General features: G+C 31.9%; 7 protein-coding genes across 8 annotated transcripts; 4 read left to right on the top strand and 3 right to left on the bottom strand.

The window, feature by feature from the left end:
* Positions 1-13043: 13043 nt before the first annotated feature.
* Positions 13044-17652, top strand: LOC122607003 (KH domain-containing protein At3g08620-like). Its single transcript, XM_043779919.1, has 7 exons — positions 13044-13267; positions 13423-13511; positions 14422-14561; positions 15559-15678; positions 15785-15901; positions 16691-16834; positions 17182-17652. Exons 1-7 carry the CDS (start codon positions 13173-13175, stop codon positions 17326-17328), a joined length of 852 nt encoding a protein of 283 aa, XP_043635854.1. The 5' UTR covers positions 13044-13172; the 3' UTR covers positions 17329-17652.
* Positions 17653-20386: 2734 nt separating this feature from the next.
* LOC122609304 (ABC transporter G family member 1-like) lies at positions 20387-28099 on the bottom strand. The gene is made up of 8 exons (XM_043782356.1): positions 27784-28099; positions 27631-27710; positions 26997-27464; positions 26812-26898; positions 26603-26716; positions 26309-26503; positions 24886-25567; positions 20387-20427 (listed from the first exon to the last, which is right to left on the bottom strand). The coding sequence occupies exons 1-8, from the start codon at positions 28097-28099 to the stop codon at positions 20387-20389; spliced, it is 1983 nt and encodes a 660-aa protein (XP_043638291.1).
* Positions 20592-24558, top strand: LOC122607952 (putative B3 domain-containing protein At5g58280). Of its 2 annotated transcripts, none has more exons than XM_043781035.1 (8): positions 20592-20664; positions 21439-21524; positions 22000-22065; positions 22165-22260; positions 22698-22753; positions 22831-22990; positions 23486-23692; positions 24106-24558. In XM_043781035.1, exons 2-8 carry the CDS (start codon positions 21447-21449, stop codon positions 24481-24483), a joined length of 1041 nt encoding a protein of 346 aa, XP_043636970.1. In that variant the 5' UTR covers positions 20592-20664; positions 21439-21446; the 3' UTR covers positions 24484-24558. The 2 variants fall into 2 exon arrangements, with proteins under 2 accessions (XP_043636970.1, XP_043636971.1); XM_043781036.1 differs by having other exon boundaries at positions 20603-20664; positions 21420-21524.
* Positions 28100-33521: 5422 nt separating the features above from the next.
* Positions 33522-36287, top strand: LOC122609303 (putative B3 domain-containing protein At5g58280). Its single transcript, XM_043782355.1, has 9 exons — positions 33522-33599; positions 33802-33867; positions 33962-34057; positions 34333-34391; positions 34468-34493; positions 34593-34726; positions 34985-35191; positions 35793-35939; positions 36198-36287. The coding sequence occupies exons 1-9, from the start codon at positions 33522-33524 to the stop codon at positions 36285-36287; spliced, it is 903 nt and encodes a 300-aa protein (XP_043638290.1).
* Positions 36288-36968: 681 nt separating this feature from the next.
* Positions 36969-39044, bottom strand: LOC122607722 (60S ribosomal protein L10-like). The gene is made up of 4 exons (XM_043780750.1): positions 38970-39044; positions 37795-38296; positions 37601-37682; positions 36969-37206 (listed from the first exon to the last, which is right to left on the bottom strand). The coding sequence occupies exons 1-4, from the start codon at positions 38977-38979 to the stop codon at positions 37138-37140; spliced, it is 663 nt and encodes a 220-aa protein (XP_043636685.1). The 5' UTR covers positions 38980-39044; the 3' UTR covers positions 36969-37137.
* Positions 39045-40103: 1059 nt separating this feature from the next.
* LOC122606878 (probable LRR receptor-like serine/threonine-protein kinase At1g06840) lies at positions 40104-50027 on the bottom strand. Its single transcript, XM_043779760.1, has 20 exons — positions 49499-50027; positions 48278-48428; positions 48075-48146; positions 47903-47974; positions 47642-47785; positions 47463-47534; positions 47312-47383; positions 46947-47018; positions 46762-46830; positions 46549-46617; positions 46386-46457; positions 46128-46214; positions 45288-45362; positions 44701-45209; positions 43817-43978; positions 42895-43178; positions 42158-42209; positions 41697-41953; positions 41195-41329; positions 40104-40738 (listed from the first exon to the last, which is right to left on the bottom strand). Exons 1-20 carry the CDS (start codon positions 49587-49589, stop codon positions 40388-40390), a joined length of 2868 nt encoding a protein of 955 aa, XP_043635695.1. The 5' UTR covers positions 49590-50027; the 3' UTR covers positions 40104-40387.
* An 11754-nt stretch (positions 50028-61781) lies between these two features.
* LOC122606681 (root phototropism protein 2) lies at positions 61782-64496 on the top strand. Its single transcript, XM_043779524.1, has 5 exons — positions 61782-61881; positions 61975-62044; positions 62336-62713; positions 62960-63691; positions 63815-64496. Exons 1-5 carry the CDS (start codon positions 61829-61831, stop codon positions 64301-64303), a joined length of 1722 nt encoding a protein of 573 aa, XP_043635459.1. The 5' UTR covers positions 61782-61828; the 3' UTR covers positions 64304-64496.
* The last annotated feature ends 7593 nt before the right edge of the window (positions 64497-72089 follow it).

The raw sequence follows: 72089 nt of genomic DNA, 5'->3' as shown, positions 1-72089 counted from the left end.
ACGGTTTATGGATGATCCATATAATAGTGTAGTGTGGCTGTGTGGGTGTGTGAGCTATTTCAATTCGACTTCCAAAAATGGAAAGCATTCTTCGTGAGTTAATGCTCTTTAGGAAAAATTAGTTCTATGTTCAAAAGAAAAAACAGTTTTTTTTAATATAAACAAACTATAGGCCCATATACAATGTTTTAAACCGGGAGAGAGAGAAATATTGATTAGTACAATTATAGGCATATTCAGATTCGGAGCAACATGGTTACATAGCTGATAGCCCAAAACCCAAAGAGAAAAGGGCCCGAAAAAAGGGTAAGGGTATATGGGCTTAATTTTATGAATGGTTGAAAATGCTACCATAATAGACTGTGAATCCTGATTCCTGAAGATCTTATTCTAGTAGTAGATCGAGCCTATAAAATAATTCACCATATGTTATTATTCGAGGACCAAGTAGATGATGAATTGATGATGAATTAGATTGAGTTAAATGCAATTATGATCCTTTAGTTAGTCAATCTTTACAATGGCAATCCTTCATAGATTTTTTTAGGGATGTTAATCCTGAAGTTATGTTTCAGTTACATCCATGGTCCAATTTAATGGGTCCGTTTACTTTATGTCGTTAAGTGAGTACGTGAGGGGTATAAATCTATAATGTCCTTCCATGTAACGCATCTATCCATCACTTATATACTCCTTACCAATCTTGTATTGTCTCAATACTGAATTTGAATCCCAAATACATAAGATGGTACCAAGATCAGTATCCATTATTGTGGTCTTTTGGTATCGATACTGGTAAAAATTGAGAAAGCCGAAGTTGTTTCGTCCCAATTAAGAAACCAAAGAAGTGCGCCTCATCCCATTTTAGTGCGCCATACTTATGCAATTTTTTGATGCAGATGAGTTGAAATATATATCTTAGTATTATATTATAATACTAAGATAGTATACGTGTAATGCGATGGTTGATGGTTTATAAAAAACAATCAAATTCTAACGTAAATCATATTTAAGCTAATCATATTTTGACTTAAGGGGTGTTTGTTATTGAGATTGCAAAACAAATTTTACGTTTTCAAAATAGATTATGCGTTTTCAAAATTGCGTTTTGAAAAAGCAGGTAGGTACATGCTTATTTAAAACTGCGTTTTCATGGTAGCTAATTACTTTTTTACACAAACACTTTTTCAGATTATCTGCGTTTTACGAACGTAATAATCAGATAATCAATTCAAAACGTATTCCAAACACCCTCTTAGTCCAGGCCCAAATTTAATTAAAAGTTGGCTCATTAACTTGACCAATTAACCCATTCTTGAAGTCCAACCTACAGCTCAATAATCCTCAAATAGCACAATGTGAGTAAATAGTAAATAGTATATAGTTCCATCTACCATTTGCAAACAAACATACCTGAAGTCCAATAGTTTTGAATTTTCCGTTGACCAGACAGTATCAAGTATTTGCACTGTCGGCAGATAGAAAAACAAAAAGTCTCTGACACTTTCTCTCATTCAAATTGTTGTGAACAAAAAAACACGTATTTTTGCAAAACAAAATTTTTAAAATGCTATAGATTATTAATGTCGTGTATTAATTGTATGTATTGTATAGACCTTGATTGTTGCTATTATAACACATGAGTGATGTCTATTTTGTTCACAATATTTAGGTGATTGTCTTGGCTTTAAACGTGCCATTTTTTTCGTACCCATTAGTCAAAGTCACCATTTCCTTGGGCCTGGACCGATACGCATTTATGTTTATTATCATTGTACGTCTCCATCATTCAAGCAAGATGCATATAACAACTTGCATATTTATGTTTTCTCTCTATGGAGATGGAAGATTGAATTGCTTTAAGACCATCCATTACCGGTTGGTTGAGCTCTATGATCATGGAAGGAAAAGGGGGGGGGGGGGGGGGGGGGGGGGATGGGATGATTTATGGAAGTAAAGACCTTCATCTAGGTCGGTGAAGGCGATGGAGCGCTCAATTATTTTTTCATATATAATTACTTTGATTTGAAGTATGGTAGGGTATAATGTGATATTGAAAGTGTAATATTACACCGGTCAGTTTAAGCCAATTACGAAATGATATTTCCTTTTAATTAATAATTCTAATTACAAGATCGTGACATGTGATAAAATCATAAGATTAAGTTAGAAAAGATAATTAATACAATATACATGTCATGTTTTGATAGTTTTAAAGGATTTTTAAGAGGTTGTTTAAAAGAATTAATCATTTTTCATAAAATAAAATGTGATCAAGAGTGTTGAAATGTTATATTCTTCATTGATCATCTCGAAGTTCATCGTAACTTCTAATTATCATATATAATAATCAAACATCATATGATAGCTACATAGAAGTTTTAAAATCATGTATTTCCGCTTAATATTATACGAAAGAAGAATATAAACAATAATCAAATATTCCTACCATATGTAAACAAGATTCTTTTATATTATTTGAGCAGCTTTTCCCATTAGTTTTTGTTGTGATTCAAAAACTGTTTTGTCACTGGCCCAACGTGCACTGCCACAAAACAAACTACTTCCCAGCCTTCAACTCTCAAGAATCCAATGTTGTACCTAAAAACACATCAATCACTAGCTAGTTAATATCATTAAATTTAAAGATAAAGTCATCAAAATGTAACATATTTTCATTAATAAAAATGAAAAATACTCCTTATTGGAAAAATAATGATTCGTATTAATAAATATAATGAAAACATGATTAAGATTACTAACCTGAAGATCCTGAGGAACCTGTTAATTGATTCAGCATTCTTGCCATTAAGATTGGTTCCTAAATTAAGGTGATTATAGATTAGATGGGGAAGAAGAGAAAACACGCACACAAATTAGAGAGGGGGGCCGAAATTAATTATGTGATTTTTTCACTAATGACCTAATTATGTTATATTATATATATAACATTTATACTTAGCCCCCTTGGTGTTTTGTGTGATGTGAATTATAAGTCTCTTTAATTCTAATCACCTAATGAGAAACCTTATATTATGTCATTAATGGTAAATACGCTCATCGTATATTTACCGACATAAGGATTTCAATTATTTGTCAATTATCATATCGGACTGATATATGATCGGTGAAGGTCACAACTACGTGAGTCCAACACTCCTAACCAAATAGCCTAATAATTATCCTAAAACATTAAGAATGTGACATGTATTATCAACTAATTCTTTTTTCTGCCCCTTGATTTTTTCACGTGTCATTATCTCATAGTTAGGAGGATTATTAGGTTATTTGGTTAAAATGATTAATCATTTCCCTTTCACTAAATAGTCATTTTATGTAACTTAATTTTTTTTTTTCATTTAAGTCATTATACTTTTTAAATTTAACACAAAGTATAACATACTTTCAAAAAAATGATCACTTTATATAATCTACTTTATTTTTAATTGTTTAGGTCATTCGATTATTAAAATATCAATACCATTAGGGGTTTTTACCCTATTTTAGTACATAACAGTCTCATACTCATTTTTTCTATATTATATATATATATATATACTCTCTATTAAAAATTATATGGGGGTGTTGAAAAGTTTACATGTTTGTGACATGCAATTTTACCTTTTACCATTTTCCTTAAAACAAAACTAAATATCATCATTCTCTCTTTCTCTCTCCAAAACAACACACAAAATAGTCTTTCTTTCTATATACTAAAACAATACACAACCCCTTTATTTTCGTGAAAAACCATTGCCGTCGTCCATAATATCCGTCGCAACGCGCGGGTACCATGCTTGTCATCCGAAACAATAACTTAGATAACTAGAAATCAAACTCCAAAATCATCTGATAACGCTGGTCTTGAGTTATCATCCAAGAAAATTACAAATCCTAATTATCTTACAACGTTGGTGAGACTTGTAACTTTGTTTCTTCTCGTTATTTTATTTCTCCTTTCAAAATAGCATTAGCGTGTGACATATCGAAACACAATTTTGACATTACGATTTTGGCTTTTCAATTTAGCAAAGTTATTTGCCATATAGTGCTAATGCAAGCTCATAGTCTCATACAATGGTAACCTAAGTGGTCACAAATAAGTTTTTGTTTGCAAGGACCTAGTTTATAGGTAAAAAAATAGTGTGAGTACATAGGTGCAGAGACGAGTCATGGTACGAAAAGTTGTAGTTGTGGTTTTACCTGCGCTATTTTATAATCTTACGTTTGATTCCTATGATCGGCATTGGACAATGGCTACTAATTAAGGAACTCATTCCGAACGAACTTACTCTATTGGACTACTCATCTAACAATTTGTATCACATAAAGCAGTCATTCATTTATGGAAATGTGAATCTTAATTATAATGTTTAAGGATTCGATCTACTTATTAGTAACTTCAATTGTCACACGATCATCACTTTTGGTGATCTAAAAGCATTTAAAGTTTAAACCCACCCCCACACCCCATCCCCTATTTAATAAAATTAAAGTTTACAATCCTACACACATAGACTAGTCAAAATCTTACAGTCATCACTATATTGTAATTTGTAAGAGTGAATTATTGGAGGAGGGGCCGGGGGACTGTGTTTTATCCCAAACATATAAGTTTCGAGCTTCATATATTGTCAATTGGATGTCATTGTAATATCTTGAATGCTAACCGGTAACTAGTATTAACTCATTATTAAAAAAATAAAATCGTAAACCGGATAAATATTTGGTTTAATACATTTGGATATAGTGAAAGATTCTCGACTTTATCTACAAACTTTACCCCTCATAACATGTCACTCTAATGCAAATCAATAGCAAAACGATCAATGACAACTAGAAATGCTTGCAAAAAAAACCCTATGATCTTGTATATAAGCAACCATAACCACATCAAAAATGTGATGGAACGTTGTAGACCAATGATATGCCATGTGTTAAATGGCGTGACGCCGTGACAACTTATATGATCGTCACTTCACTAAATATAATGCAAAGTTATTTATGCACAAAATCATAAATTGTTTTTATTAATTGTTAAATATTTATAAATAAATCATTGACTTACATTCATGCTTACAATTTTTATATATGTACACCAATAAAATTAATCTGGTACATTAATTTCATGTTCCAAATAATGGGTCATTACGTCTTCATTGTAAAATTAGGTATACCCTATAACATGTTGACCGACTGGTGATTGCAAATATTGGTGGAAGAGGTACCACGAAATGTAATAATGGATATAAATTTCATTTATCACACGTCTTACTTAAAAGCTTCCTTGGACCACAATTTTCACACCTCGGATAATAAGCCTACATTATTTGTGTATTTTGCCTTGAAAATGCATATATGAAAAACTAATCTGGCTAATCGTTTACATAAAAAATAATAATAATAATAATAAAAAAAAATAGAGTCTTGTATTTAGGATTATATATAAGGGAAAAGTTAGAGTGTGGTTGTCATGTACCTAAGCTAGGCATAGAACTCTCTCACATACTAATATTTTAATATTTATTGATTAAATAATAAGTGATTGACCCTCCATGATTTTTATGGATAATAAAAATAACATGTGAAAGGTTACATACCTAGGCTAAGTATATGATAGCCACATATTCTCAACCCTCTATATATGATTACCAACCTTATTTAAGTTAAGGGGGGAAGTGAACGTGAGGTTGTCTCACATCCAATTTAGGTGAAAAAACCCTTCACATCTTGTTTTTATATTCCATAAAATTCATGGGCCCCGGTTATTTGTTCATTACATATAAAATAATTTAAAAATAGCATGTAAGAGGTTTTTTTTTTTTACCTAAGTTAGGTGTATTACAACCCCCAACCCCACCTCACACACACTTTTCCCTTAAGTTAATATCATTTTCGTTGTACTTACAAAGATATGAGCAATGTCTACATTCTAAGAAGATGTCCCAGAAATTATATCCAGTGAAGATTAGTGATCATCTAGTTTTATCTATATTTATATCTATACTCCTTTATAAAATATATTGGTTTTTTTATTTTTGGAAATTAAGCACTTTTTTTAGTATTCCCATAATACCCCTTATACCCCTACTTAAACATAAATCTCTTATATACCATCATTTCCCCCATTATTTCTAATTATTGCACGCTTTCATCGACCATTTATCACCCACTGCCGCCACCCTTCTTCTCCCTCGCTCTTCACCACCGTCTTCTTTTTATATTGTCCTTACCTTCTAACCGCCACAATGCGCGAGCACTCTACTCATTAAATTAAAGATACTTATATATTGTAGTCTTATGTAAAAAAAAAGGTATATGCCCATGTATAATTATTGAATACAAATTATAATTTAAAAAAAAAAAAAAATTTGGTTAAGTTTTCGTGTTTCCTTTAATTACAACAGAATACAAAATACTTTTAGAACTTGATCAATTTAAATGTATTTTATGCATATTAATAAATGAAAGATTTTAATTTTTAATCCGTAACAGAGGAAAACCCCTAATAAACTTCAAAGTAAATTTATACATATGAGGCATTTTTTAAAGGGTTAAGTAACTGGATAATCAATGTATTTTTCTTTATTTACATGGTTGTCCATTGAACTGAATTATTGATGTGTACCACCCATATACTTTTCAGTTTTTTACATGGTTAACCAACTGCTGACTTGATGACCTGCTATAACAGGTTAATCTTTATTTACATGGTTGTCTATTGAACTGGATAACTAATGTACTTTCCCTCATTTACATGGTCGCTCATTGAACTGGATTATTAGTATATATCACCAACATACTTTTCTATTTTTTACTTGGTTGACCAAATGTTGACCTGATGAACTACAATAACAGGTTAAACTCTATATTTACTTTTTAATTTTCCATAAATTATTTTCATCATTTCAGGCGAAAATTCCGGTAAAAATTCCGGCAACCATGTTCTTTCGTTTCAAATTTACCCAAACGTCCATAAACTGGGTCGTCATGTGAAAAATTTAGGTGATATCGGACTTTGAAATATTTTCAGGCGGGTTATTATTGATCAAAAAGAAAAGTAAAATCTTAGAGTACGGGTCATAACGGATTGAGTTGATTGTTGGGTTGTTAAAGCTTACAAGGTTGAAGATCATAGACTAATTTATATTGCTAGTACAATTATTATGATATTATTAAAAATATAAACATATCTACTATATGCTTGTACAATTATTATATAATATTATAATATAGTTATATAATAAGTTATATTGAAAATTAATGAATAGGATGAAGCAGAAATTAATAAGTTTCCGGAAAAATAAAAATAAAAATAGAGATTAACTTGTTATTGTATCTCATCGGATCAACATTTGGCCAATCATGTAAAAATTAGAAAAGTATGTGGATGATGTATATTAATAATTCAGTTCAATGGGCAACCATGTAAATGAGGAAAAGTACATTAGTCATTCAGTTCAATTGACAACCATGTAAATAAAGATTAACCTGTTATAGCAAGTCATCAGGTCAGCAGTTGGTAAACCATGTAAAAAATTGAAAAGTATATGAGTGATACACATCAATAATCCAGTTCAATGGGCAACCATCTAAATGAGGAAAAGTACATTGTTCATCCAGTGACTTAACCCTTTTTTAAAACTTATCAAGTTCGTTAAGTGACAAAACCACTTGTGTTTTTTTTTTTTTTTTGTGTGTGTGTGTGAAGGGGGGGGGGGTGTTTGCTAAAAGGGCATTCGTTAATTTGCATTAATTAATTATACACTTACCATAAAATTCAGAGTATGAGTTTTTAATATGGAAATATATAATTTTTTATGCACGTTAAGTAAAGCCCTAAGAACTTTGTTTAGTATTTTTTTTTTTTCCTTAAAAAAAAAGTTAACCTCAAATGTTGCCCTGGATAGTTAAATGAGCAAAGAGTAACTAGTCATCCATTACGAGATAACCTTTAACTAAGAATAACTTTTTTGAAAAATTTCAATGCATTTACATGTATTTAATTCTTTAGCTTCACTTTTTATATTTGGAAAATAAAAGACGATTACAATGATGTTAATATTTCATAAAAATAGCTTATTTGATATCTTCAAATACTCTCTCAAAAATTATTTATTTTTCACTTGATAAATTTATGATGACTTATCCTCTTAAAGTTTATTTCCTTTTATTTTGTTATTTTATGACTTTTTTAGATGAAAATATTTTCATTTTCTTAAAATTTTAATAATTCATATATGGTTAGTTACCTTTTCATCTTCTAAACAATTTTGTCCTAATATATTAAGGAAAAATGGAATATAAGGTTGTTCGACACTTAAGCTTAGGTGTGGAATCCATTACATACTAATATTTTATTATTTATGTTTAATGGATAAATGTCTGGGCCCCGTGATGTGAGTGTCCGACATCTAAGTTTAGATACCTAATAATCTTATATCCCCATCCCCTATATTAATCTGTGTATAATATATTCAAGGACAAATTGCACAATATAGTATCTCCAATCCTTTTGATTATTAAATACATGCAATAATATATATATATATATCAGTTTATAAAACTTTTTAATAGAGTTTCATGAAATACATGCGTATGCAGCGTATCTATATTAAATTAAATGTATTATTGACGATATTATAAGAGAAAAATAAATATGAGTTTGTTTCACATTAATATGTATTTAAAAAACTAAAGGAGGTATTTCTTATTTAAAACTTTTTCGTCATGCACAAAAAGTATAGGCATCACATTATGACATATCATACAAATGAATAATGAATGTATTGTTGTATATTTTCATCGTGTATTGCTTCTCAAAAAATAAGTATTAATAATTGTTTTTATCAAACTGGTTACAAAACAACACCATGTTCACTCCAACACAATATTAATTTTTTTTTTTTTATAATAAGCATGCTTAAAGGAAAAATCCGATCACATCCAAAACTTGAAGAAAATCCAAGTAGAAAGTTTAACGAAAAGAAGTAAATGAAGTATTAAAATAATTAAAAATGGAGAGTAAAAAACGGAAGTGGAGCTTAATTCAGTGGATTCACACACGTACGCACCACTGTCAGCAACCGTAAAAACCATTAAAAAATTATAACTTTCCACCCTCACAACACATTTTCCCCACGCATATTTAAAGTTATTTTTTTATACTTACCATGACTGGTCCTTCACATTTGATCAATCTTACAGCATGATACTTCTACTTTAACACAAGTACCAACCAACCAATTTACTAAAGATTCATTACTTTAGTCCTTTTCTTGTATATAAACATATTTGAACTTTTATATATTGTCATATATTTACAAACTTTTTATTTATTTGCTTATATATTCGTGATCTACTTTTAATTTTTTTTCTTAATGGTGTATCATTTTTATTTCTAAGCTACCTCATATATGTTAAATCATTTCATTTCAAAAATTTACACCTTGATATTTACTTTATGTAACTAAGATATGTTAATGGTTGGTTTTTTATTTGAACGTGTCCAAATAGTTTCTGCCTCATTTTCTTAACTCTTATCATCAATTTTTTAGCATATTTATATTCTCTTAAAAAGCAAATCACCTTTTTTTTCCCATCTTTTAACTTTCAATTTTTGAAATACCTAAATTACCCATCTTTTTTATTAACTAATTTAAATATCTCCACCTTATATAACTATAATACCTTTTATGAAGTTAATTACTTTTACATTAATCCATTAAATCAATTACTTTTAAATTAATAAACACATCGTTAGGTCACCAACACCGGCATCACCCATAGCTGTCGTCGCATTACGTGGGTAACTTTCTCGTAAAAAAAATTGTTGTAAATATTGGTTATCTATGTTTTCGTAAATTTACTTTTGAAATTTATGATTTATGAATGATCGAAACAATGAATCATGCAACAAAATATGAGTTTTATTACCTAGTTTTATTTTACTCTAAAGAGTGAAGACCATTGATTGAAGTACAAAATCAAATCTTTTTTATTTTTAAATTTTTTTCACTTGATCGTCCTCTTTCATAAATTGTATTTAGTCATTAATGGCTTATAATCATGTCAATAGATTATTTATAATTAAGCATGGTCATATGTTAAAAAAAAAAAATTAAGCATGGTCATTAATATATTTTCCCTTTTTCAACGATTTTAGATTTTTTTAATTGATTTTTATTGAATATTGTTATTTTTTTTAACGATAAATTTTGGTTTAGCGCCTTAGCGGTATGATTTTATATACCTAATTCCAATTGTAGAGAAAACTCATGACTCCATTGTTGAAAGCGTTTTGCTTATATCAGGATTTGAACTCCTCAATTTCAAACTCCATCATATACCAATACATATATTGTTTTTAGTTAATGGTGACTTTTGAATACATTAAAAGAATAAATAAAAGGTTATATGCTTACTACAACGACCCAAAATATGTGATGTAACAAATTGTTGTTAACATTCTAAAAAATATATATGTATACTAGGTATTTTCCCCGCACGGTGCGCGTTAGTTTAAATGATTACCCAATGTTATTTGTGAAAATTAGATGTTAATAGATAATTATTCAATTTATTTAGTATAATATGTTATTTGTTTTAGAATTTCTTTTACCTTTATACATGAAGCTAAGATATTAAAGAATAAATATTTAATTAGGGAACTTGCCAATATATTAAAAATGAAATAATTAGGAACTTGTCCATATGAAGATATCTCGTAATGTGTTAGCATGGCAAAGCAGACCTCAACCTAACAAAACCAAATCTTATACAACCATTCAGATACATCTGATAACAAAATTAGATATAACCGATCAAAGTAGAATAAAATATGATCAGGCCCTTAATTAAGCATAAATATAACAACCCATCTCTTTATAATACAAAGAAAAACTACTATACATACATATTAATGATGTGTAAGTGATCTCTAAAGTAAACCAAAGAGGACCGATAGGCTGATCAATGACACAAAGACAATTTCTAAACTACTTACCATGAGGACCGATATGTTGATCAATGGAATACATAATCAACCTCCAATAACCCACATACGTTATGAAACAAAGAAATTAAATTTTAAATTATAAATAAAAAATTAAGTAAAGTCTAGAATTGGAATTACATACATATGAGTAAAAAGAAGAGAAAACTTAATGAACAAATCAATCTAGAAGCAAATGATATATCTCTTGATTCTTTTTTCAATTTTTTTCTTATAAAGGTAAGCAATTAAATTTAAAGGATGAAACGTAATGGACGGATTCTTGAAGGGAAGAAATTGAATAGATTGTCAAAATGAGATTTGATATATATTTTCAAGATTTAGTGTATATTGTAAGATTTGGTATTATCTTTGCTTAAAAATATTGAATCTAATAAGAGATTTTGTATTTTTAAATAGTTTTTGATTTAATGAAAATTCAGATTAATATGAAGATGCCACATAGTATTTTTCCTAGGTGGCAATTTTATAAGCTAGTTTTGAATTGAAAATGGTATAAAATCATTCGGTTAACTACTGTTTTAATAATTATATAGATGTCGTGAAAGAACCTTGTGTTAATCACATTGTTCAATTATAAAACTATTATAGTTCATGTAAGACGTACCTTATTTGTGATTTTCAATTTAGAAAAAAAACATACAGATTAAAATAGTTAAATAAGTTAAGGGGAAATGTTAGGTAAATCATGCAGTACCTATTTTAGGTAAAGTATGAGGAATTATGTAAAATTTAAAAGGGGGTATGTAAAATTCAGAGGGTTACGTATATTTATCAAATTCAAAGGTTTAATCTGTAACTTTTTTTAATATGGCAGTACCAAAGCTTAAGTAAAGTCTGCCGTACGGATCATTTTTCAATGAGTTAATTGTGGAAATGAAAAACTTGACTAGATACATAAAATAAGTACTAATAGGATAAAAATGTCATTTTGCATATTAAAATTTTTCAACTTTCAATATAAGATGTGAAATGTCTATAGATAAATAGATTATAAATAATGCTAATAATAAATTGTACTCGTTATTTAGTTAAAATTGTCAAAGCCTAAAAATGTTGGTAAGGAGTTTTTAACTATTAAATTTTAACCTTAAAATGAACACAAATGACAATGAAAGTTATGAACACAAATACTTTCAATAGAGATTATATTTGATGGTAATCAAAACCTCAAGTAACAATGATAATGAAAGTTATGACTAAAAAATTGCTAGTTATTATAACCACTTGTAAGTTGTAACAGACGATCAAAACCGGATTATAATAACTAATTTATCTACTAACACTTCATTTTGAACGTTGTAAAGGTATAAAAAGCAAATACAAGAATTAAACTGTACTTCAACTTGTTTGAATAAGAATTTCTAATTACCTATGCTGTCAATTGTTTTTATTCATTCACGACGTTCAGAATGTATTCCTTTCTCAAATCAAACCATAGAGGATAGTTCAAATCATCCCAACATCATTTATTAAGAGTTGGACGATGAACATCTTCGAATAAAAATATCATTTTCAAAGTGCCATAACCCTTCCAATTGTAGCTTGTGTATATCTCGTAAGTATCCATCTATATATAGTGTATGACTAATTTATCACGGATTACATGTATGTTACAATCATGATAAATACATTCAATAAAAATATGTACATTGCAGCTTACACTCATTACTCTGATTCTGATGACGTGTCAAACCAAAAAATATGCTTCTACACAAAAATAACCGTCAATTACTTATATTTTACTTAATATGTATTACATACATACATTCTTAATGCATTCAGTCACTTAATACACTCAACACTTAATGATTAAAAAAAGAAACGGTCCCTTAATATGATACACCCTTAACGATTTCGTTCACGATAATCTTCCAACCCGTTCTTAACGGTTCGACCCATCTCCAGCTTTTCGGTATCCAAGGTAGAATACCATCATACCCCAAAACTTAAAGGACCAAACTTACAAACCTCACAAAAAGCTTAAACAACAAACCCCTCTTTATATAAAAAGCACCCATATTTCCACCTATTTTCTTCCTCTTTCTCTGCCCCCATTCTCTCATCAGGGCTTACTCTTTACCCCCATTGTTATCCCACCTTCAGCTCCCGCACGGCGGCGCCACCATTCTTGAAAACCAAGAAAACCCAACAAATCATGTCAAGTCTTTATAGTCAAAACTTACCTTTCTCACCTGCTAGAGTAGCCCCTTCATCTCCACATATATGGGCTAATAACCCAGATGTTGAAAAGTAATCATTTATTTTTATTATTATTTTTTTTTTACGAAAATAATATATTTATCTTTTTTTTTTTTTTGCTTTTTGATGCTTACCCAGTTAAAAAGATTTGATTTTTATTATTTTGTTAATACTTATATATCTATATATATATGTTGTTTTTGCAGTTCATATCTAGGGGAGTTACTTGATGAAAAGCTAAAGCTTGCACCATTTATGAGAATCTTGCCCATTTGCAGTAAATTACTGAATCAAGGTTAATCTTTTTTACAGTCTATGGATCTACTTTTATAACTGTTAAATGTTTTAAGCCATTTTTATGCAGAAATTATAGTTAGTTTGTAATGGGGTATTTCTGAAAGACTGTTTTTGTTATAAATCTTGAACTTTCTTGCATACCATTTTAGTTTAAGTGTTGATTTCAAGATCTTTTTGTTTGTTTTTCTGACTCTTATTTATATGTTGTTTAATCACTCATTGAATGTATGTTGATTTTATTTTGTCTCTAATGGATTGTTTGTTTGTTTCGGACTCATTTGAGTGATCATAGTTTATTACTTAATGGGTTTGGAATATAGTTTAGTGCCGAAAACGTTAATTTTATTGTAAAATGTAAGTAAAATTCTTTTGTATCATATGTGTTAGATATTTAATCATCGAAGTTTAAACGTTGTGTTATCATAGCCTTACATTTGGTAAAGATGCTCATGAGAATGATAGTAAGTGATAATGGTAAATGGGCTAGCTGTTTTTTTAACCTTTAGTGACATATGGTGTGAATAGCATAGATGCAATTTGTGATATCTACTACCTAGTCTGTAAATTGGTGTGGCCTATTTGATATGGTTTTTGAGCTGTCAAACGTATTTTTGTTGCAAAAAAGAGTTTATATGGAAGTGCCAAAATAACACTAGATAATTAAAAGCGAGTGATCTTGGGCAAATGATGGAAAGAAAGATGGAAAACAAGCATTGTACTTGTCACCGTTTGTCTTGAGTCAATTATTATCGCAAATAATGCAGTGTTTTCGGTTCAAAATATACCCTGTTTCCTATTGAAACGCTTTGATGTGGAGTCATACACATGCTAAAATTGCACTTTTTTATATTTAATGCTGATTAATTATTTTATATATTAGTAATGTTATTACTCTCTATCATTCACAGAGATATTCAGGGCTTCACAAATGTTACCAAACCAAGGTTTTAATGACTTTGACAGACTACAACGTGGTAGCCCTGATGTGGATGCAAATGCTTTAATGCGTTGGAATGGAAATGCGGGCTGGAGTCCTCTTCCACATGAGGTGAACACACTGAATGTACTTCTATTTTACTTTTTTTTTTCTTATAAAGGTTTTCCAAGTACATCAATTAAGTATCTACAATATCTTATCTTTCGAAGTTTTTCATTTTGTTATATGTGACTAATGGTGGTAATGTCGATTCATTTAACTGGCTAGAACAGGAACATGTCAAATGAATAATAATGTTTTTCTATCATATTTAATGAATTAATTATTTAATAAAAAAAATAATAAAAAAAGGACTATAAAAGTGTTTGTGGTCAACCTATGCAGACCCAAACTAAAATGACCCATTTCAACCCATTATTCAACCTGTTTATAACTTATTACTATCAGAAATGGTTAATAGTTTTCAGGGAAATACAGTTGTTTCTTGTTATTCCTATTTGACACTAAACTGTGTTGTAATCCTTATTTATCACATTTTCATCCATACTTCCAGTTTGCACAATTTAAAGTGTGAGAACTGAGAAACACACATTTATAGGTGGCAAAATAGGCGTGTTGGACGGGTCAAACTTTAGACAAATGTATAGGTTGGCGGCCAACACTATTCTTCCATTTCCTGTAATGTAATCATAAGTCCTAATTGCATATCTTACCAAAATTAATGTAATCATAAGTCCTAATTGCGTTCAGTGACTTTTAAGCTTATTGGCATGTTTATCCCTTACACAACCGTATGTTCTGTCATGAATTATGTATAACTGGAATCAATTTATTATTATTATATGTGTTAAACTTACCCCCTTTTTCAAGGTATCTCCATGCCTAAAACAAGCCTATTCTCAAGTTATTTGGTTAAGTGGAACTGATAAAACTTTAATCATAAACACAAACCAAGTGTTGACATGATTTATTACCTGCATGCACACGGGTGATACACATATAATGTATGCTGCTATTTTTGACAGAAATAATGCATGGATCAATGGGTGAAAGCAGTTTGGTATTCTAAAATAACTAACCCTGTTTTGCAAATAATTTTGTTACACAGAGATTAGGTCTGCCACAGGGATTGCCAATGGATCAGTGGAATTCAGCACCACCAAGCCCCAGTTCTATTATCACAAAGAGGATCTTGCGTTTGGATATACCAGTCAACAGCTTCCCTAATGTATACATCCTTAAGAAAATTCATTTGGACATATGATATATTTATTTGCATAATGTTTGAGCAAAATGGCAAAACTTGATCAGTTTATTCCTCTAAAAATCATCAGTTCAACTTCGTTGGAAGGCTTTTAGGACCGAGAGGCAATTCATTGAAGCGAGTTGAAGCATCGACTGGATGCCGAGTTTTCATTAGAGGTCAGGGCTCCATCAAAGACCCAGAAAAGGTAAGATTACCCCTAACATGGAAAGAATCACATTTTAAATCTTTCAGAGAGCTGTTACTTGCCAAGTTTGTGCAACTTTTGGAACAATGTATATATATATATATATAGTTTTGTGAGATGTCAAAACAAGCAGCATGGGTAACCGTAAAATTGGGTGGGTTTTTTGGGCACCAAAAAGTTAGTGTGTTTGATACGATTTCTGAAACTTTGTTATTACAATTCAGCTTTGTTTCCCTTTCCATTGAATCTTTTGAGTTTATCCATGTTACGCATTAGATCACGTATGACCCTCATCGACTCAAAAATATATGGATCGAAATAGATGCCTCTACTTTTTTGTGAAAGATGATGACACAACTCCTAGCATAGAGAATATTCAACCTTTTTGGGACTATGTTTGAAACTATCTGTCTTGTATATATTTGGTGGAAGGAAGCAATGATACTTTCAAAATCGAAAATGTCTAGAATTTTGAAGCTTTTTATATATTTCATATCTGGGTACTAGCAATTATTTCGTAACTCTTACAACAGAGTTAAAAATCGCATATCTTTCCATGAGTATTCGGAACATGGGAAAGTCAGATCTTGAAGTCTGTAGAAATTGTGTAGTTGCTGCTTTTGCACAGTATTTAAAGCTGTGTTGAAAATCGTTCTTTTTGTTTGCTAAAAGGAGATGGTCGTACCCTTAACATGGAAAATTTAATATTTTAAGTGGGCAGCTGCATGTTTCAGATTATTGTTAAAAATTGCTTATTGTTACTTTCTATTGTTTTATTTTTCAAAACAGGAAGAGAGTCTGAGGGGTAGACCGGGCTATGAGCACCTAAATGAACAACTTCACATCTTGATTGAGGCCGAGTTGCCGGCAAGCATCATTGATGTGCGTTTGAGACAAGCACAAGAAATCATTGAAGAGCTGCTTAAACCCGTGGTATGTTTTATGAATGTACATTTAGTGATGAAACCACAAATGTCTTGTTAAATAGGCTGATGCAGGTTATCCTATATTTTTAAAGGGTATAGTAAAATTTTTTTACTATGGAAACGGGTCAAAATGGATCAATAATCACTTTTTTAAAGTTCATAATAATCTCGCATCATGTTATTCAATATATTAAATCATTGTTAAAAATCAGATTTCTTAGTAATTATTCACACATGCTTTCTGCATACTGTTATTTTTACAATAAAAGTGTTCCGTATCAAGCGATCTGGCCTGTAACAAAGTTCATTTGTTTTGATTTGTTACCTTAACATCTTACGAGCTACTGATCTCAGGACGAGTCTCAAGATTTATACAAGAGACAACAGTTACGAGAGCTTGCTATGTTAAACTCTAACTTTAAAGAAGAGAGCCCTCAACCCAGAAGTAGCGTGTCACCTTTTAGTTCAAGTAGTATGAAACGTGCTAAGACTGCGTGGTGACTGACCCTGTACTCCTTGAATGCATTATGTACAACCCCTCGATGCATATCCACTGTTGGCTCAAATGGCATAATCATTTGACCTTTGCTGAAACCAGGGTCATTTTTGTGATGACAAAAGGAGGAAAGAGTGCTTGTTGTAGTTGTGCTTTTTTGGCTTTATTGGTTTAATCTAGCTTTTGGAACTGTAGTTGCTTGCCTTTCCTTTACCTCTTCCTAAATAGAAATAGTAATTGGATTTATTTGTTATTGACATTACATAAGTTTTGTGTTAACTGTGGTTTTTAAGCTTCGAATAACGACAATTTTGCTAGTGTTTTGAGTATGTTGTGAAAGTTTTAGCGTTAACGGTTTGGTTCGAGATTCGGATCAAGAAGCTCTTGAATCTTGGGTCGGCATAGGCTCAAGTTAGGCTAGAAGAAAATTAAAAACGCCCAAGTCAGGACTCACTATCTTATACGAGTACTTTTCTGTTACATTTTTGCATTTCAGTCTTATATAAATATATTTTTTTAAAAACGAATGAATTAAAGATAGGCCAGAATTCCAGAAAGGCAGCATAATTAAACCATATTGGGCCTAAGTTTTAGAACGGACCAGACCAAAGTGGTCCAACTTTAAGGAAATAAAGAATGATTAGAACTGGACCATGTTGGGCCACACTCGGGGGTAGGTTGTAAAGGTTAAGATCCACGGCCCAATAATGATAAATTCAATATTTCAATGCATGCAAATCGGAATATTATTCTGCTTGATCATATATTAGGCCCTTTTTTTCTGGCTTCTTCGCCTATACATCTTAAATTAAGGGTGTCATCATATGTTCACCATTTTGAATCTCAAAAGGTTGATTTAGTGGGTTAATTCGATCAAATTGTGTGATCGAAAATGGGAAAAGTACCGGCGAAAATAAAGGCGGTGGTGTACGGGTTATCTCCGTATCAACAAAAGGTGATGCCGGGTCTATGGAAAGAACTCGGTAATAAGGTTACACACAAGGTCACCGAGAATTGGCTCAACACCATTCTCCTTCTTGGCCCTCTCTTTGGCACCTACTCGTAACTCTATATTCACCCTCTCTATTTACACATATATATACATTTGTTTAAGTTTTTTTTGCAATGTGTAAATAATTGTTGGTATTTGTAAATGTGTATTAATAAGGTGTACAAACTGATGGAGAAATATGATTGTGTCACAAATTACCAATACACATTTTTTAAAGAAATGTTGATAATTGATAGATTTGGGCATTTGGCCCAGGATCCTAACCTGGCCACTAGGGTGGTAAAAAGAGCCAAAGCGCGGAGGACTAGGCTTTGGGGTAACCGGTCGAGTTTGGTTGACCCATAAATGCTTTTTAATTATTATCTCCCAAAGAATATGAATAATACACAGCTAAGCCAAAAATTGGGAATGAGATTTTGATTCATTATTTGCATACTAGAGAAATCTGTCATTCCATGAATGATTAGTGATTATGTACATCTCATCTCTCTTTCGTACCTTATTTTTTACACAAATGAGCCCCCCCTTGTTTTTTTTCTCTAATTGCCCAAAAACAACCGTTGCCGACAATGGTGGGTAAACTGTGCGAAATACACACAATGATATGTTTGTTATGTACTATACAGTATACATTGGTACAAAATAAATGAATGTTTTTATTACATCTTTTCTCATTTTCTATGTTTGTATTTTGTGGATGTAGGTATATTACAAATTACCAAGAAAGAGAGAAGATGGAGCATAGATATTGAAGTTGCAAATTTGAATGAAGTCAATTTGACACAAAAAAGATCACATTGAAAGTAACATTTTTTCTTATTTTTGGACTTGAAAATAAAATTTGCCATACGCAAGCTAGCCACATAATGTTGCTTTATAAGAGTGATTTATTCTATAATCTTCACTTGCTTTATTGTATTTGTTTTCTTACATTGTTTTACAAAAGATAAGTAACTTTATACGCAAATCAATAACTTTAGATGAAAAACCATCATGAACAAACTGATAAATGAAATATTTTGCGTATATTTTCATCATTGTGTAAAAGATAATAATTATTCAGGGATGACAAGATTTGGGTTTTTCGTCTGATTACTTGTAACGGCTCGTGGTTTAATTCTTGTTGTTTAGGATACGTACAAAATTTTACCATTATACGATAAGATTCCTCACTTCCTGTGATATTTTTTCCCGACTGAATGTTCAAAAAAATCTAAGTTATTAAACTCCATCTTATTGTCACGGTGAAAGATAAAATAGTCAAATCAACCATTTTAAGATGACAAAATTATGGAACAAATCACCAAGATTGTGTAAACTAAAAAAATATACAGATATCAAGTTAATAAGTTATTAATAGTTAAAATTTCAATAAATCTCTCTTCTTCTTCTTCTTTTTTTTTTTAAAAAACTTTTTTTTTTATTACCATTTAAGATTATTGAGTGCAAGATTGTTTGACGGAACTTGTGTAATATCAATGCAAAAGTCTTTTAATGAGTGTAGCATATGTAGCAAGTAACAACTTAAGTACTTAACCAGTTAACCCACAAGTAGTAGTAAAAATTAATAGAAGTTTGGAATTCTATAAAAGTCATGGACTACCAATACAGGTGGCTATGCTTTTAAGTTGTAAGAATGTATTGGATTAGTCTATTTTTCTGGGATTTGGATTGGATATTGCAAAGGTATCCCAACAAATAATGCTAAACAATATATGCTTCAAATTATGTTTCATTTTTTCTTTTGTCTAATAAGATTGTTAAAATAAGTTTTGATAATGACAGTTTTATGGATTTTTTTAACATGCATAGCCATACTTTTTGTTATTATATTGAGATAGTAAATTCTTTATGAATTCTATTATAGCTACCAATTTATTTTCAGTTAAAAGTTTGTTAAAAAAAAAAAAAATATTATATCTAAGATTTTGACTTTGCTTACTTTAGTGTGTCTATATTTTTCATTTGTGAAATACGGAGTACTATTTTGTATGAATAATGTATTACTGACAGCTTTTAAATGAAGAAAATTACAACACTAATGAAGATCTTCATAAGTGTACGTGAAAAAGGGAAATCCAACTAGATAATACTAGTAATACATTTGGGCCTTTGGGACATATATTTGATAACTACAAGGACCAATGGTGTCATCATTAGTATATATCAAGGACTAAAAATAAAACATTAAGTCAATGTATTTGACCGCCTTTTCAAAATTCAAACTCTAATCTTTTACATTAAACAAATCAAACATATACACACAATCTGTCTGTCCGTCTGTCTGTTTACCTTCACACCATTGCATTGCCAAACTGATGCATTTCCGGTACACTCTTATACATATATAATACAATATGTATTCTCATAACATTATCAATTATGTATGATAACTTAGTAATATTATTATTTATTGATTTATTGTATATCGATTACACGACTTTCTATAAAATTGCTAGAGTATTATTGTATTATTGATTTTGTTTTCTTTCAAAACCCTTAACCAAAAAAAATTATGTAGTCTGATTCTGTATTAGTATATTTGGCTGTTAATTAGGATTCACCATTATGATATAAAGGGTTTGTCTATATTAATTTTAGTTTTAGTATCTGGATTTGTTATGTATACTACAGAAGCATAATTTTTTGTTAGAAGAAAGTACGACTCGGCAGTTGTCTCTTGACGTGTGGTTAATGAAAGTTCTAACCTTTTTCGGGGTTTTACAGTTTTTGTTAGTACTTTGAATCTTATCTTGGATTTATAAAACGATCGATTTTAGTAGTTTAACAGAGCTTAATTACTATTGCTAATCAAGTAAATATCTAGTTTTCACAAGTTTTAATTTTTTCTTATTTGAGTGACTGGTAAATGGTTAAAAAGACTTTTATTTTGTCAAGTTTGGAGTCAAAAGTTTCATTTTTTGTGGGAAGCGCGACTGTGGAGTTTAGTTAATGAAGGTGAAATAAGTATACAAGTGTGTGAAGGTGAATGTGAGTTTGGTGTATGTAGGTATGGTCAAAATTTGGGTACTTTCTATATGTAATTGATACACTTTTAACCTTCACAATCTTATGGTATTGAAGCCTTTCGCGATCAAAATAGGTAATTTGATGGCCGAGGTGATCACATCCAACAGTTATGAAGAGGCTCGTAATAGACAACTACTTGATAACAAAAAGAAATTTGAGGTATTTGATGTTCTTTTTTAAGGAATTTGTATTCATAAAAAATATTGTGAAACTGTACCATTCAAGCACATACATAGGATAGATGCATCATATCTGAGGGGGGTGTTTGGCTTGTATTCAGGATAAAAAAAATGAGATTTTAACGGAATGGGAGTGTGTATTATCATTGCCTTACATGTGGAGTAGGAGAATCCAAGATAGATTAAATCAAGACTAATAATTGACAAATAGCGCAAGAAATTTGAGAACAAAGTAAAGAAGCACCAATTTAAGAGAACTTGAGTTATAACTAAAATTGGTGACTTCAAATTTAAAGCGACTATCATTTATCATTATTTTTGTCATTGCTTACTCCCTAAATACAGCTAGCCGTTTCATTTGTAACTATGTTGAACGAAATGAGATTTTTGATACTTCTATATGCTAAGTTAAGATTGATATACAATGTTCTTGTGCTTATCGTTTGTCTTCAAAGGATCTTGGAATCTTGAAGATTTCTAAAACTCTGTCAGATATCTCAAATTCTGAGAAGAAGTTCAAGGTAGTGTGTATTGTCCTCACGTTTATGTCAACTTCCATGCCTATAGTCTGAGCATCTATGACTCTAATAATATATTTTTTTTTTGTTTCATTCAAGCAGCAACGTGAAGTGAAACCAAAAATAAGGAATGCCGAAATAATAGAACCAAGGCGTTCAACACGTGCACGTAACCCCATTGTGACATACCAAGATGAGGTACGTTCACCATCAGTTCGTCTAGTGAATCACAAGTTTTGTTATGTTTTGTAGGAAACGTTCGAATTGCCTTTGCAGATATAATAGGAAAACACAACATGATAATTATTCTGCTGATTTGCAATATACAAGTGTTCGGTCATAACTTCTTATAATCAACCATAATCATATTATTATTCACATTCTTATATCTCTTCTACATTCTATTTCCAAAGCGTTCAAGATATAGAAATTTTTCTACAAGTCATTATTGGAACATGATTGCATTATCTCAAGTAACGATGAACAAATCTGATCATACCTGTTGGTTCCCACATCATTCAAGAAGCCATATGATTTTACTCATGATGAGAAGTCTTGATCTTCATATGTCTTTCATGCAACTTAAATACGATAAAGGCATGACTTGTTTTTCTAAAAACTTTTTGTTTTTACAGGTTGATATTGGCCTCCCACGCATCAGGAGATCAAAATCCAGTTCATCATGGGCAAGGTTCAAAAGCATATAATGAAGTTATAATTTTTCTGTGCCACATAAATCATTATGGCTTATGATCATTACATTTTCAGCTATCTTGCGAGACCGCTGGAAGAAGTCAAAATGGCATCATATGAAGATAGGGTTCGAGCAATGAAGTTCGCTGAGAAACTTCAAAGCAATCTGCAGTCTGAATATCCCTCTTTTGTGAAGTCAATGGTCCGTTCTCATGTTTACAGTTGCTTTTGGCTGGTAAGTGGCCATATTAACTGTGTTATTCTGGAAACTATCATCTAACTTAACTAGAATTCTACAACAAACATGCAATTTACACATTTTTTCCTACATAATATAAGGTAATGCATAACACAGTGGAAGTATGCTAAGTTGTTAACAATTGTAATTACAAACTAACCTAAAAGCTCATAATGTTTTTCATACTTATAATTCTTGAGAAAAATACTTATTGTAAGCTTGTCTACACTTTGAATGTGTAGAGATCGATATGTTAGACCTATTTCACTAACCCAAAGGGAAAGTTTGGTAACTGATCGTAACAGAGAGAAACTTATATGTAATTCGTTTGTATTTCTGGATGCTTATTTATATATAAATACTTTTTACATACCAAATGAACAAAGTTTGTGCAAATCTTATATGTGTTAAGATATAGTCTCGAATCTTGGTTAATTACTCATATGAAACCTAATTTTAACTTTGTCTGCCTTTTTGGTTACCTGTTTGAAGGGTCTACCTCAGCCATTCTGCAGGAAGCATCTTCCCAAGTCTACTGTGAATATCATGCTAGAAGATGAGGAAGGCAATGAATATGACTCTGTGTTTATTAGTGGGAGAACTGGATTAAGTGGCGGATGGAGAGCCTTTGCATTAGAACATAAACTAGACGATGGTGATGCTTTGGTGTTTGAATTGGTTGAACAAACTAGATTCAAGGTATGTTATTTGAGTATGTGAACTGAAAAGATTAAGTGACCTAATTCATAGGCCTAATAATAGACCTACTCAATTCATTGTTTGACTTGTGGCAAATCATTTCTCGAATGTGAATATCTGTGTCATTTTGGAATGGCATGGTTTTTTATTAAGGCAACGACCCCTACCATAACATGGTCAGAGCCTAGCCAGCATGGGTAGTCGGTTGTCTAAACTGGGCCTTGGTACATCTTCACTGAATAGACATCCCAAGGGAAAAACCCCACTAGGCTCCCAACCACTGGTAAGTTTAACTGGGGGCGATTTTGCACCCAGTAAGGATTTTTGTCAGTTATTTTCTGACTTGTATTCCAGTGTCACCCAACCACAGGCATTCTTCTACCTTTTCTAAGCTAGGTTTGATGCTACTGCAGATTTACATAGTTAAAGCATCAGATTGTGGTAGTCAAGTTGATTATGTTGATAGTGTTGATGAAGAAGCTGTTGAAACCAAAAAGACTTCAAGGCCAACAAAGAAGCTCAAAAAGACAATAGAAATTGGGAAGAAACCGGCTTCAAAAAACAGCACACTAAATCAAGAGGAAGAAGAGGATGATATGTCCAATGTCGACAATGAAGCTGAGGAAACCAAGAAGCCTTCAATGCCAACTAAGAAGCTCAAAAAGGAAATCAACAGTCCAGCAGAAAATGGGAAGAAACCAACTGCAAAAAAGAGTGGTGAAAGCAGGAAACTAAACAAGCCAGAGGAAGCTGTGACAGGAACTCGGCGTTCTACCAGGAACCGAAATTGAGAAATGAATTTGGAAAAGTGTAGAAACATTAAGCTTATGGAGCTAAGTAATAATAGACATTTTTGATGGTCTATATCTAGTAGATGTTGTCATGGAGGTTATAACAGGAGTTCGTGATTTTTAGTTAGCATTTCAACCTATGTTTTCAACATGACAACAAATTTTCACGAACTATTTATCTATGTAAGGATGTTATGTATAAGGTATATATGTTTATGTTGCAAAAAGATCCATAAAACCGTACAAATCAAATGGATATCTATATACTCCCACAGAAGGCCACATAACTTTATTTACCATGTTACAAAGATGATGACATACTTAATGGGAATGTATGAGACGATCATTCACCATCATTTGCTCATTCGTTGGAACAAGAAACGCAAGCTTAGCCCTTCATACGAGATTTGATCTTCTCAACCATCTTGATTATAAGCCAAAATATAAGCCTATAAATCACCACCATCCCTAATAGGATTGCCAAATCAGTCCACTTTGAGTGACCCATTTCAACCTGCCATTTCTCTTTTAATATATCCTCCCCATACACGATTTGTCTCACACCTCCTTGGCTATATATATATACCTGTCCTTTAAACTCGTTCTTGTAGAATCCTTGATATACATACCTATGAAATGCAATGTAGAACATTGGGTATCTCCAGAATGGTTTCGGTAAATCATTTGGTAAGCGAAAAAATCCACCAGCCAACAACATAACACCTTGGATCCCAGCGCCTACAATGATTCCCATTAAGTAATTGGGTATAAGACTTGCTACAACCATCATTAAGCTCTCAACTAGCAACATACATGAAAAGACTACGACTGTGAAGTATACAAAGTGATTAAATCCTTCACGCAGTCCTGGGAGGTAATACGTTAATACTGCCGGAATCACAGAAACTAGTAGCAAAAATGGTGTTGAAGATAATGTGTTGGCAATCACAAAAGCTCCAACTGAATAATGCCCATTTAATCGTTCATACTCAAAAACTTTCATATCCTCTACGAATGAGGGAAATCCACCAATGGTCATAAATGTTAAAAATGTGGCCACAAACATCAACACGGAGCTTCTAGCCTGCATAGTTGAGTACATATATACAGATTAATTCAGAGCAATTTTCATAAATAATTAGATCAATAATCCAACAGTTCTTTTTTTTTGAACAGCAGTGGTGATTGGACTTAGCGGCATGCCTCTTCATTGTCCGGTAGAGATCGACCACGTCACCAGCACAATCAATCCGAGGGCATGACTGGCGGTGGAAGTTCCCTACCGTTCTGGAGGAAACTAGCTAAAGGCTAGAGAAAACCCCCATGCCCCACCTCATTAACAAGGATTTGCCAATATGCCTTTCAAAGGTTTCGAACACGAGATCAACATTTGGCTGAAAGACATAAGGGGCATTAAATGTCCAGTTGGGCTACATCCCAAGGACAATAATCCAACAGTTCACATCTTGATATCTATCTATTCATTGCAGTTCAAAATGATATATATGATATATATATATAAGGGGAAGGGAATATGAGTCTATTAGGCACCTAAGTTGAGTGAAAAACCCTCACGTACCTTTTTTTAAACCATAAAAATCATGGGGCCAAACATTTATTCAAAATATTAAAATATTGGTATGTGAGGGGTTTTTCACCAAAATTGGGTGCATAACAGCTCATATTCACTTATATATATATATATATGGGAAAAGTGAAGGTGGTGCTGTCACACACCTAGGTTGGGTGAAATACTGAAATCCCCCCCCCCCCCCCCCCCCCCCACCACACACACACACACATATATATAAAGTAATGTTTTAACCTGAATGGAGGAGGAACTTAAGCCAATATCATAGAAGAGTGTTCCAAGACATAAGGACAATGCTAGATAAATAGCAAAACGCAGCCAGTAGTATCCAAGATCTCGATACATATTGATGAAAGACCGCCTGCTGAGTACAAGGCATTGAGTTGAGAAACTAGCACGGTCTTTCTTTGTCTCAACTGTTCCATCTCCCTGAAAAATTCCATGAAATTATTAATCTTCATACATCTATAGTTTTTCCAATCATTCATTTGATCGCTCAACGATAAGTATCTTAATTAGCTTAATTACCTTCTTGCATATTTCAGAAACTCTGTTGTTAACTTCTTCACAGGCTGTAGATGACTCGTATGAATTTGTTAAGATAGTAATCACTTCCTCAGTTCTGGTTGAACCTTCCATATCCTATAAGATTCAACAACAATATATTGATCTTTGAATCACATACAATAAATTAATAGATAGTGTAAAAACCATACGTGTTTGTCATAGATTTTAACCTCATCGAAATCCTTGTTTATTGTTTTAAGAAAGTGATCTGATGGATTCTGGAAAGTGGGACAAGGGAAGCCATTTGAAGCAAAAAACTGCATCAAACAAGATAAATAATTAGTTGATTATCCAAATGAATTCGTGTTCTACTAAAGAAAACCAAATAAAAAAGAGTAGTGTTTGTTCAGTTTACTTCATTTGCAGAGCTCGTGTTCCCAAAATAAACTGTTTTACCACAAGAAAGTAGGCAAAGATTATGAAAAAGCCCAAACACTTCGTTGCCGGGCTGGTGTATGGATGCAATGATGGTCCTGCCTTGGTGATGATCAAGCCTTGCAATCCTGCTCATCACATAGTATGAGGCGGCACTATCAAGGCCACTCGTCGGTTCATCAAGGAAAAGAAGCTTAGGACGAGTTATGATCTCAATACAGATGCTAACTCGTCTTTTTTGGCCTCCACTTAGGCCTTTAGCTCCCCAACCTCCTCCAATCCTCGTGTCCATAGAATCCTGAAGGCCCATCTCTCTTATGGTCAAGTCAGCTCTCTCCTTTTTCTCGGCCTTTGACATGGAATTTGGTAGCTGGAGCTGTGCCGAATAGTAGACACTTTCTCGGACAGTAAGTGTTGTAATGAGTGTATCGTCTTGAGTTACATAAGCCTACGTGTATCCAATATTCAGAATTCAGTTATGAATGAATGTACGCCATATACATAATCGGTTAGCCCAATTTGATATTTTTCATCTTTTGACACCCTATTCTCTTAACAAAATGTACTTGTATATATTTTCCTACTATACATATGTAATAATTGTGATAACTCACCGATGTTCCATATGCTAGTCTTTTCTTGAATCCATTTATCAAAATATCACCACTCTGCCTAACATTCGAGTTGAGTCTCCCTGCATCAGATATATCAATTACTACTTTAGAATAACTTATATACAAATTTAATGAAAACAAATGCTGATTTACCTGCTAAGGCATCAAGGAGGGTTGATTTGCCCGAACCAGAAGGACCCATGATAGCTAGAATCTCCCCTGGCCTAGCATAACCTGTTACCCCTTGGAGTATGAACCGGCCGGGTTTTCCATCCATGATAGTAACCCACAGGTCTTTCCATGTTAAAGACACACCATCATCATTAATTATGGCTTCAGTCTGAACTTGACTGCTAGTTAAAGCATTAGATTTTGCTAAGTTTGGACATGATGGTGCATGAAATGTAGTGATCTGCACCTCCCGAGGATTCTGTATTGCCATTGACAATGAATAAGCAGTAGGTTCCATGTTACACACACTCACGTACACATTCTGAGTACTACTAATTATTACTCGTAAAATATAAATTGTTTTATCGATCCTATCCTAAGTTGTTATAAAATATATGTATACATAAAATAAAAACTAATTATTAATAACAATAAATTGGTCTAATGCTATGTTACGTACGAGGATAAAAATGATGACACATAGTTAGAAGTCAACTAGATTTTAGACCCGTGTCCAACACTGGACACAGGATTTACGATATTAACAATATTAAATTTTCATACATTTAAGTCATAAAAGCTTACAATTTTAAAAAAAACACGGTTTTAAGTGTTATATTTTGCAAGTTGTAGTACAATAATCATAGGTTTCTCACTGTAATTATTAGCCTAGACATATTGATGGAATTGTTTGCCGTAGTCATTTCACAAGACACATGATATATATAATAATTTCTCCATTATAATATATTTTGAAACAGATGTACTCATAATATGATATTATTAGAAAAAATAATTAAGAATTAAAATATAAACATATTCGTGATCTCGAACTTGACATTCAAGTATATGTATTTAATCATGATGCACGTTCATAACACGCATATGTTTATTTTCAATCACTTGTTCAATAATAATAAGAATTGTTTTTATATTTTTTGATAACAATTAGGACTCTTCTAATATTTGTTAATAAGTCATGAGGTTTTCAAATAAATATTTTTTTGTAGAAAACATTTCATATGTTAATTTTTTTTTTATTTAATTAAATGATTGTAAATTTTAAAAAATTCTCTCCAGTTGATGACTAAAAATAAATATAAATTAAGTATCCAGGGATAAAAAGTGTAAATTATTGATGGAAAACAAAAAAGCGTAAATTAATGAGACTTTTTCTACAAATTAATATAAATATTAATATAATCATATATTTGGATAATGATTATTAGGATTTTTAATTTATAGTTTATCTAAATGATGACATCATCAAAAGTCAATTTGATGAAATCGAACGATGTGATTGGTTAATTGGTCATTAGTTCAACTGTCTTATAGTATATATTAAGATGATAATAATAAAATCATTAATGGTGACCATCCTTAATCGTTCACCTTTTAATCTATATATTATATATATATATATATGGATTTTTTTTCCACATCAACATCATTTATTCATTCTTTTTTTCTCTTTAACTATTCACATTTAAATTTAATACCCCACTATACCTCACAAATCAGTAAAATTCGCATACACCATAGAGTTGATAGATTAATAGATATATTTTAATTTGGTTTCAAGGTTTTGAGTTTTAATGGTCTAGTAAAAATAATAAAATAAGTAAAATTTAGTTTTTAAGCAAAATTATACAAAACTTACAAAAACATCATTTTGGTAATAATTTTTAGAAAAACATCATTTTAGTAAATATTTTTAAAAATACACCATTTTGGTAATTTTTTTTTCACATACACCATTTTGGCCCTTAACAAACTTTCACCTACCATCCACAACGTACTATTTACTTTCTCGCCTAGTCATTTCACATATGGGTTTTCACATATTCTTATTAATGCTCTAATAGAACAAAATTAAAAGCTAGTGTACTTGTTGGAAAGCGAATAAAATAATTTTTAGAGTCCAATTCTTTTGGAGGGTTGTACTTATCAAAAGCTAGTATAGCAAGGTGTTTGAGATTACGTTTTAAAGTGATTATTTGATTATTGCGTTTGTAAAACATAAATAATCTAAAAAAGTGTTTGGATTAAAAAGTGAGTATTAACTATGAAAACCCAATTTTAAAGATACATATATATACATGTTTTTTCAAAGCACAGTTTTAAAACACAAAATATATTTTGAAATCTCAAACACAACCATCCCTAAATCTCCATATACGAACTCCAACAAGAAATAAAATAATAACAATAATAAGTAAATAAAATACATATATATCTTTTTTTAGTCTGCCGCAAGAAAACGAACTCCAACAAGAAAACTCTATAGCACATAATATTATAATATTATAGACGTCGAAGTTTGTAAGATAAAAGTATCAAATTCGTTTATTAATAACTAGTATCGAGCTCATTTCAAGCTCAAACCACTTTTCAAAACTCCGATCGATGGAGCTCAAACTCGAGTAATTCATTATGTTTGAGTGTTTGTCGCTCGTTTGTCTTTTTTTAAGTTCTTTTTATGATGACTAAGTTTCAAGCTCGATTTACTCGTTTAGAGCCCGAGCCCAGAGAACTTATCTAAGAGTGTCCTCTTCGAGAATGTGAAAAAATCTCGAGCCCTGGCTGGCTGGCTTAAGCATCAAAAGTTGGCCTCTACAAGAACGAGTCAATAATGAAATATAATAGCATAACTGTAAATGTTTTCGCTAATAACCTGGATACGTAAAGCCCCGGTTTTAGACTTTATAAACTCTTGTTCAAGTTTTCTATTCTTTTGTTTTTGCCTGTCGAATAAATAACTTTTAGATAAGAGGCATATCTGAAATATTTCATAAAACTACTACTGTAAAATATAAATAAAGTGTATGAGTGTATGACAATGATATTGCACTATTAAAACATTAATCAAGAAATCTACGTAAGGTATAAGTTTCCTAAATTAATAGATAATAAATAATAATAAAATATAATCTATCCTATATTTAAAAGAGAAGTTTGGTGGTAAACATGACACTATTGAGGTTAACAGGATTGAGGCCACCCATGAAGGAAGGAACTTGCGCCATGTGGTGCCATGTCACCAAGTGGGTATCCTCTCCAAAATCGGGGAGTGAGGCTACTTGCAAGTGGGGAGACTCTTGCAAGTGTCACCTCCTTATTTTATTTTATTTTTTAATTTTTACCTTTTACTCGTTCTTTTAAACATTTTACACAACCACTTTTACTAAATTACATAACTATTTATATTATTGAGTATAATACAAAACACACAACTAAATTAAACAACACAGTTTATAAGACAACATAACATAGTTCAAAGAAATACTCCGTATAAAAAGACAACATAACAAACTACGAAAAAAGACATCATAACACGAGATTAAAACATAACAACCTACATATAACGATATTTCTCCCTAATGGCTCGTTGCACCTTCTCCATGATTGATCTTTCGGGTTCACCAATATGACTATAGTCGGTTGTCAACACTTTCAACTCCGTTAGCTTGATTTGGTCATTTTTTGCTTGAAATTTCTTTTCCCCCAACTCCATCTTTTTCTTGCCCATATCCGCATGCTCCTTACTCGCCTCAAACAACTCATCCAATTTCACCGAGACACTATCAAATGTGTCTGGGTACCTAACCACCCCTTTTTCCTTGTTGTACGAACTCGACGACCCCCCTGCGCGGCTCTCCTAGCCGCGTCTCTCCCGGGCGTGCGCTCTTGGAACACCGGCTCGTCCTCGGTAAACTCGTTAAGATCAATGTTCACACATGCATCCGAACCTTTTTACACAAACAAAAACATTTTAGCAATTTTTTATAAAAGGACCGAAATTAATTAAAAAAACAAATTAAACAAAACCAATTAAAAACAAAAACGAATTTAAAAAAAAAAACAAGTACAAGTCGAGAATAGAAGAAAAAGGACCGAAATTTATACCTTGACTTTGTGGTTCGATGGATGATAACGTTTTCGACCTTTTTATGGTCGGTTCTTTGCTTTATAATCCTTCTCGGTCACATAATGAAAACAAAACATACTTGGCAGGCGTTTGTTTGACAAAGGGTAAAAGAGGGTTTTAATTAATTTGTTATATGTTATGAATTGTGACCATGAGTACGTGAGCATGTGATGTGACATTTCGAAAACGATGTATAAAGGCATTCAAATAACACTAGGTAGAGGCAGGTTCAAAAATCTAGAAGTTATTAGTCCAAAACAACTTTAGGTCCAACTCTTTGTTACGATTGTATATACTAATATATGATTCAATAAGGTGTTAAGGATTGTACGTATATATGATTCAATATTGACAATTTGACATATTGTTGACTACGAGATACTTTAAATCATACACCGGTAATAACAAAACCTTGTTAAAATAGCCAACATTCAAACATGGTTTTTTTAACCGTGTTAAAAGAGACTTCTTATACGACCGTGTCAAAAGGAGGTAGGAATCAGTAACATTACTATTTTATATGAAAAATACCGTATATAAAAATACATTTTAATAGCGTAAAAAGCCTTTTCTTTATAGTAGTATTAACATTTGCAAGACCCTTTGAAACATATATATATCCTTGTGTGCATATCCTATCAATCTTAAGACATCTTCAGTGTATGTATCATTGTATCAAATTACTAATATGGTAAAATATTTTGGTGCAATCCTTGTTTAACCAAAGCACCAAAATGACATAACTTTATTTATTCACCCATTATATATACATCATATTTGGTGTCACACTATTCATCATTTATATAACTTGCTTATTTATAAAATAAATAGCGTAAGTTTATTAATTTCATATGTGAAAAGTGCTTAATTGTAACAAGTTTGTTGAGATCTTTAAAGTTTGCACCATATTGATTTTTTTTTAATAAAGTTTTTGAAAAATCATCTACTAGCTAGCTTTTGTTATAATTAACCATATTATTTAAATCTATATTAAAATAATCAAGTTGATATAATATGAATATAAAAATTTTATTCAATAAAGTTGATATAATACCTCTAAATTCACATTCAAATTTATAAAAACAAAATTCAAAAAAACTATTTATACCATGCATGTACCGAAATTATTAAAAAAATATTTTACATCAAAATATGTAGAAACTTGATTCAAAGTTTTGCTTTATTGACACGTACCCACAATATAATCTTAGTCCTATTTCTAACTACAGAGTCTACAGGGATCAATAGTAATATAGTGTCATATCATCATCATGACCACAAACAAATCATGGACTAAAACTTCAAAAATTTAAATGTTAAAGCTATTTCACCGCCATTTCACAATTTAAACTTTCTTGATTACACAAACACAGTGTATGTATCATGTATGCATAGTCTCTTCTAATTCCATTAGTCCATCACAATTTAATAAGCTGGTATGTTTCATTTTCAAGCTCTCCCTAATCTATACATATTTACGGTTTTGTTAATATATATTTTGTATTTATGGTCCATTCTAAAATGGTATAAAATGCACTCTAGAACATGCATGTATACGGTTTTGTTAATATTTTCTGGGTTTATTGATCAAGTTATGTCAAGGGATTTTACACTTTTATTGTGTGGTTAGTTATTTTGAATATGGTGAGGCAGATTGGCATTTGAGCTAAATAACAAGTATAATTTGGGTACTCTAAATGTGTCGTTTTTATTTGAATGAATCGGGTTCTTTCCTAAAATTTTATACAGCAAATTTCTTTATAGTCGTTTTGTCATAGCAACAGGTGATCTGATGGGTGAGGAGATCACATCCAACAGCTATGAAGAGGCTCGTAAGCGACAACTACTTGAGAACAAAAAGAGATTCGAGGTATTTGACCTTTGTTCTTATAGTTATAGTTGACCTGATGGATGATTTTGTAATACTGCTTTCTCAGGCACATATGAATATTGTATTCATGCATGTCTACTTGTCTAAATAGTGCTTCTCTATCCAAATTTTAAGTTGCTCATTAGTATGTTGAGTTTCAATTTGTGTTAAATATGATCTTTTTATGCTTATTGTTTTGAAGGATCTGGGGATCTTGAATATTTCTAAAAGCCTATCAGCTCTTTCAAATTCTGATAAGAAATCCAAGGTTAGATCTTTTTATGTGTTTCCTACGGTTAGTGGTCAAATTTAATGACAACGTACGTGCAAATAATGAGACACTTTTTTGTTCATTTAAGCAGCAATGTGAAGCGAAACCAAAACTAAGGAATGCGCCAGTAACAGAACCAAGGCGTTCAACACGTACACGTAACCCCATTGTGACATACCAAGATGAGGCAAGTTTTGCAAATTAGCATCAATACTTAATAATTGTCTCGTGAAAACGTTTAGCATCAAGTTTGATAGGAAAGGGTACGCACATTTTGATTTTCTTTGCAGGTATTCTAATAGGAAAGCATAGCACAACTTTAGTGAAATCTGATCATACTAAATGAATGAAATCTGCTATGCTTAATAACATCACTCGATAAACTAGAGGATTCAATGACCACTGAAGTATTTAACCAATGCATCTTCGGTATGACTTATTCTAAGCATTTTGTTTGTACAGGTTAATGTACGCTTTTCAACTGTGAGAAGAAGATCAAAATTCAAATCATTGGCTGAAAGGTTTTGACAGTTTATAATGAACGTTACCTAAAGTACACAATCCATTATGGTCCATAACAATGATATTCATTTTCAGTTATCTAGTAAGACCAGTGGAAGAAGGCGGGTTGGCCTCATATGAAGACAGGGTTCAAGCAATAAATTCGGAAGAGAAACTTCGGAGAAATTTGCAGTCTGAACATCCCAGACCAGTGGAAGGAGTCAGATTGGCCTCATATGAAGACAGGGTTCAAGCAATGGAGTCCGCAGAGAAACTTAGGATCAATTTGCAGTCTGAACATCCTTCTTTTGTTTTGTCAATGGACCGTTCTCATGTTTACAATTGCTTTTGGTTGGTAAGTGGCAAATATTAACTGATATTTCGTGTTTACAGTTGTAGAAAGTGGTAGATGTCAATTTATCCCTTACAAACTACACACACTTTTAGGACTGCAATTTTGTTAAAATGTGCAACAAAGTATAGAATGGGAATTTGGAAGTTGACATTCTTTTTGTCACAAGTCAAAGTTAAAAAGTGGACATTTATTTTGGGACGATGAAGTACAAGCTAATCAAACTATTTGTTCTTTTTTGTTGATTTCACATTTCCGAAGGGGTTACCAGAGACATTTTGCAATACACATCTTCCCAAGTCTACAGTGAGGATGTTGCTAGAAAATGAAGATGGCAATGAATACGAATGTGTGTTTATTGGCCAGAGGGCTGGACTAAGTTCTGGATGGAGAGCATTTGCATTGGAGCATAAACTGGAAGACGGTGATGCTTTGGTTTTTGAATTGATTGAACAAAAAAGATTCAAGGTACATCATTTGCGTGTGCAAATTCTTTATGTTTGAATCAGTCAACCTGAAAGATACAGGTGTTGCTTTAATTTATGTTATCGATCCAGAAAATAGCTTTCTTCTGCATCTGCCAGAAATATCAGTCAACTTGCTTAAATACTTGGATGGTTTGATTTTCTTTTTTATTTCTGAAGAGTTAAGCTAGTACATTCAAAGGTTTTGCTAAGAAATGGGTCAAGTTGATTGAATGGGTAAAAGGTCACCTAAAGTGTCTTACTTGTTATATCATCCGCAATCGGCCAAACATACACTTTATTGAGATAGGTGTGATTCCCCCTCTGACTCTCTGAGAACTATATGAGACTTTCATCGTGTACAGATCAAAGGAAAACACACAGATACTGATTGGAACAGATATGTACTATGGATTATTTCATTTAGATAAAGGCTTGAATATTTTAAGTTTTTGATGGAAAGGCAAAAGGCTTTTTTGCCACATTGACCTTCTTTTCATGACGACCTTAGACTAAAACTTTATGATGGTGGATGGATTGAGCTTGTGTAATAATATCATGTCTAATAAATCTATTAACTAGTCTCACGTTTGATGCTATTGCAGGTTTACATAGTTAAACTATCAGATGGTGGAAGCCAAGATGATGATATTATGTCCAATGTTGACAAAGAAGCTATTGAAACCAAGAAAAAGACTACAAAGCCAGCAAAGAAGCTCAAAAAGACCCCAGGAAATCGGAAGGAACTGACTGCAAATAACAGGGGTGCTCATGTATCTAATGTCGACAAAGCAACTGCTGAAACCAAAAAGACTTCTAGGCCAACATATAAGCTAAATAAGGAACCAGGAAATGCAAAGAAGTTAACTGCAAAGAACAGCAGTCCAGCAACAGATGGTCGAGATGATATGTTTAATGTCAACAAAGCGGTTTGTGAAACCAGAAAGTCTTCAGGGCCAACTAGGCAGCTCAAAAAACAAACAATAGACAGTCCTCCAGATATTGGGAAGAAACCAATTGCAAAAAAAAGTGCACAAAGCAAAAGGCCAAACAAGTCAGTTGAAGTTGTGACAGGAACTCGGCGTTCTACTAGGATCTGAAATTGAGAAATGAATTTGAAGGAGTCGCATCGTTGGCATACGGAATTCTACCAATGAAGTTGGACTTCAAGTTCATTTGACTAATCCAAGTAACGGAATGTATACGCTTTTGTATAGCCTAGTAGATGTTGTCAAGGAGGAAACAACAGTATAACTGTACAAGTTATGTTTCAACGTGACAACAGATTTTGGTTGACTATTTGAGAAAGAAGTTTGGCATTTAATTGTGAGCTAAAATTAGCCATTTAGCATAGTTTCACTATTAAAAATAAAACCAATTTTCTTAAAATAAATCTACGCGTGGTCCACTAATTAACTTTTTTTTTCCTAATAATAATGTTAAAATCTATAGCTAACTTTGAACTTTGAATCATTATTTGAGTATACGAAAAACAAATAAAAATTAGGACTGATTTTTTTAGACAAGTGAATGATGTTTGAAGGGATATAAATAAATATGAAAAACATGTTTTAATGTTTTAAATGTCCTCAAAATTTTCATTTTGACGGCTACCTGGTTTATAAATACATGACTAGGGCTTTAAAAACCAAAATTAACTTACAAAAAATGTGATTTGAAATGAATGCAGGATCCAAAAAATGTCAACTGAAAAAACTATTTTAAAACAAATCACAAACCAGCCACACAATGAAACAGAACAAACAATAAAAACAGAGATATGAAGTCTAATAACAAACGAGTCTTTCATTGCGGTACCCAAACATAAAGGAATAACCGTCAAATGTAGTGAACATACAAGACAGCAATGAATCTCCAACATCAACAAAACTGAGTTCAGAAATACTAAAAAGAGTGTAGCCCAAATACGTCTTCAATGAAAAACTGCAATTAAGCAACAGCATCCAAGAAAGCTCTTCCAGGCTGACGATTGGCAAGGGGTCCATGGCATCCAAGAAGCTGTAGCACAATAAAAGTGAACAATGTTAGCTTTGAAGTTGCAAAAACCAGAAACACATAGAATTTCATGACACTTTCAACTAAAATTTCATAAAATTAAGCAAGCTTTACTCAACAATAACATACAAATTTTAAAAAGTGACCATTGTAAAAATTAGATAAAAGAATCACTCTTTATTTTATGTAAACATCAGTAATGAAACCAACGAGTAACTAGAGGTTTATTGATCATCATAAACTAAAAACCTTTGACATGACAAGTTAAAGAATCTTTTTTTGACAAAAAAGCTCCAAACTCAAACAAGTCCTAAGAAGAAACCACTTAGCTAAACTTAAACAAACTAACAATCACAAAGAATATAGTTTCCATATTGTTGAAATATTGATAATATACCTTAGCATTAACTCCGTCATTCATGATACGGTTCTCAGATTTCCATTGCACATAATCTGTTCGGCTAAACTTGGTGAATCCCCTGAAATGAACATCACAAAGATTAAGCACTAGTTCACAAAAAACAAATAATATGTATTAACACTAGTATGTCAAAATAGAGTACTAATAAAGCGTTAAACTTGTTTTTATACCATTTCCTTGAGACAATGATCTTTTGACGACCAGGGAACTTGAACTTAGCACGACGTAGAGCCTCTTGTGCATGTGGGCTGTTGGTATCCTTGCAACGAACAGAAAGGAGGACTTGACCAATGCTAACACGAGCACACACACCTTGGGGTTTGCCAAAAGCACCCCTCATACCAGTTTGGAGCCTATCAGCCCCAGCACACGACAACATCTTGTTGATACGCAACACATGGAAAGGATGAACTCTTACCCTCAAATGGAAAGCATCTTTTCCCGCAAACTTCGTCATGTACTTGTTACATGCAATACGTGCAGCTTCAAGTGCCTCACTTGACACATTCTCCTTCTCCCAACTGACCAAATGAACACAGAAAGGGAACTCATCAACTCCCTTCTTCTTCATGCCAACATCATAGATCCTAATTTTTGGATCGGGAACACCACGACAGTATCGCGACTTAGGATATGGCTTGTTCTTAATCTGACGATAACACCTAGCAGGTCCTATACAATGCAAAATATCACATTTTAGCAAATAAAAATCATTACTTTCCACACCATATTTAAATTACAAAACATTGAATAGATAACACAAACCTATTTACTTTCAACAGGCGAGTAAAAAAGACTCATCATAAAAACTATATCTATACATATATAGATACATATATATATATACATGCATATAAACAATTATTTAAACATCACAGAAAGTAACAAACATCCTTCAAACTAGCAATTATTTAGCATATCTTAAAACCAGTTTATTAAAGTTCATATTATACAGCTAAAATATACATATACATATACACATATATGTATATACATACGAAAATCATTGTAATTATTTCAAAAATATCACATAAACAGCCTTCAAATTAACAACTATTTAGATTAATTTATAATAATCAGTCTATAAGACTTCATTTCCATTACATATACACCTATACATATATTGACAGATATATATATATACATAAATACATAGATTTAATAACAAACTGAAAATCATAACGTAGCTATGGCATAAATCATCATCAATAGATCTATATATATACTCGTAATATAATAACAGATTTAGTCAACGAAAGTCAAATCGATAGATACAGAGATTATATATATATATAAGGATATTTTGATAAAGAATAATAATAAAGTGATTGAAGAGAAAACATACTTCTTCCCATTGCTGATTTTTTTTTTGTTTTGGCTGCTGCTGAAGTTTGTTGAATGAAAGAAAACCTAAATAGGAATTAGGGTAAGAAGAAATGGTGGTTATATAGTGATAGTTTTGGGCTTTATGGGCTTACGTAAGGGTATGCGTCATTGACGTGTTTGATTTTGGGCCGTGTTTTGGGCTTCTAGAAGTAAAGTGTAACCCATATTGGTAATGGTCGACTTTGAATTGGGTGGTGTTTGTTTGACTGTTTTGGTGAGAGTAGATATAAAGGGGAAGTTTGTCATTTTATAATTGTTTGGGGTATTTTTTGTCAAATGCTGATTCATTAAACGTTGCTTTTGTGTTCAATTTCTTTAAATAAAATGATTACGTATTCAGATTAAGCGGTATCAATTTATCATTATTCTGCTGCAAATGTTTTATGATATCACTGAGGAGGACTTTTATTAAAATAGGAAAAGAGTTTGCATAAAGTTTCTATGTGATCTAAATTTTTTTTAAAGCATGAGTCGGTATTTTTCTATCATATGTTTATAATTAAAAAGGAACATTTTTATAAATTAAAACGGAACGAAGATAACTATATACTTATCTTGATACTTGATATTTCATTTTGTCATTCTATCCATGCCAATTTAGTCATCAAATTTTGGTAATGTTTCATTTGGTACTATCATCTCGAAATTTAAGATTTTTTTTTTTATTTTATGACATTGAAAACAAGGAAAATGAAACACCTTAAGCAAGTTTAATGACTTCATTGGTATAAATCAAAATATAATACGGAGTAACTAATAATTAGAAACACCAACAGTCCAACATAAGTGTTCAGTAGTTTTACAGCATAATTCTTACTATTAATTTCATGATGAACTTGCAATTGTAGAAACAAACAATATGTCGTGTCGCTTAACTGAAGTTGTGGGTGCCTAAAAATTTTTTGGCTCTAGCATTGAGAGTGGTCCATCAATCAAGAGGTTATAGGTTCACCTCTCGCTCGAGACAAACCATGTAAATAATAAGTGTTACGATCTTATTATTAGTCTAAACTATTTCTCAAAAATAGCAATCAATTAGTATCCAAAAGAATGAATTAAGCATATACACAACTAGCAACCAATGATCCAAGGAAACTAGAAATTTGATTATTCATGAACTCATTTTTATAACTCTCAAACTGTACTTACAAACCCAAATTCCAACTTGTTATATACAGAAAAATGAAAACTGCAGATGTAAAACATCATTGCAAGTTTACTACATGATATATACTTCAAAAGATATATACCCATACACGGTAAGTGTGTCTTGCATGTATATGGGGAGACATCTCCCATAACATTGTTCACTGTGTTATGTACTCTACCCAAAAACCCAAATTCAACTATAGGAACATAAACTGTATGCGGTTTTGTTCATCTCGGCGCTATAGTGGGAACAACACCACTAACAAGGTCACTTCCTGATATATCAGAGGAAACATAAGGGTTCTTTGTTGTAGATGATGAAGATTGAGAAGACGCATTTTTCCCATGGTTAGTATCAATATCCATTGAGTCGTTGGTTCCTGAATCGGATACTGGCATCATCTGCCATATGTTTTCAAGTTCCCTGACCACTTCTGCCATCGAAGGTCGTTCATCTGTGTCCTCCTGACAACACTTGAGGGCTAAAGTCACAAACTTTTCCACACATTCCGATGGGTAAGATCCCATTTTTGAATCAATAACTGAGAATATCATGCCAGATCTATATGCAATATTAACCTGATGAATGTGTCATAAGAAAAATAAGGTTTAGTAAAGAGTATTAAAATATACCATTCATAACATAAAGTCGAAAATACACAAAGTAAACTATGCAAACCTTTTCATTTGCCTATATTTATTCATCTGACATAATAGGCTAAAATGTCTCTTTATATTGTTCCAACTTAATTCATTTATTTACTATTGTAGTATCAACATCAATGATTTCAGTATTGCATCAAGATTTCCGATTTGACATCAAAAGGTAGATTATATATCTTCATTTCATATCATTCATTTGTTTATATATGAGACAACTTTTGCGAGTCATGTGAACTATGGGCTTCCTAAGATGGCCTCTTAGCTTGCATTAGGTGCGTCACTTGCCAATGATTATGGTGCTTATCAAGATTTCTTGACTTTGACCTTGCATGTGAAACACTGGAACTTTTTTTCTAAGTTGTAAGACAATACCTCTCGAACAATGTTCTTGCCATGTGTGATCGGGTGCATCCCCGTTAAGAGTTCAAGAAAAACAACCCCCAAACTATAAACGTCGCTTTTGTCTGTTAGTTTATGAGTCAGGAAATACTCCGGGTCAAGGTAACCCTGCAACCAAAATATAGAAGTGAATTTTTTTACTCAATATGAGAAACTGAATGCAACATTTTTGTTCAAGTGTAATTCTATATTTAATGTCCATATTTGAAGCCTAACTTGCATTACATTGAGGGTGGCGAGGTGCAAGGCACACTTTGACTTCTAAAGTCAAAGTCAAGACTCTTTATTTTAAAGCTCATACGAGTTTTAATACAAATTTAACACCATTTTATGAAATCTGTTCTTATACATTTAAAAATATGTCATCAAAATTCAAAAATCATTAAAATAATAAAACATGATTGATGTCACTATTGTAGTAGAAGATTTACTCCATTTCAACATAAAACTAAAAAATTATTAAAAATATAGTTACCGGAGTTCCCTTAACAACTGTTGATACATGACCAGGAACAATTCCTTGCAAGTCGGCAACTGGAGCAAGTCGTGAAAGTCCAAAATCAGCAACCTTTGCAATCATTTTGGAGTCCAACAAGATGTTCGTGGCCTTAATATCTCGATGAAATATCGGTGGATTAGCTTCGGTATGTAGGTAGAGAATACCCTTGGCGGAACCCAATGCAACTCTTAATCTCATAGCAAAACTCAAGGGCTGTTTATACTTCTCGGAAACTAGTCACCATAACACAAAAGCTTCAGAAATCTTGAATGATTCCATACATAAGTAGCATTAATGTAATAAAATCTGTGTATAGTGCAAAAAGTTATTTCTGAATCCCTACTGAGTTGGTACATCAACTCCTTACTTAGATAGTATGAGCCAAACTTGCTTTTAGGTTTTATAAGAGTAGGGTTACATAGTTTATTAAGACATACCTGATAAATGATCTCTGAGAGTTCCATTTGACATGAACTCATAAACCAACATCTGCATGCACACATCCAGTGATTTAGAATAATGCTATATTCTATTGAAATAACTGCAAACTTCATATGGGCCAAGAAAACCGGCGACTCTGACTCTTTTAGTTTTTTATTTTAAAAAATTTAGGGTCACGTAGTTTGATAAATAATGCCATATTTTACTTGTAATGATTACCAATATGCAAAGGGCCCAAAAGGTAACTTAAGATTGAAATTTGTCAAAGGGTGGTGTCCTATCTATTTCTTTTATAGATTGAACTTATTGCAAATTGCAAGTGTACATCATGAATATAATAAATCTATACCACTGAAGTTGATAAGTAGTTTGCTTATAATAATAAATCTGGTTGCCTATTTGGCATTATTGCTTTATAAACTGAACATTCTTATTGACTCCATACAAGCATTTAAAGCCTTATTAGTGGAAATTATTAATTATTATTCGTTACCTTTAGATGGATTGAAAGCCATTAAAAGTGTATTCAAATGTGTAAAGCCTCCTAATCGCTAGTAATCATTAAATCTTAACAAAAATTTTTAAAAAAAATAGGAATGGATAAGTGAGTGTTGATGGGTCAGGGCAAACACAACCTGGTCCATTTTAACCCAGACAACATTATAACATTTTGACTAGTTACCCAACTCATCCATTTTCCCACCTCCAGGAGCATAATACAAGTAGAATTTACCTGCTCACCCTCTTCATCGCAGAATCCAAGCAAAGAAACCAGATTCCTGTGATGTAACCTAGACAAGAGCTCAATTTCGGTAAAAAACTCTTTTTCACCTTGTAGTGATCCCTCTTCGGCTCGTTTGATTGCAACAACATGACCATCAGTTAGGATACCTTTGTATACCCTTCCGTACCCACCCTGTCCAACTTCACTACCAACATCAAAATTGTTCGTAGCATGTTTCATTTCTTCATAAGTGAAGCTTTTCACTCCTTCGATTTTAAGAGAAGCCCTAGAAACTGCAAAAATACAAAGTAACATCCTTTGAAGTCAAATTGACTAATTTTCAACTTCTAGTATATATGAATATTGACCTTTTGAAACGCCACTGACAAGTGATAACTATAATATACTTTCACTAAAGTGTAGTTGATGTTCAATGCATGATATAATTCATATAAATTTGAAGTTTGATGGGGTGATAAACCTCAACCATGATAGTCAAATTTCAGATCTATTTAAGATCAGACAGTATATATGAAACTTAGAGGTGGCCCCTTACCCATATACTAATGAACTGGTCAAATCAGGTTAATTAATATCATTAAAAGAAGACCAATGGGTCAAAGTGGTGAAACAGGTCGAAAGTCTGTATTTTTAATGCATAATGCGTACAACTTATTAAGTCGCTTGATTAAAAAAACTAGATGATTAATGTAATAATTTTCTATGCATATTTATCACAAACTGTTAATAAATATTTCATAATAATTGAAATAAGTGCTTTGGTTACCAAACAGAACCTGTACGGCTGTACCAAAACTACTCATTCTGGTCTGACAACATATTTTACCCGTTACTCAACATGCTAGACCCACCAATTTACGACCTCTTGTGAGAAGTGTCAACAGTAATGAAAATCCACAAGTTTGCTCACCATGACGTTTTCTTGAAATTGCACGGTACTTTTTCCGATTCAATCTCAAGATATAAAGTGAGACAAAAGCAGAGAATAAAACCGCGCCGACAATAGCCCCAACAATAATTCCTGCCAATGCACCCTTGCTTATACCAGAAGAGGAGGAGGGTGTGGGAATAACTGCAATTAAAATAAGTATCAATAACATTAAGAAATTACACAATGATATCAACCACCTATCATTTATTAATATTAGTATCCTCCATCCATGATAAAACCAAGTTTGAGAGTGTACCAAGAGAAATTAAATAACTCATGAAATATTTCATTGTGGGTGTACTTTTAAAAAAGGTGTATTATCTAACCAAAATCAAGATCATAAGGTTTTGTAAAAAAAAACTTTGGTCAAATAGGAAAGCAACCTAAAGATCTTCAAATGGAGATGCTAAAATGTACATAGGACATCCGAAAGCAACATACTGGAAGAGATTTTATAGAGCCGTAAGAAACGGAGGGAGTCCTAACTCCTTAACTAGGGGATTTGGATGTGCATTCTGAAAGCGATTATCTGATTTCGGATAATGAAAATCAGATAATCAGCTACGATCAGATATGCTTTTGCCAAGTGTTTAGTGAATTCTAACTGTTTTAAAAAGTAGTGGATATAATGACTCTAAAAGAGGAATCTTTGTGAATACAGTAGAAACGTTTTGTGAAATGAAAATAGAATGTGTCTTGAACTAGGCTTTATTCAACTTTAACCATAAATTAATGAGCTTTGTTACAGCTGTGCATATTCTAAATATGCAAAACTGAAATATTCAGGCAAAGAAGCAGAACCTGTTTTTTATCCAAGCATTAAGAACCGTTTATCAAAAGATTACGGTTAATAGGAGACTTACAATCTTTGTAAGGATCCAAAAGTGTGAAATTGAGAAGCTCGTAAGGTCCAAATATTTCACTATCTGGAATCTCCCATTGCGTGAACAAGCTCCGAATCCTGAGAACTTCACTCCTATTGAAGGTATCAGAACCCGGTCCAGTAAATACAGGAAAAATCTTCAAATACATTTGTAGTCGAGGACCCTTTATCCATTTATATGTAAGATCAAGTTGAAAATGATTTATTTTAAGACCAGAGGTTAGATACACCTCAAATGTATAGAAGTATGCTGGAAAATATGAAAAACCGGGGCTCTTTAATCGGTAGCCAATAAGCAGTGGTGCGGCACAAAAGCATGGCGTAGGAGACCCTGGTGCATATTCATAGTTTCTTGGGCATGATTGAACTTGACAATTGTCAGTCGAGTTTGATGGGATACTTTGCAAATGGCTGACTAATGCCAATGAAGGTTGACAGAATCGTGACATGCTTACGTTTGAGTTTGAGCATGCAGGGTTCCCTTGAAGGCTGAAATTATATAAACACATATAACTAAGTTTACATGATAAATCTATGATTATTAAACTAACAAGAAAAGTAACAAACCTAAGGGTGACATTTGGAGGGAGGTTGAGACTGCCACTGCCTGAAATACCTGTAATATCATTATTTTGCATATCCCTGCAATATCACAGCTGTGAGTTTAACTAGACACTTTCAATACAAATAAGACACCATTGTACAACAATTTCCACTTGCACGGTTTTCAATATTACCGTCCCATCAAAATTGCAACATCTTTTGTGATTTTAGATATTACCTGTAACTTGATTTCATCAATTAGTACACATAACCAGCTATTGAGCTTTCATTAGGGGTGGCAAAAAAAGCAGGTTGAATTGAATAACAGTTTAAAACGAGTATGGGTTAGAACAGGGCTTTTCTTTATACAAGTTGATGGACCCAAAACACTTTTTGCCCAAATATTTTACAAACTTTTAAAAACAAAATGGTGTATTATATATTATTACAAAAAACTACTGCAACACTATCTAACATTATGGACTACTTAGCTATTTAATTTAACCATTTGGCCCCATAAAGATAATGCATAATCCCAACTGACCCATTCGTAACTGAATAGGTAACAATGCCACGTATATTGTCACTCTTGATAGCATGTAATACATACGACCAAAAATTCCAGCTCTCATGACATTGGCAGAGGGTATATAAACAGAGCTCGTTGAAAAGAACAATCTTTACAAATATGAAATGGGTGGAGTGAATGATAACAGACATGCATAAAGAAGCACGACACAAATGTGTATCCACGTGCAAACAGGAGCACAAGTGTGTGCATTAATATACACTCATTGTGTGTGTGTGATATATACGTATATATATAGAGAGAGAGAGAAAGAGAGAGAGAGTTTTAGGCCTTACAAGGTAAGTTGTTCAGTTGAATTTAAGGTCCTGTTTTGCCATATATTGGACGAAATTGAGCCATTCAAGGAATTGTTGAAGAGAGACCTGCAATGAGAAATTGAGAATAGTTTCGATAAGCATGTCTATCCATGATATTTGTAAACAGCATGCATAAATAAGTCATGTTTCTTAGTGGTAAGCTTAAAGAACACGTGAATATTATTGAGGTAAAAATTAAATAGCACTTGAAAGAAGCAAAGGTGTAAGATTCCTCACAATCTTTGAAGATTAGGAAGGCCTGAAAAGCTGGGAGGAATAGGTCCAGTAAGCTGATTGTTTGACAGATCTCTGTACATGAAATTGTTCATATCATAAGAACCCAAAACAAAAACCCAGAGTAAATGATAGACAGACCCTCATAAAAATCAAGTAGTCATACATTGTTGTGATATCGTCAGAAAGATTCATGTCTGGTATGGATCCATTAAGATTGTTATTACTGAGGTCTCTGAAATATACAGTTGTCATAAAAAGGTCAAATGTCAACACCAACACCAATGAACACAGATGACAAATGCAACGCTAAAAAATAACAAAATCAAGGACTTTCGCCAAGTGCACTTAAAATTCGAAATAATTATTGCATTCTTACATATAAGCAAGATTTGGTATCCTGCTAAGATCAGGGATTGGTCCCTGCAAGGTGCAATTCCTCAAACTCCTGATAAAGAACAACATACAAAACCAAATGAAAAAAAAAAAAAAAAGTCACAAGCCAGAAAAAAAAAACCCTATTTTGCCTATTATTTAATCAATTCCCATGTAAGTTAAACTTACAACTTCAACAACTGAAGCATGTTGCTGTAAGATGGAGGTATACTACCATCAAACTGGTTGTTGTCAAGTTGACTGCCAAAAAAAGAAATAAAAAGTGATGGATAGATTTTAGAGAACAATACACTAAAGATACAAATATGTATGAATAATGCTAAAAGATGTTGCTATCTGAAAAAATAACAGATAATACATGCGAAATTAAGTGACCCGAAATGAGTTAAGTTCTGTCTCTAAATTCTCATGATTCTCATGCACAAAATTCAAATTTAACTTCATCGGTTAAGCAGTAAATGACCCATTAGTCTTATGGTTTGACCAAAACAATCTAGTCTTACACATCAACCTAGCAAACAAGAAAAACATACAGGATAAGTAGGCTCGGCAGTTCACTAAGCTCAGGAGGAAGTGAGCCTGATAAATTATTGTTGTCAAGCAGCCTGAAAAAAATGTGCACGTCAGCAAATGCCAGGAAGTATTTAGGGCAATCAAAGTTACTCCTACGAAATATAAACGTACATATGAACAAGTGATGGCAATCTAGATAGCTCAGGAGGAATTTGCCCGCTAAGTGAGTTATTGTTCATATGGCTGCCCAGAGGACCAAAAGAAACAACAAACCAAACATAAGTCATCACAATCATTATAAAAATCAGGTAAAAGATTAAAAAAAGAAAAATAAAAAACAAAATCCCTACAAGTGCTTTGTCTTGTTCAGATTTGCAAATGAGTTTGGTATTGGTCCCGATATGTGGTTCTGATCAATCTGTATACGGTCCAGATTAGGAAGAAAACCAAGCTCTTCTGGTAACGAACCTGTTAGTTCATTTCCATTCAGCAACCTGCACGTGCGTAATCATGAACGCGGGAATCATGACACCGATAAATGACGACTCTTTTCACATCTTTTCATCTATATGACAACAGCTGTAAATTAACCACCAAAAAAAGAAACTTACAAGAGCCTCAAACTTGTAAGTTCACCGATCTCTCTTGGTATACTCCCAGTTATCTTGTTCCACATGACATCCCTTTAATATGAAGAGTAAATAATCATACAACTATATCATAATTATAACAGGAGTAAGAAGCTAAGATAGTAATGTAAGTGACACTAGAAACTAGACTCACAATATTTCCATATAAGATAATCGTCCTAGGGCTGGAGATAAAGTTCCTGAAAGATTGAGATGAAGTAGCTGCCTGCAAGATTTTATACATGAAATTATTTAAGCTATTTTTCATGCTCTGATTGTTCAACTAGTTAGAGATTAAACATAACCCAAATCAATCCATTCACAAGTAAATGGGTCAAAATTGCAGCTTCTACTTACAGTTCTCGGACATGAAGATAGCTGTCGTCTAGGGTTTTGTTAAAGCACAAGACCCCAGTCCAATTTGATACACATGGATCTCCACGTTTCCAGTTATCGAGACTGTTGTCTGGATCAACAAGACTATCCCTGATAACCTGCAGTGCTGTCACTGCACTCCGATTGACAAGCTTATCATAAGTAATTAATAAAAAAATCCCTCTAACACAAAACTAACGATGATAATTATTATCTCATAACCAATCAGGAACCAAAGTTCTTTTGTTCGTTGTGCATCCAGGCATTACAAAAACATTTCGTAACCATCGCCAAAACGACCACACCCTTGAAATGCAAATACTAAGTTGAATATAGCAAGTATATAAATGGGTATGCATAGGCCTAAGAGCAAGGTAGCAAAAGTTTCATACCCTACTATGACTTGATTCCTCGAACTCTTGGTTGATGGGTCACCTAGATACAGCCTAGACCTATTCCTAACTTTAAAATTCTAATCAATGATCTTAAAATTAGCATTTTAAGGAAAGGGAAATTAAACTGCCAAAAAAAGAAATTCAGACTTTAAAATTATGATTTTTTATATGGAAGGAAAATTCACACAACCATGGTCCATTATACACTTATAACTCCACTCAGACTTGAACGCGGGACCTCTTGGTTATAGGCCACCTGAATACAGCTTGCTCAAATGTCTATCGCTGTTCGCTAACTACATAATTCTAATCTAGGTCTTAAGATTAGAGTTTTATGGAAGGGGAAATCAAATGAAGAAAACAAAATTTGAAACTTCAAAATTCTGATTTTTTTTTCCGAAAGGCAAATCTCACCCAACCATAACACGCCTGGCCAAACGAATGTTGCTAACTTCAAAATTCTAATCCCAGCCTTATATAATCAGTCCAAGTTATGTCATGATATAACATGTGCAATGTGTTCTAGGTTCTAGCAACATGGATCATGTATATAAAGAAATAAATATCCTAGTTATAACTATACTTATTAACTACGCATACGAAATTCCATTGGTCAACCTTCTAACTCGGAAACCATAATTATATATCTTGCTTCATAGCTAAATAATATAAAATAGTATCATATATACAAAAAAAAAACACAGATTTCTGTCACAATATAATGAAAAAGATGGCACTTTCTAACAGTAATTCTATCATACACTTAGAACAAACACCATAGAAACGAAGTAACTACTAATTAACTTACCTTCTGTAGGATGAGTAGATTGACTATCCACAACCACCAACAAACTCACAACACAAAATGCTTTAAACCACAAAAACCTCAACTCAAACATCCCAAAAACTGTCACCTTTACACCAATCCTTAACTATTAACTCAAACTAAACCACCTTCTACTTCTTGTCCTTATCGAAAAATCCGAAACCCGAAACTAAACACCAATAAAGTTCCAAACTTTCTAAAGATTCTTCACAGAAATCCACATATAATAACTCCAAACAGAAGGGTAAATAAATACAATCTCAAAACCAAAAGAATTACCACTTTTCAACTCATTGAGACATTTTATCAAATACGTTGCGTGCACAAAGTTTTAATTAAAGAAAATTGGCTTCTTTATGATGTGTTCACATGGGTTTTCATTGACATTAAAGAGGGTTGTGGTGGTTGTGTTTGATATGGTAAAAATCTTGAAATTTTCTTTAGTAATCTTTTGTGGGTGTTGTTTGAACTGGTAAAAGTTAGTAAGCTGGAAATGGAGAAGAAGTGAGTGACGATTGCAGCCATTTTTTTATCAGTTTAAAATTATAAATTTATTTTTAATATAGCTAAGGTTGTTGCCAACATTGACTTTCTGTGAAAGGGTTGAGTTTGTTGAATATGTTTGTGGGTCCCATGGGTTTGAAAATTGGCTGCTGTACTGCAATTTTTATTTAGAAAAATATAAACATTTTAAATAAGGAGGTGACATTCGTACAATAATTTTTGATTAATTTATCACCAATATGTTTTATTGACTTGTACAGTATGATGTAATAACTGTACTGTGTGGTAAATATATCAATTTTTGTGGTACAAATATCAATTCTCTTTTAAATATTAGTCTGACATGTGGTATTTATTATTTCTCTTTCTTAATTTTTTTTTCTCATTTTTTCACATGTCATCATAATTAGAAAAATTTTTAAACTATTTAATTAGAGAAATTAATCATTTCTCCTTCATTTATATTTAAAAAATAATTTATCCGCTTAAAATAATTAACTTAAAATCTTACTAACAAAAACGTGATAATAAATATAAATTTGAAAAGAGAACTATTAGAATTCACATTTTATGATTTTTGTATGAAATTTAGTCTAATTTTTAAAAAAATATATCATCTCCCGTTAAACTTTTTAAGAGTAAGACCTATCACTATTTGCGGGTAAAATACTAAAATTAGGTACACTTTAAAATGTTTACGAATTTGTCCATATATCTCATTTACATATATAATTTAATTTAGGAGCCTTTTTTTTTTAGAACAACAAATTATATATACTTAAATTACACAAATGTTTAGACATATTAAGTCTGTTTCGTGATGTGGCAATCTATATAGGTGTAGCCATGTCAAGACATATTTTCTAACTCATTTTTCAGGCAACCTGTAGCTCAATTTTCGATGATTAGTCAATGTAAGCAGTCTAAAATATAGTGGATGATAGCGACGGTGGTGACTAATTTTTGGAAACTCGAGTTGTAGGTTGGTCGAAAATTTCATCAGAAAAAGAAGATAGTAACATAGATGCATACATGGATTACCTTATCACCTGCATGGTCATATTATCACACTAACAAACACATATTAATCAATCAAAACATCTATTAATTTGTATTAACTTTTGGGAGTGATAATACTACCAATTAGTCATTCACAACAACTTATGTTTTATACAAATGTATACTATGCAGTAATATATATACATATATTATGGTTGATTAAAAGTCTTGTGATCGAGAATATTGTCCATTAACTTTAAATGGACAATGGTATTATGTATTCTTTGTCAGGATTTCCTTTGTTTTGCTTATAAAAATTGTTGACAACCTTCATTCATATTAGCAAATGACGAACTAGCAAATGATGAACGTAGGTCAAGTTTATTCCAAAAATACGTAGCCATATGCCCCGTTATTTTACAATATTAATGCTTAAAATTTTGGTTGGCAACAATAAAGCAAAAAGAAAAGAACAAGATCGAATGAAGGTGGATAGGTGATTTGGAATCCAAAATCGCTTTTTGATGTTCATTTTGATTCTCAGTTAGGAATTTCCTTTTTAATATGTATTTTATTTTTAGATAAGTGGTCGAAGGGGAGGCAGGTTTTATCTCTTTAAAAGTTTCGTAATTATTAATTAGATAATGATATATATACCTAAATCACGTGCCTAATATTACGCCTACTCAATATATTACATGACATATGTTTTTCACTCATTCTCTTTCAGCATGTCTACCTTTGATCTTTACCACATGATTTGATCTCTCTTTTAGGTATATCTTTAGGCATACAAATTAGACATATTAATTATTTTCCTTATTAATTTGAGATAACATCTTACGGTTGTTGGGCTTTTTTAGTTATAAAGTTTTGAGTTTTGTTAAACGAAATCCTAAAAACATTCGTTAACGTGCATTAAATAGTTGTACATTTACCATTAAATTCAGGGGTGAGCTTTTAATATGAAAACGTACAATCTTTCTATACACGTTAAGTGAAGCCCTTAAAACTTTATTTATCATTTTTCTAAGGTTTTTCGTCCTTCCTTTTTAAAAAGTTATGTTATATATAAAATTCCTAGCTTTATCGAGTATATTGTTTAACTTTATAGTTTTTAATCCCTAGCTTTATATGATCTCCAAAAGCATTTTTAAAGCAAACTAAACCAAATATCCGAAAATGCAATGTACATATCATTTTGTTACTAAACAAGGAAATAATAAAGAGTAAAATATGTCGAGGCATAAGCCTCAGATAATGTTATAGATGTAGCAAATAGCAAACACGAAGTTGCATGCGTGTATGTAAGTATATAAGTAACATATTTAGATTTAGAAGATATTTATGTTGTTTTGACTTTTTATGATAGATAACATATGCTCTTAATGAGGTAGGGTAGGTTTGTCCACACGTTGCGGTAGAAACGATATAAATATGATTTGGACAGGCTAACACATTGTTAAAAAGAAAACAAAAACAAAGCCCTGTTAAGATGCATTGAAACCATTTAGTCTTTTACATTAAGGTCGTGTTTGTTTCAAAGAATTTGATGGACTCCGATGGAATTAGAATTGAATTCCATTATTTGGTGCGTTTGGTTATTCAAAAAAAGAGAAATCTCATTCCGTAGAAATGTAAACATTCCATCATTTGATGGAATCCCCATTCCTTGGGGATGGAGGAAAATTTGATTCCTTCCATCACTTGAATTCTCAAAAAATCAAAAACATTTCGTCAAATTCCATTCCTTCAGATTCCAATTCCTTCGAAAAATTTCATTCATTTCAAAAACAATGTGAACCAAACGCGCCCTTAAGTGGTTAGTTGGGAGTTTGGACCTTCTTTGAGGGATCTGGCAGAAAAAATTGTTGGTCTAGAGACATTAAATCGAATCTTGATTTCTTTATGTTTTTCAACATTTACCTCTTGAGCATATAAACATACGTGTCATCGCTCCTGGTCTACAGAAACCTATGTGTACCATCTTAACTTTTCTTTTAATAAAATTTTGATGTTATAATTTTTCTTTCTTTATGACGATGATTAGTAAAAAGATAACAAATAACTAATACTCAATGTCGTCTGTTACGGATTTTAAGCCCCACGACCGTCTGTACAGTGTGTGAGAGAGCTTGAAATGTACCAAAAAAATAAAAAGAAACCTCCAACCTTAACCTATGTTTTTAGAGTCAAGTGCTCCAACCAGGGCCGACAAATGAACTTCGGGATTGGTGTGCAAGATAAAAATTTTAAAATGAGCCCATATAACAAAAAAGATATAATAAGGATATATATATATATATATTACGATAATTACTATGAGCGTAAAAAAAATGTTAGTAATTGCTTATAAGAATTCATTGAACACAAAATGTTGTTATCAAAAAGTAGTTAGAACATTTTTTATTCTTAGTTGAACATTGTCCTTCTTCGAAAAGTGTTTTAAGCAAAATCATTTATCAAACTGATATATAATAAATAATATTTTAAAATGGGGCCCGTTTTACGATCAGAGTCTCATGCACTGAACTATATAACACTTGTCAAGATCATTGGCTCCAACCATTTGCTACAACCGGATTGGTTTTATTACAATAATAACGAGATACGTTATCCGGGCGTTGTCCCGGGAGACATTATATTTATTGTGTTCCGTACTATGTAAAAATTATTACATGCTTTTAAAAATATTATAAAGCTCAAAACTTGAGTTGATATTGATTTTTTAATGAATAAACAATTATAAATTAAAAAAAATCGACAGTATAATTTTATAACAGATTAATATATTATATAAATTATAAAAGATAACAAGTATGAACGTAGAATATTTAAAATAAAAAAAACAAATTAATAATACAAACATAATTAAAGCTAATTTTCCAAATAATGGAAAATAGAAAGTGAAAAAAAATAATCCATAATAATAAAATATCAACCGAAATAATATTGAAACTAATAAATATTGTTTGCAAACAAATTTTTCAGAGATGGTTAGGTGTATATATTCAAAACATACACCCTATTGTTATGTGTATATATACTATGTAATAGTTCACTTGTAATAAGATGAGATAATCTTAAAAATGTTACAAACTTAAAAAAATAATAATATGCAATTAAAATAAGTGATCTTTTGTAAACAAATTGAAAGCAACTTAAAAGATCAAAACATAATTTATCAAGCCCAAAACATAAGAAAATCAAGAGGCCCATTAAAAAAATGAAAACGGACCAAAAAAAAATAAAATGACCCATTAATATTTTTTCATGCATTTCCGTACCTTTGTTTTTAATATATATATATATATTAATAACTAGTGTTACACTGTATTCTTTTATTAAAAAGGGCGTAACATATTGATTGGCAATGGGCTCGCACACTGGATATGTATATGAGCCAATACCCATACCAAATAGCTTGTCAAATGGGCCATTATGTATACATGGGTTCATTCAGCTGAAGGCTGAAACTTAAAAAACATTTTTAAAGGGTTGAAAGAGGTTTCTTGCATTATTTGGTCTCTTTGAATATTGAAAGGGACTTTGATCATTACATCACTTATTTTTTATATTACCGTACAATGTATCTTAAAACATTGAACATATGTAGTTTATGAGTTCAAATATTGATTCATATAAAAAATTAAGTAGTGATGTATGGCTAAAAAAAATATCTTATGGATGATTCTCATATTTAAATACTTAATACATAAGAATCTTTCTTACGAGTACTAAAATAGTACTAACAACCAAATATTTCACGATACACAATACACAAATATTGAACATTTTGACGTTGTGGATGTTGCATATCATTGCAACCCAATAGTAATGAATGAGGTTTGTACCCGAGCGTTGCCCCAGAGATGTTACATGTAAAACTTATAATATGTTCTCAAAATAACTACGTTCACCTTTGTAACATATAATGTTGTTGTTCATAAACGGCATGTAGCTTTGAGGTAGGTCGAACCTCTTAGCCAAATACGACTCTTAAACAATTAAATTAGGTGTCCGATAGACAATATTAAGTTGAAACAAATACTATACTCTTACACCCGTTAAAGAAATGCACCTGATTTGGCGAAGATTTCAACAGCATGAGGTTTTACATACGTTGTCTTACCGGGTCCGTGATAAAAAATTTTCTTATAGTAGAAATGCTTATTTCAAATACCCGATGCGGGAAAATGTGTTGATGATGACATGATAGCATAGTTGTGTGGAAGCTTTTAAACTTGTACTTTATACTTAAGAAGGTACACTTTAGTAAATTTTGTGGCAAAATAAAAGAAGTAAAAAGTTGGTGATAAAAATGAGAATTACAAAAGGTAAATTGAATGGTGGCAAAAATATAAAAGGTAAAACTTTGAGGCTAAAAATGAAAAAGCTAAATGAGAATTACAAAAAATAAATTAAAGTAATTTGGTGGAAAAAATAGAAAAACTAAAAATTTCAGGCTAAAAATAAAAAAGCAAAAAACTATTGTAGTTAAGATAGTTGTAAAATGTAGATTGATAGAAACCGTTTGATCCCATGTACTGAATTGGTACCCACATAACCCCCAGCAGGAATAGTGTCAAGGTAATTCAACCACTTAATTTCAATTATGCCTCTGGCAAGATTCGAACCCAGGTTGCTCTTAGAAAGTGGCAGCCGGTGGCCAACTCTTCGTAGAAGAGTTGGTTTGGTTGTAAAATGTATATATATATAATAATGTTAGTGCCTGATCTCAAAACTTGTGGTTATGTATAATGAATCGGTTTATTGTGGTTTTTTTTTTAATTAATATTGATGGTTTTATAAATTTATTTTGATGATGATAACTGATAAGGGAATGATGTAAAGAAAATAATAAACATTGTGGTGTTGTTTTATGAACTTGTGAAACTATCATTGACTTAAGGTTTTAAAAGCCTCTCAAAAGCTGCATATTAGATTGTATTTTATTTTTAGTTTGTTATAATAATGATTATAAAATATGCAAACATGCTACCAGTCTACCACTTCACTTTAAATTGTAATCTCATTAAAGGCGAACCCAATGAATAGTGTCATGTGCCACGTGGCGTTGTTTTGTTGGTCCACTTATACCCCGCGTTTTTTCCCAGATTTTGTCATATCGGATTCCGTTAAGGTTATTTTTCGTTCCGTTTTTCTTGGTTTCTTACATAGTTTTTTTGCTTTTGTGTTTTCTTTCTATTGGTCCACCTATACCCCGCGTTTTTTCAGATTTTGCCATATCGGATCCCGTTAAAATTATTTTTCTTTTGATTTTTGTTGGTTTATTATATAGTTTTTTTGCTTTTATGTTTTCTTTCTATTGGTTCATCGTATACCCCACATCACTATCTAGATTTTGTTATTTTGGATCCCGTTTGGGGTTTTTTCTTAGTGTTCATCATAGTTTTTTGACTTTTGTGTTCTCAATTAATATATTGAAAACTTTTACTCAACATTTTATTTTTCCTTTGTTATTTCTATTTTCTTTAAGGTTATTTATCTTTCGGTTTTTCTTGGTTTTTTGATACCTTTTTTTTTTTGCTTATATGATCTCTTTTATTGGTTCATCATATACCCCGCATCACTATATAGACTCTGACATTACGGATCCCGTTTGGAGTATTTTCTTTCGGGTTTTTTTTGCATGGTTATCAATAGTAACCATGCTTATTAAAATTGACATGTGACATCGGTTATAAAGTGACACATCACACGTTTCTTATAGTTTGGATTTTGCCACATTGCATCCTGTTCGGATTTGTCACGTCTTTTTTTTTATTATTTTTGTTTTTCTTTTTCGGATTTTTTATTACGGGTTACTTCTTTTGTTTTTTTCACACTTTTTATTTGTCATTCAACCTTATTGTGATACACCCCGTACCACTACTTGCATTTTGCTATATCGCATCTGCTTGAATTCTGAATTAATATATTAATATTTTTGTCATATCACATCCCGTTCGGGTTTCTACTATAGGTTACGTCTTGGTTTCTTGCATACTTTTAAACAAACATATTAATGACAAAATTATTTCTAATTAAGCGGTCGAAAATTCACAACATATATACTAAAATAACGAACCGTTTCAACAAGGGAATTGAGACCCCGCAACGCGGGGTCCAAAAGTTTCTAGTTAATATTATTGTAGATATGCGTCCCGCACCCCGACCATAGAATTTCGGGTATCCGCAGTGACTTCGCATGGACTTTTGACCAGCGCATTAATGCTACCATCGCATTAATTACGCTTGACTTTTGACCAAACTTTCCGCAACGACACATTGTTGCGGAAAGTCTCCTAGAAATTCGTTATTCAAAATAAACCGTATGTTTCTTATCCTTCACCCCCTCTTTCTTTTTCTTTCTTTCTTTGGCCGAACGAAAACACCCAAAACTCTCCCATCTTCAAACCCAAAAATCACAAATTCACCCCCTTTTCTCTAATTATTCCGGCCAAGATTCTGGCAAACTTTCGACAGCCAATTTTCTTACCACCATCCCAGTCATCAGGCGCGATTAAGGTGCTCGTCATCCCGCTTTCACCCGTACTTTCAGCAATGATTTTCCGGCCACCATCTCCTTCGCAGCTGGTGTTTCGATTATATCCATACCGTTTTTGGTATGTAAATTCGGCCCAGTTGAACAGTTCTTCGTGTGAATTAAACACCTGAAATAGTAAAGGTGTTCCCGAAACAAACAAAACTCATTATTGTGATAAAAATTTAAAAAAAAAAAGTTGATGTCATCATTTAACTATACCTCCTCGGTGTAGAAATCGTTTGCGTCGTAGTCAAATTGGGGGGCCACCTCCGAGGTCTCATATTCTTCATCGTGCTCTTCTAAGTGAAACTCAAAATTTTGATCACTCATATCTTCCCACATATTCTCAAAATAATCCATCTGAAAACACATTTATATTAATAATATGATTAAACATATATATATATATATATATATATTATAAGTATGTATGAATACAAACCTGAAGATCGAATGAAGAAGTAGAATCTATAAACGAAATGAGAGCGATAGAAAGTATATAACAATTGAATGAACAAATGAACGATAGAACGCAGTATATAACTACACAACGACACTGTTGATTGTCATAGTCAACAGTGTCGTTTTGTCCTACTCGACTTTCCACAATGACATCGCCGCGGATAGTTTAATAAGGACAAAACAACACTATTGTCTATGATAGTCGACAATGACTTTTGTCCTCCTAGACTATCCGCAACGATGTCGTTGCGAAAATTCGAGTAGGACAAAAGTCATTGTTGACTGTCATAGTCATTAGTGTACGGAATATCGTACAAGACTTTCCGCAGCGACATCGTTGCGGATAATTTGGTCGGGATACTAATTCATTGGTCGGCCTATATGGCGCCACATAAATATTATATACCTTTAATAAAAGTCATGGAAGTGAACAGTAAAAAAACTCGGTTTGCTTGTATATTTAGTTTGTGCGGTAAAAATAATAATAGTTTTTAGTTGGGGTGGTCTGGGTGCTGCTTATTAATTGAGAGGTCTAAGGTTTTGATATTTTTACTCCCCTCCTGTTTTGTTATTTTATGTCTTTTTAATTAAGGATTTTAAAAATGTTTTTTTTCCCATCTATTTTCTATACTTTTAAATTTCTCTGTCTCAAACATTTTTTTTTACATGTCTTTTGTATCTTTATATTTTAAAGTTTGTTCTTTCTTTAATATTTATATTTCTATATTGGTTATAAGCATTTTTTTTATACGTTTTTTTTTTTATTAAACTTTTGATTGTTTTTTTAACACGTTGTTTCATATGTATTTTTTTGTTTGGTAATATATTTGATTTTTATAAATTAGGAAAAAAATTTATGTGTGTATTTAACTTGTCTTCAGTTATTATTTTGATTTTTATAAATTGGGAAAAAGAATATATGTGTATATAATTACTTACTATTAAAGAATTATTCATTTTTAAGAGTATTGTACTTTCTTATTACTTGTTTAAAAAGTTTTAAACTGTATGTTTCTGTTGACTTTTTCTATAAAACTTAGAAAAAGAATTTCCTTTTACAATGTTAAATAACAATCATAATTTATCTTGTTTCTTAATTTAACCACTTTTTTTTTTCCTTGTTAAAAGCCTTTGAAAAATGTTTTAGCCTGTTGAACGACTTTATTGACTTAGTATAGTTCTTCCGTTTCGATAACGAAAGTTAAAGAAACGATTCCGAGCAATTTTCATAATGTCTTTAAAAGCTAACTAGCTAGTTGTCTTGCATGTAAACATCACCACCAACAAGGATATTGTCATGGTTAACATATATACTTTCGAAGATTCATATGAAAGTTGAGACTGCCACTGGAGTGCTAGAAACATCACTTTTTAATTCAACCTTTCTCTTGTAGCTATTTAATTCACTTTTTAAATTTCACTGTGAATTTGGCATACAGTTTTAGAGAGCTTATTATTATCAATTAATAAACTATTGATGTTAATATTTTTTTAGTAAAAGATAGTTGTTTAAAAAACTAAAATTAAACAGTATTTTATGAAAAAACTAACGATTTATATCAGATAGCCAAGAATAGAACGTAACATGTCTATTTATGTGTGTTACACTGCTATCAAGTTATGTCATCAGCCAGCTTGAAGCTTCACCCACCGAGTGAGACCCATTTGTTTGCATCTAACAATCCAACCATACAAAATGAGTTGTATCCACACATTAGTAGTTAGCCCAATTGCCGGGCCCATTAGCCATCAGGGACCAGATTTTGACAAACTTTGCCTAATCGATCTAATACACCCCCACCACAAATAAATGTATTTATTTCTTTGATCAGTTAATTAACAAACACCCAACAATGACTTTTTGTTTTTGGATTAAATTGTTTTATCGTTTTTCAAAATAGGTAAACTTGTTTGTACACAATGCATTTCATGTATAGAGTTGTATCTTGAATCTTATCCCTTTAAAATGTTGACTTATTACAAGTTTTGCTAAAGTGATACCTTCTATGGTCAACAAATATACTAGTTGCTTGATTATGGAGTAAATTGATACATGTGATAGTGTGACAACAAGTGAAACTTCAATCAATAAATATTCTAAAAGTCAAATACAAATACACATTATACAAGTGTATAGACGTGTGATGCATACATTGGTGTATAATGTAGAAGTTGTATATAGGATTATTACTCTTCCTAGTTCCTACAACTGAAGTAATATAGGTTATATATACATGATATTGATTTGTATTTTGAAAAATTATACCGTATATATAATGATAATATAATTAAAAAAAAAAAACGATGCTATCTATCATCTATGTCAATTCCTTCTCAAAAAGAATATATTGTAGTTACTAGATAAAAATATTAAAATATATTATCTAATATCAGATTAGATATGGCAATGATCCACGTGTGAAACTATCATTAGCTATAATTGGATATCATGTTGGGCCCTAACTATGTAATTTACAAATAATTATATGCGATAAAAGGCAACATTAATGGGGTCCAAGTGACTTGTACTATGATATGGCCAAGATTTGAATCAAATTTGGAGGTGGCTTTAGCCACATATTTTGTGTGGTGGATAGAAATCCCGACCGCTGTCACATGGTTTGCTCAAAGTCATTGGCACTTGATATTACTTTCAACCAAAATGTTCCCAATTCCCAACTTCAAATTGGCAAGTGCATAGATGAATACAAAAAGTCTGTCATGTACATTGTACAGTGTACCAAATTTAATACAAAACTAGCAACTATAAACTCTTATTTCATGAACTTTAGACGTGTCGAAAATCATGGTTAGCCGGGTAAGGTATCAATATCGGTTGATTACCGAATCTACGACTATGTTATTTCGTTGAATAAAGTCTAAACATTGACATTGATTATAATTTCTGATATTACTCGTATAACATAGAAATTAAGTAGCATATGATCATCTAGTGTAGCTGATAAATCTTGTACAAATCCAATTTCGTTTATATTTCTTGTTTTGTCAATAAAGATTGATGAGTATTACCTAATTAATTTGGGAATTTATCACAATTTTTGATAAGTCTACCATCATTCTACTTATATTACGTGTTATATCAATTAAGCAGTGATAGATTAATTAAATTGATAGGAATGACAACAAAGAGAAGAAAGATCAATGAATGAAAAAGTTCAAAAGTTGAGTTCATTGCACAATGTATAACTTTACATAGTACATAGTGAGTAGTGACCCAAAAAGACATTTTACCTAACAATAAAAACAAATACAGTCCAATCTTTGCTTGTTTCAAGCTAGATCTACATGGGCCAAGTGTGATAACTCTAAAGTCACAGAATGACAGAAAGACAGGTCAGAAAGTGGTAGCAATGACAGGAATATATCATTTGTTTTAAAAACTACGAGTAAAATCGTAAATTTTTACCAAACACAACAATGATAATAACATCCAATCCTATCAAAATGGCTAAAACACAATGTTGTATACTTGTATACAAGTTATAAAAAATTTCACACGGCCAGTAAAAAGTTACTTAATCCGGCTCACTCCACAACTACAATATGATATCATTTTGTAATGGTTTTACTTTTGTTTAATCATAAAGTTGAATATTGAGATGTGGCTAAAAAAGTGACCACAAAGTAATTATAATTTTCTTGTTAATGTCCAAACAAAAAACCCAATTAAAAGTGGATTAAAAAAAGGCAACATGTATGACTATTCCATTATATAACCACATATAACACATATATCATCATCATCACCTTATCTTCCCAATTATATCTTTAAGCCCATGGCTGCACACACCAATAGAGTTTCTCTTGCAATGGAGAGAACTGGCCAATGGTAACACCCACGATAACTAAACACTAATTACTATCTTCTTCTTCTAATAATTTTCATACTAATAATCATATATTTTTTTGCTTCAATCTTTAGGGTATTCTCTCAAGATATCCCAACTGATATTCTTATTCAAGTTGGTGAAGCAAAGTTCCCTCTTCACAAGGTATATACGCAACCTTAATACATGTATAATTAATACTTTTTTGCTTGTTAATTATGAACTTAAGTGCTATGGTTAGCAAAATTTTGATAAAACTAACAAAGAAACAAACATTAGAAATGTAACATGTTCATTTGTAACTTTATATGTAGTGACGAAGTCAGGATCTTAGATTTGGGGAAAACATTTTACACTACCAGAAATATAGAGTTTTATAGATACTTTTTGGGTAGCCATATATTGCTATAACTTACAATTACTGAATTAATTACATATAATGATATGATGTAACAGTTCATGTTAGTAGCAAAGAGCAACTACATAAGACGATTAATACTCGAATCAAAAGAAGCCGATATGGGAAGACTAGACCTATCAAATATCCCGGGAGGAGCTGAAATATTTGAGAAAGCCGCAAAGTTTTGTTATGGAATAAATTTCGAAATAACGGTACATAACGTGGCAGCACTTCGTTGTGCTGCCGAGTATCTTGATATGACTGATCAATATTGTGATGGCAACCTTGCTGGCCGAACCGACGATTTTCTTGTTCAAGTAGCGTTAACAAGCCTTTCTGGGGCTGTTGTTGTGTTGAAATCGTGTGAAGATCTTCTTCCCATTGCTGAACACATTAATATCGTTCAACGATGTGTTGAAGTTGCGAGCGCGAAGGTAAAACTTTTAATCCGCGCTTAATTACTCACTTAGAATAAAAAAATATTTTTAAATTTTGAATGGCGAGAACTTTTTAATTAGAGTTTATAGTCCAAAATAACCACTAGTGGCGGATAAAAAATTCCCAAATCAGCTCGATACGCAACTTTCTCACATGTTTTGGGTTCGATTTTTTGTATGCGAGTCTTTTCTCTAATGGTAGATCATGGACACGATAACTTAATAAAATATTTTGATTTGCAGGCATGTAACGAAGCGAATTTTCCAAGCCGGTCACCCCCAAACTGGTGGACAGACGAGTTGTCAATCGTCCACATAACCTTCTTCGAAAAAATAATCGCCTCAATGAAAGCACGAGGCGCGAAAACACTTACACTCGCTAGCGCGATCATAACCTACACCGAACGTTCTTTACCCGATTTAGTCCGTGACCATTCTGGTAGTGGCATAAAAGCCTCAATTTCAATCTCCAGCACAACCCGAAACCAACAAAAACAACTTCTAAACTCAATAGTTGCCTTACTCCCAGTAGAAAACCACCGGGCCTCATTTCCTATTAGCTTCTTATGTTGTCTCTTAAGAACCGCGATTTTTTTAGAAAATGACGATGTTTGCAAGAAGCAACTAGAAAAACGGATATCCGGGATGTTGGAACATGTTACAGTTGATGATTTGCTTGTGTTGTCATACACTTTTGATGGGGAAAGGTTGTTTGATTTGGAAAGTGTAAGAAAGATCATATCCGGGTTTGTTGAGAAAGAAAAGAGTGTGTCGGTTTTTAATGGTGGCGATTTTAGGGAAGTGGCGTCGACCGCGATGCTTAGAGTCGCAAAGACTGTTGATGCATACCTTGGTGAGATCGCGACCGCGAGTGAATTGAGTATTTCTAAGTTTAATGGTATTGCTAATTTGGTACCGAAAAATGCCAGAAAATTTGATGATGATCTCTATCGGGCTATTGATATATTCCTTAAGGTAAGCATTTTTTTTACAAAAACTGAATGATCCGTTTTGATAGTTGGACTCTCAAAACGGATCATTTCCCTTGGTTTTCATTGACACATGAACATAAAATAAATTTTGACTCGTAATTTACAGGCTCATCCGAACTTGGATGAAATCGAGCGTGAGAAAGTTTGTAGCGTAATGGATCCATTCAAGCTCTCATACGAAGCAAGGGTACACGCCTCGCAAAATAAAAGATTGCCGGTACAAATAGTTTTGCACGCACTTTATTTTGATCAACTACAACTTAGAAGTGGCAAAAACGAAACAAACGTTCCGGATGCGTTGAGTATGCGGTCTCAAGTACAAGCGGACGTGTCGTTAGCTAAAGAAAACGAAGCCTTAAGATCCGAGTTGTTGCAAATGAAAGCGTTTATATCGGATTTACAACACAAGGGTCAAGTGGGTTCGACGTCTGCAAGAATAGGTAACCCGAAGAAGCCAACCTTCTTCTCGTCGATGTCTAAGAAATTCGGCAAGTTGAATCCTTTCAAACACGGATCGAAGGACACTTCTAATATCGAAGAGGGCGACGAACATGAACATACAAAGCCGAGAAGGAGACGTTTCTCCATCTCTTAAACGTACTAAAAAACTTCACTTTTGAATTACTCAAGATTGAACTAGATTAGTTGGTGTGAGGTGTGATTTTTTCTTGTTAAAAGTTTTAAACAATTGTTTAAATCGTGATTGGTGTTTTATTTTTTGTTATATGTCAATGTATGTAATGTAATTATAAATTATACAAGAGTCTTAAAAGTGTGTTTGTAGAAAATGAAAGAATTGTAATTCCTAGTTAGCTCAAGTGGTTGAGTACATGCCTTATAAATAGGAGGTTTTAGGTTCAAGACTTGGAAAGTACATATGAAGTCTTTTTATGAAGGCTTGTCTTGGGTATACTCAGGTTCAAGTCTGAGAGGGCAGGGTTTGCCTCTATTGATCGTCGTACCTTCGGGCGGATTAGTAGGGGGTTTTCCCCCATCGGGTATTTGAAATAAGCATTTCTACTTCGAGGAAGCTCTCTAACGCAGACTCGGTTAAGACAATGTATGTTAGACCTCTTGCTGTCGAATCGCGAAACGAAGTTCTTAAGCGAAATTCACCTTTAAAAAAAAAGAAAATCAAAGAATTATTCTCGATCGACCCTTGTTTGTTCGCTCTCATATATATCACATGTCATAGTTTATATTTGTTCTTGTTTTAGCAACCACTGAACAACCTACAACTCCGCGCCACATTGCCTCGTTGGTACGATCATAAAGATTCATTTTAAAATTATGATTTTTTTTTATATATATTTAGAGATGTTATATGTACATTCAAATTCAAATTGGTTTGGCTAATCACAAGTTACAAAATATAAAAAATTAAAAAGTGTAATTAACAAACCGGCAACCTATCACAACTTTTTGTGTCCAAACTTATAAAAACCGAAAACCTATTGTGGCCAAACTCTAATACCACAATAAACTCCACAAAAAAATATTCTCTCTATATATGTGATGATTTAACTATCCCTTCCTCCGCCACTATCCCAATTGTGACAATGGCATCAACAATGAGTGTCGACCCAAAACCCATCCGAGTCACCCAAACCCAACAACCCAAACCCAAAGAAGACAGTCTCTACGCACGTCTCATGCGCTACCTCTTGAGGTACCGAGAAGAGGTGAAACGCAACCAATCGGTACCCCTTGATACAGAGATGATCGATACCAATAATGGAATTGTAGGATCGACTACTGGGTCTAATAATTTTGATCAACTACAACTTAAAAGTGGCAAAAACGAGACAAATGTTTCTGATGCGTTGAGGATGCGGTCTCAAGTACTACAAGCGGACGTGTCATTAGCCAAACAAAACGACTTGCTCTCGTCGGTGTCTAAGAAATTTAGCAAGATGAATCCTTTCAAACACGGATCAAATGACACTTCTAAGTTCTAATATCGAAGAAGGCGATGAACATATAAAGCCGAGACGGAGGTGGTTCCTCCATCTCCTAAACGTCCCCGAAAACTTCGTTTTTGAATTACTCAAATTTGTACTAGATTAGTTGGTGTGAAGTTTGATTTTTTCTTTTTTTAATTCGTGATTGGTGATATATTCTTTATTTATGTTAATCTATGTAATCAAAAAATTATGTGTTCGTTATCAAACAATGTACAACACTCGATGATAACTTACAATAATGTACTCGTTTTCAGCTAGTTAGAAAAATCATTGATCATGACAATTATAATTTACAACGGGATATTCGCCTATCCACAACATGATGATTATTATAGGTGAAAAACAGTTTAAATATTACTACATCTATACACAAAATTCAGCATTATAATAAAGAAAATTTACATAACAATTTATGATACATAATCAATTGGAGTTAATTTTTTCCACGTAGCAACTATGGTTATCTTTCCGAATTGAATACAAATTTGAATTTTAATCCAAGGAAAGGTTTAATGAGACAATTAAGGTCTGTGCTTATAAGGGAGAGCTTCTTGGAGCTTCTTGTCATAAAAACAAAAAAAAATATATTGTGACCCCACATTTCAGCGTCCACAAACTTCTTCATGTGAACTCTCCAAGACTCACCACAAGGACGATGGGTGTCAATAAGCTTCCAGAATGGTCTCAAGACGCAAGCCATGGACGCTTATAAGCACCACCCTAATAATCTCATCATGACTTATCTACAGATTCACCCTAATAGGCTCTTTGAACTGCAAATAGAACTGTTAGTTTTCAAATTAAGGCAATCTAAAAAGAACTATAGATCACTGTTATGATGATTAAATTTTTGTGGGAATGTTGTGAAAGCTGGACTGGCCACTATAATGGATCAAATGAGTTTGGGTTGAGACGGGTCAGTTTTAGCATGGGCCAAACAGGTTGAAATGGGCCAGTTTTACCCTCTTACAATGAGTACAGTCTTACCCTTCAATTCACTTTTATATCTTTGTGATTACAAAACTGACTTTTTTTTTTATAGAAATAAAATATACTAGTATGATATTTTGCTAAATTTAGTTGCCCATTAAAGATAATATACAGGTCAAGATCAAATAATCAGCCTATTTACTAATGGATTGAAGTACTAAATCTATAAGAAGTAATAACATGAATTGGCTGCTTGTTGGAATGTCTTGTCCATTCTCTCTAAACTTATAATTGTATCAGCTAAATCAAAATCTGATCAAATATATTTTAATATACTGAAAAACAATTGTTATTTTTAACTTAGTTCATTCTTTCGGTGCAAGCTTTATCATGTTTAACATTTTTTTTCCAATTTAACCTTCATTAGAGTTTGTCTTGCCATAATGTACGAAGATTCCTATTTGATAAAAACCCCCCAAATATTAAAAAAAATGTTACGAATAAAAAAAATCATGAAATTTAAAATTAAAAGGGAAAATAAATCTGAGAAGGTGTCTAAGGCCGGAGAAAAGGGAGCCGATGGTGTTGGTGGCGGTAGAAGGTGGCACATCTGATGTGTGTTTGGGTGTGATCGTGGTGGTGGTGGTGATTGACAACGGGATTGGATAGAAAGGAGAAGTGGATATGGATAGAAAAGGGAGGCGTCAACAAAGAGAAAAGGTGGTTTTTTGGTGTGTGTGTAGTTGTAGGGACTTTTTTGGTATTTTAAAGACCAAAAATTTAAAAAAAAAAAACAACAAATGAATGTAGCCTTTGTTTCTAATAAAGAGTAAAAATAAAAATAAATACAAAGATATCACTTTTATAAAACCGATATTAAAAGTATGTTATATTGAAAGAGTAATCAATTGCTCATTAGAGTATAAATGTAAATATGTTATATAAATTTTACAACCAAATATATTTAACAAAAGTTGGTAGGCCATTAAGTAGATATATTTGACTTTAAGAGGATCTACCCGGGTTTCGATAATTAAATAGATATATGCATTTGTTTAAAGCATAAGTAATAGCCCTAGATAATACCTTAAAAAAAATTATATAAGTACCCAATAACACACACACACACAAATTATTAAGTAACCATCTTGTCCCTTCCCACGTCGAGTTCAACCACCCCGAACCATACCAGCTGCTAGCGTATTTGACACTCATGACACCGATGTGATAACCCAATTTTGTAGATACTAAAATGCAGAAGCAGTAACAGAAAAATAAATCACAAAGAGAGAAAAATTAAAAAGTTGATGAAAAATAAATCTAAAAGGAGCAAAATGTTAAAAACCTATAATAAAATTTAAAAATCTATGAAAAATTTAGAAATACATGACAAAAATAAATTTTAAGGGGGCATTTGACCACCTTGCCCCCCTTTAATACCGCCACTGCTGACATGTACAGATCAGATTAGACATGACTTTATTGGCGATCTGATATACTACATATCATAATAATGTGTTTGGGGCAGAACTATAGTCCCGACTCTAGAAACATTCAAGTTTTATAATCTTAAGCAACTTAATGTTGACAATTAACTACATTGATATGTAGTTAGAATTTCCCTTAATACATGTATGTGTTTGTTCATATATGTGTATGCATACATCAGTTTTGGCTCGATTAATCATAATATAAAAAATTATAAAGTGTAACCAAACCACACAACACCAATTACCCTTTTTTTAGTTCAGTTTTTCGGTTATGGATCAACCATTTCAATTTGATCTTACAATTCTGTTTTCACGGGTGACCTTCTTTGGGATGCCCAAGTCATGTAGAGATTACCAGAGATAGGGTTCTTTCCATTATCTTTTTTTTTTTTAATATATAAGTTGATTAAGAAGTATCTATAAAAAGTTTCATAACTTTTGTGTCTAAATTATAAAAACGAAAAACTATAGTGGCCAAACTGAAACACCACAATAAACTCATCCACAAGAAAACTTTTTTCCTCTATATATCCTTCCTCCACCAGATTCCCAATTTTTCCCCACCGTCATAAACCACCACCATAATACTACACGACATAATACTTTATTATACATGTATAAGACTATCCACATCAGTTATAGATTATATGTTTTAAAAATTAGCCTAATCAACATGATGGCACGTCAATTTTTCATTTATTCTTCACACAAACACTTTTTACACACAACAATAATATAGCTATCATTGTTACAAATAACTACATAACTTTTACATCAATAACTTTATGGCTTTAATTTTATTCTTTATAAAAACCTTATTTAACAAACAATTTTATATGAAATGTAAATAAATCAACTAATACAAATTTTAGTTCAATTGTATAAACTAAAAAAAAAAAAATTAAATTATACTTATCATAAACTACAAGAATTCAAATATTATAACTTATTACTTCACCGCTAACCTTACTCTTTCTATCATCATTTTCTCATACTTTCCTCTCTCCCCTTTTACACTCACATAATGCAAAAGGAAAAAAAACAATGATCTAATTAAATCATTATTTGTGCATAATCAACTACATAAATATATCAGCTAAATCAAAACAAACCTGATTACTGTAAAGTTTGGATCTCATATTATTTTACTTGATTTTAAACCCGTGTCTAATATACGTGCTTACAACTTTATCAATATAAGATGTTACTTTATTATGATTTAAAATTTTGTTCATAATTTTTAGTAATAAAAAATTGATTTATATTATAAAACTTTGAGTTTTATAGTGAAATATTTTTAAAAGTATGTTTATCAAATTTGTTTATTATGACATAAATAATGATATTTGAATATTACAAAATCATAATATGTATATCAAAGTTATAGATTGTGACATACTTTATCAATATTTGAATATTAAAAAATCAAAATAGGTCACTATCATCTATTTGATTTATTGTTACACAAGGTGATCTTATATTGTTATTTTATATTTAAAAAAGTAATATCTTATTTTTAGATGAAACATATTCCAATTATTTTAATTAGAATAAATAAGAAAATGGTATATACCTAGGAACCTTTTAGTCCCATCAAAGAATTATTCCTCACAAGCTAGCGACCTTGCAACGCTGCCTATAAATATTATATTTTTACATGCTTTATTTTTCGTATATGTGTCATGATAATTACTACAAAAAAACTTCAAAAAAAAAGGATAATAGTACAAGTACTTTTAAAATCTTTATATTTCTACATTAAATTTTATTTACTTTTTAAAAAGTAATTGCACATATATTAATTTTTATTTACTTTTAAAAAGCTATTAAAAAGTGTAAAATAAAGTCAAAATTGAAAACCAAAGTCAACTTTGTAATTGGTCAAAAAATGTAAATTTGTGATTGGTCAATAAGTTTTTAGAGCAACTACCTTTTAGTATATTAAAAGATTTTACGGAAGAAAAAAATTATAAATAAAATGTTGAAAATGTTTTTAACTAATTAAATGATGGAAATCTAAAACAAAATTCTCTAGTCGATAACTACAAATTGTAATAATTATAAATTAAATATTTAGTGAGAGTAAAAAGTGTAAGTTATTGATAAAAAAACAAAAAAGTATTAATTAGTGAGATTGTTTCTAGAAATAGTAATATTAACATAATATACTAATATATTTGGATAATGATTATTAAAATTTTTAATTTATAATTAAATTAACAATGACATCATCAATTTTCAATTTGATAAAATCGAGAGATATGATTGGTTAATAAGCTATTAAATTAGTTATATAAAGATAGAGCAAGATAAAAATAGATCTCTATCTTTGTAATAAATAAAAGATGATTATATTCCACAAATATTTTTATAAAATTTATGATATGGCAAGTCTATGTTTTTTTCTTAAAAGAATTCTATTTTAATTATGATGTCATATGATTTTTGAATTTTTTTAAAATAAATAATCCTTTAAATGTTTAGTAAAAGTCTTAATCATTTATTTAATTAAAATGACATTTTTCTTTTATAATTTAATAGTCAATCTTATTTATAAACTACTACTTATATTAATAACAAATGTGACATAGATATATTTTTTTAATGTATTCTTTTAGCTGGTTTGAGCCTGATTTTATTAATTAGTAATATAAGAGCACCCCCAATGGGTGGGGTGAATACTATTCAATACAATGTCACATCAGCGCCACATCAGAAAAACCTATTTCCTATACATTTTCCTCAATTCACACCAATACCCAATACATACCAATATATATCTAGGACCCACCATTTTAAATAATATATATTAAAGTATGTGAGAGAAAAAATAAAAAATAAAAAAACAAAACAAACAATCCTCCGTATTCACCACCACAATTTTTTAATACACTCTCCAATACTAACCCAATACATAACACTCCTAATGGTATTCATTCGTATTGAAATCCAATACTACCCAATACTATGTACATTGGGGGTGCTCTAATAATTTATCTTTTTGTGTCCAACTTAAAAACCGAAAATCGTATTGTGGCCAAACTCTAATACCACGATAAACTCCTACACAAGAAACAATCTTTTATCCCTATATATATAGGAATGAGATTTCCTCAAGTTTCCCTAACTTGACTAGTCAAGTTGGGAGGATCTTGATCCTTGATTAAAAATCAAAGGCTAAGATTAAATAAGTATCATTGAATCTTGGCCTTTGATTTTTATTCAAGGGTCAAGATTCTCCCAACTTGACTAGTCAAGTTGAAAAAACTTGAGGGAATCATTTTCCATATATATATATATGATCCTTTGCTCCGCCCCTATCCCAATTGTGACACTGACATCCACAATGTCGACTGTCGACCCAAAACCCATCCCAACTACGCAAACCCAACAACCTGAACCCAAAAAAGCTAGAGAGTCTCTACGCAGCAAGCTCTTGAGGTACCGAGAAAAGATGAAAAGCAACCAATCGGTACCCCTTGATACAGAGATGATCGATACCAATAATAAACGTGTCATTAGCCAAAGAAAACAAGTTGTCGACGTCTGCTAGAATTGGTAACTCCAAGAAGCAAAACCTCTTCTCGTCGATGTCTAAGAAATTTAGCAAGTTGAATCCTTTCAAACATGGATCGAAGGACACTTCTAATGTCAAAGAAGACGACATCGACCGTGAACATATATGAAGCCGAGAAGGAGGTGGTTCTCCATCTCCTAAACAAACCCAAAAACTCCACTTTTGAATTACTCAAGATCTTACTAGATTAATTAGTTTGTGTGAGGTGTGATTTTTTTTTGTTTGAACCGTGATTCGTGTTTTATTTTTTGTTTATGTTAATGTAGGTAATCAAAGATCGAATTATTCTCAACCCCCTATGTGTTCGTTATCATATCATATGTCATGGTTTATATTTGTTATTATCAAACAATGTACAACGCTCGATGATAACTTACAATAATGTACTCGTTTTCAGCTAGTTAGAAAAATCATTAATTC

This window comes from Erigeron canadensis, chromosome 7 (genome assembly GCF_010389155.1).
Source record: "Erigeron canadensis isolate Cc75 chromosome 7, C_canadensis_v1, whole genome shotgun sequence".
Taxonomy (NCBI): Eukaryota; Viridiplantae; Streptophyta; class Magnoliopsida; order Asterales; family Asteraceae; genus Erigeron; species Erigeron canadensis.
This window is presented reverse-complemented; position numbering and strand designations above follow the sequence as displayed.

Bases quoted from the DNA above. Each gene is read 5' to 3' on its own strand.
- LOC122609304 (XM_043782356.1), bottom strand. From the start codon at position 28,099: ATGGAACCTACTGCTTATTCATTGTCAATGGCAATACAGAATCCTCGG. The intron at 27,711-27,783 runs GTAAATCAGCAT...TATCTGATGCAG, and splicing joins CCTCCTTGATGCCTTAGCAG to GGAGACTCAACTCGAATGTT. The intron at 20,428-24,885 runs GTATGAAGGGCT...ATGTATTACTAG, and splicing joins GGTTGAGAAGATCAAATCTC to TATTATCTAGTTGGATTTCC.
- LOC122606878 (XM_043779760.1), bottom strand. From the start codon at position 49,589: ATGTTTGAGTTGAGGTTTTTGTGGTTTAAAGCATTTTGTGTTGTGAGT. The intron at 48,429-49,498 runs GTAAGTTAATTA...ATCGGAGTGCAG, and splicing joins ATCTACTCATCCTACAGAAG to TGACAGCACTGCAGGTTATC. The intron at 46,458-46,548 runs GTATGACTACTT...TTTCATGTACAG, and splicing joins TCTGACGATATCACAACAAT to AGATCTGTCAAACAATCAGC.
- LOC122607003 (XM_043779919.1), top strand. From the start codon at position 13,173: ATGTCAAGTCTTTATAGTCAAAACTTACCTTTCTCACCTGCTAGAGTA. The intron at 13,512-14,421 runs GTTAATCTTTTT...TATCATTCACAG, and splicing joins CAGTAAATTACTGAATCAAG to AGATATTCAGGGCTTCACAA. The intron at 15,679-15,784 runs GTATACATCCTT...AAAAATCATCAG, and splicing joins CAGTCAACAGCTTCCCTAAT to TTCAACTTCGTTGGAAGGCT.
- LOC122607952 (XM_043781035.1), top strand. From the start codon at position 21,447: ATGGCCGAGGTGATCACATCCAACAGTTATGAAGAGGCTCGTAATAGA. The intron at 22,066-22,164 runs GTAGTGTGTATT...TCATTCAAGCAG, and splicing joins ATTCTGAGAAGAAGTTCAAG to CAACGTGAAGTGAAACCAAA. The intron at 23,693-24,105 runs GTATGTTATTTG...ATGCTACTGCAG, and splicing joins TTGAACAAACTAGATTCAAG to ATTTACATAGTTAAAGCATC.
- LOC122606681 (XM_043779524.1), top strand. From the start codon at position 61,829: ATGGCTGCACACACCAATAGAGTTTCTCTTGCAATGGAGAGAACTGGC. The intron at 61,882-61,974 runs GTAACACCCACG...TTCAATCTTTAG, and splicing joins ATGGAGAGAACTGGCCAATG to GGTATTCTCTCAAGATATCC. The intron at 62,714-62,959 runs GTAAAACTTTTA...TTTGATTTGCAG, and splicing joins TTGAAGTTGCGAGCGCGAAG to GCATGTAACGAAGCGAATTT.
- LOC122609303 (XM_043782355.1), top strand. From the start codon at position 33,522: ATGGGTGAGGAGATCACATCCAACAGCTATGAAGAGGCTCGTAAGCGA. The intron at 34,392-34,467 runs GTTTTGACAGTT...ATTCATTTTCAG, and splicing joins TTCAAATCATTGGCTGAAAG to TTATCTAGTAAGACCAGTGG. The intron at 35,192-35,792 runs GTACATCATTTG...ATGCTATTGCAG, and splicing joins TTGAACAAAAAAGATTCAAG to GTTTACATAGTTAAACTATC.
- LOC122607722 (XM_043780750.1), bottom strand. The intron at 37,683-37,794 runs GTATAAAAACAA...TGTTCATTTCAG, and splicing joins ATCATTGTCTCAAGGAAATG to GGGATTCACCAAGTTTAGCC. The intron at 37,207-37,600 runs GTATATTATCAA...ATTGTGCTACAG, and splicing joins ATGACGGAGTTAATGCTAAG to CTTCTTGGATGCCATGGACC.